Source organism: Lotus japonicus, chromosome 1 (assembly GCF_012489685.1).
Source record: "Lotus japonicus ecotype B-129 chromosome 1, LjGifu_v1.2".
Taxonomy (NCBI): domain Eukaryota; kingdom Viridiplantae; phylum Streptophyta; class Magnoliopsida; order Fabales; family Fabaceae; genus Lotus; species Lotus japonicus.
In genome coordinates, this window is record NC_080041.1 from 98,398,600 (window position 1) to 98,459,653 (window position 61,054).

General features: G+C 37.8%; 4 protein-coding genes and 3 pseudogenes across 4 annotated transcripts; 4 read left to right on the plus strand and 3 right to left on the minus strand.

Moving 5' to 3' along the window:
• Positions 1 to 2,916: 2,916 nt before the first annotated feature.
• Positions 2,917 to 5,868, plus strand: LOC130714418 (uncharacterized; the record flags this gene model as incomplete). The annotated part of the gene is made up of 5 exons (XM_057564318.1): positions 2,917 to 3,467; positions 4,335 to 4,530; positions 4,620 to 4,684; positions 4,908 to 5,118; positions 5,578 to 5,868. Coding segments are annotated over 5 exons (1,314 nt in total), but the record flags the coding sequence as incomplete, so codon positions are not given.
• Positions 5,869 to 8,082: 2,214 nt separating this feature from the next.
• LOC130728242 (multiple C2 domain and transmembrane region protein 5-like) lies at positions 8,083 to 13,192 on the plus strand. Its single transcript, XM_057579630.1, has 2 exons — positions 8,083 to 8,311; positions 9,710 to 13,192. Exon 2 carries the CDS (start codon positions 9,750 to 9,752, stop codon positions 12,807 to 12,809), a length of 3,060 nt encoding a protein of 1,019 aa, XP_057435613.1. The 5' UTR covers positions 8,083 to 8,311; positions 9,710 to 9,749; the 3' UTR covers positions 12,810 to 13,192.
• Positions 13,193 to 24,140: 10,948 nt separating this feature from the next.
• On the minus strand, positions 24,141 to 25,801 carry LOC130732309 (benzyl alcohol O-benzoyltransferase-like; annotated as a pseudogene).
• Positions 25,802 to 43,143: 17,342 nt separating this feature from the next.
• LOC130728243 (exosome complex exonuclease RRP46 homolog) lies at positions 43,144 to 46,693 on the plus strand. Its single transcript, XM_057579631.1, has 7 exons — positions 43,144 to 43,296; positions 43,382 to 43,713; positions 43,801 to 43,821; positions 44,659 to 44,731; positions 44,822 to 44,889; positions 46,080 to 46,212; positions 46,383 to 46,693. Exons 2-7 carry the CDS (start codon positions 43,393 to 43,395, stop codon positions 46,496 to 46,498), a joined length of 732 nt encoding a protein of 243 aa, XP_057435614.1. The 5' UTR covers positions 43,144 to 43,296; positions 43,382 to 43,392; the 3' UTR covers positions 46,499 to 46,693.
• Positions 46,694 to 48,447: 1,754 nt separating this feature from the next.
• On the plus strand, positions 48,448 to 50,125 carry LOC130728244 (60S ribosomal protein L8-3-like). The gene is made up of 2 exons (XM_057579632.1): positions 48,448 to 48,952; positions 49,645 to 50,125. Exons 1-2 carry the CDS (start codon positions 48,513 to 48,515, stop codon positions 49,985 to 49,987), a joined length of 783 nt encoding a protein of 260 aa, XP_057435615.1. The 5' UTR covers positions 48,448 to 48,512; the 3' UTR covers positions 49,988 to 50,125.
• A 701-nt stretch (positions 50,126 to 50,826) lies between these two features.
• LOC130732310 (uncharacterized) lies at positions 50,827 to 55,288 on the minus strand (annotated as a pseudogene).
• Positions 55,289 to 57,647: 2,359 nt separating this feature from the next.
• LOC130732311 (putative ripening-related protein 1) overlaps positions 57,648 to 61,054 on the minus strand; it is a 3,713-nt pseudogene continuing 306 nt past the window's right edge.

A 61,054-nucleotide genomic window follows, 5' to 3' on the forward strand; every position in this document is an offset into this window, starting at 1 on the left:
TAAAAATCAGAAAATTTAAGAAAAATTAATTAATTAATATACTCTAAAAGTAAATCTAAAATAAAATAAAGTATTTCCTGGATTTAAAATAAAATAAATAATAAGATAAATTAAAATAAAATTAAGAAATAAACAACCTAAATCCCAATCAAATCTAATATTAAAAAAGGTATTAAATAAAGATAGATAAAAACTAACAAAATCTAGCAAATCACAATAAAAACTCATAAAATCCTGAATTAATAAAAAATTCGAAAATTCAATAAAAATTAATCAATATATTCTAAAAATAAATTTAAAATAAATTAAAAGACCAAATCTTATCTTTTAAAATAATATCAATCAATTATTTTAGAATATATAAAATTAAAACATATATCAATTGAAAATTATATCTTCTAAAATAATATCAATTAATTAGGTTAGAATATATAAAATTAAAACATATATCAATTGAAAATTATATCCTCTAACAAATTGACACGTGGAATAATTTTTATGAGAATTAATCTGATGCTGACACGTCACTAAGAATTAATCTGATGTTGACACGTCACTAAGAATTAATCTGGTGCTAACACGTCACTATGGAAGTTCTTCTTTTCTAATATATATTGATTGATATTAAGCCATCCAATATCTTTCTATGTGTATTGCACGTGAATTGCACGAGTTAAGATATTAGTTAAGTTGAAATTTTAATTCTAAACATTTTAGAAAGAATTTATATAAGTAATTTAAAAAGAGTTGAAGTTAAAGTTACACTTCAAATTTGCCAAATTATTTCTAGTATCATTCTGAATTGAAATTTAAATTCTTTCTTAATTTGAAACTCATTTATACGTTGATTTGAAATTACATAAATACATTTTCATGGGTTATTATAATATTATAATATTGAGTTTATTTCTTTTTTAAGATTAATAACTATCATATTTAAAAAGTATTTAGATGAATATATAATTTTGTCATTCATTGCTTGTGAATTACATTGAGTAAAATATTAATTAAGTTGAATTTGAGAAATAATTAAATTTAAATAATTTGAAAATACTTATAGTTTTTTTTTTGACAATAACTTATTGTTAAAAGTAAACATGAAATTTGATAAATTATTTTAATATTAAATTTATATTTAAATAAGTCTGATAATTTATATTTTCAATTTATTATACTAAAAGTACACTATAACTCGAAAGAGAAATAATTTACATTTAAATAATTTTGAATTAAACATTATAAATATTTCAAATAATAGCTTTGAATTTGAATAGAACTCATTAAAATTTTATAGATTAATATTATTATGTAATAAAATAATATTGTATCAATTCTATTCAAAGTCAATTTAATATTTTATTAATTCGATTTAGTATCAAGTATTGACTTTTAAGTTTTACCTATTCATGAAATAAATTTAAAAACTATAAATGTTGGATTTGGATCATCTCCATCCAGTTTCTCTCGATCCTCTCTCCATTCAAATCTGAGTCATTGATTTTAAAATTTAAAGGTGAGGACACACCACCCAAATGATCAAGGGGTGACACAAGTGGTAAATGTGCATTTCCTTAAGGGATTTCGCCTAGACTCCTGACCCGGGTTCGATCCACTCTGAGGTTAAAATAATACCTTTGTAGACATTATTATTGTATCCCGAGGCAGATTAATCACATGGACCTCCTTTTCCCATGGAGACTGATGGCCAAAGGAACGAAAAAAAAAAACCATATCAGTTCTCGATGTCAACGGTTAGTTTTTGTTTTCAAAAAATTGACCGGGGTTAGTTGGTTTTACTCTTTGAAACAAGTTAAAAAAAATCACATTTAAAATAATAAATTAATTAAATGTGTTTTTTTTTGAAAACTGCTTTCCAATAAAAGAGACATATTAAATGTTGTTAAATTAAGGAATATTGAGCACATGAATATTCAACAAATCTAGAAATTAATTAATTAACAATACGAAAATCAATCATTCAGGACAAAATTAAGTGGAAATAAATATATTCTAATATTATATGCATTATATTCGCATATATTATAATATTATACTGAGTACATGAATATATATTAAATGCTTATATAAATGAATATATTCTAATATTATATGCATTAAATATGCATATATTATAATATTATATTGAGCGCATGAATATTATATGCATATACAAAAATCATTCTCATGAGACAAAATGGTAGAACTCCATTGCTGACTCCTTTGTATTTGGGCGTTGAAGGTTCGTGAACCATTGTGAGCATGTTGAATTTGAATAAATGGGTTTTATCAGCCACAGCTTTCTTCATCTATTTTGTGTTCATAATTGGATGGAGCACCTTCATCAATAGGAGTCATCTTGTAAGCCCTTTTTTAAATTCCTTCATCATCTCTGCACTTGGGTTCATTATTTTTCCCACACAAATTCTCTTAATATTTCATCCTTATTTTGTACTCCCTGTCTTTATTTCATTGATGTCATTGTTCATTCTTTGAGTTTAGTCTTAGGATTAGGGACTTTTTAAGGATTTTATCATTGTCACTGGGCTGAAATGAAACATAAAAATTACAATTTTTAGGAGGCCGGAATAAAAATAAAAATAAAATCTATATCATATACAACTCTTTTATTTTAAAAACAAGGGCAGGCCATGAGCCCATGAGCATATTAATTAAAGGTGATATATTAGCTCCATACCGAATCCTTCTCCATACCATAAGGTGCCCAACTAGATTCTTAAGGATTCAAATTGTGTACCAATTGCGCTATACCATGTTAGTAGAATTGTATGCATATTGACATCATTATAAATACACAACTTTGCAAGTACATATATCAACACTCTTCACTTGATCATAACATTTCTTATGTGGATGAGCTGATATTATTTCAGAAAACTAATCACTTAATCGCTTTGCTTTGTGTTTCAGTTCAAAGAACAAAACAAAACAGTTACATCCTTCAGTAGGAAACAAACTCAATACACATTGAACTGCTTCAATGGAAACAACACAATAACCTGCCCAAAGAATTACCATCAACAAACATTTTATGATCAGCAAGATCAAGATTATTCATCATCATCTGCATCATCAACTTGTCCAGAGCACTTCAAATGGATCCATGAAGATCTAAAACCATGGAAAATAACAGGAATCACAAGGGAAATGATGGAGAGTGGGAAAAATGTTTCACATTTTAGGCTTGTGATTGTGCAAGGAAAAGTTTACCTAGAAATGTATTACCGTTCATATCAAACAAGGGATTTGTTCACAATATGGGGAATTCTACAGCTTCTGAGGTTATACCCAGGGAAGATGCCAGATTTGGAGCTGTTGTTTGAGACTGAGGATAACCCTGTGGTGCATAAACATCATTTCCAAGCCAGGCCACCACCTCCAATTTTCAGTTACTGTGGCAATAGAACTGCTTTGGACATTGTCTTTCCTGATTGGTCCTTCTGGGGTTGGTAAATTTCTTCTTTCTACACTGAATCTAACTTGGAATTATGTTTTGATCAGCTTATTTTTCCTTAGAATCAATTCCGACACTAAGAAGCTACTTATAGAAGCTTCTACCCTTAATAGGTTTTGGTTTAAAAATTAATTGTAAAAATATTTCCAAATATGCACTCAAATTGTTTGAGATCTGGTCCTTCTGGGGTTGGTAAGGTTTCTACACTGAATCACTTATTTTTCATTACAATCAATTTCGACACATAAAAGCTACTCACAGAAGCTGCTTGAACCTATAATTAATTTTGACTTTACAATCACTTGTAAAATATTTTCCAAACATGCACTTAAATTGTTTAAGTTTTGGTCTAAGTGAATTTGGAGAAATCTTTCAAGTATTTGTATTATCTTATTCTTGTTTCAAAAACATGACTGACGGAAAATAGTTACAGAGCATTACCAATTCTGCATAAATGAACATTTGTTTTTCTTAGGTTAGGATCCTCTCATGGAAATGTCAAGTCAAAAGTTGTGTCTATCTCTCTTTTTATAAATATTTAGAGATCACAATTATTTGTTACATAAGAAGAAAAAGGTAAACACTAAAATTCAACATGTGAAGCTTCCACCTAAGATGATTTTGATCCTGCTTCTCTCTTATACTTGTTTATTTGTCTTTGGCACAAATGCCTTTAACTATTCGTGAAACTGATGTTGTGTCTCCCAATAAATTACTTTCTTGGCTTTGAACTTGTGTTTTCATCTCGTGGAGGTTTAATTTGCTTACTTTTAGACCAACACTTTGTTAGTTGCTTCTATCTTATATAAATTGCGATCTAATTTTCTTTTTAATATATGATTTCTATTCCTTTAATTTCAAGGGCTGAGGTTGGAATAAGACCGTGGGAAACAACTCTACAGAACATACAAGATAGCAGCAAGAAGATCAAATGGAAAGATAGGGAGCCTTATGCTTATTGGAAAGGAAACACTGATGTCTCATGGAAGAGGTACCACATCCTCAGGATGTGCAACGTCTCAAACCAACATGATTGGAACGCTCGTATATATAGAGTGGTAATTAAATATATATGATGTCAAATGAAAATAATATCAGAGCTTGTGAAATTTACCTTCATGTAATGATGAATTGTTTGCTTTTTTAGCACTGGGATAATGAAACTGCACAAGGGTTCAAGACCTCAAAACTTGAAGATCAATGTACCCACAGGTAATTAAGTATCTAATAAGATTTTCACGCCTTTGGAAATCTTTCAACAATTGATTCTAAAGCTATAATGAATTATGGGGAAAAAACTTTTATGAGTAACTTCAGGGTGCCACAATTGATTTTGAGGAAATAGAAGTTGATCTAAACATACAACAGTTATCATTAGATACACTGCTATGCAATTACTAGATTTTCTTTTCTTGTGTTACTTTTTCATGTGAAGGTACAAGATTTATGTGGATGGGAAAACATGGTCTGTGAGTGAAAAATATATCATGGCATGTGACTCCATGACTCTGTTTGTAGAGTCTGACTATTATGATTTCTATACAAGAGGCCTGGTACCTTTCAAGCACTTCTGGCCCATTAGCAACCAAACCATGTGCCAAGATATTAAGAATGCTGTTGAATGGGGTAATGCTCACCCAGACAAGGTAAATCTATTATTTCTTCCATCATAAGTGCTTATTCATTAAGCTAAGTTGAGCAACTCATTAAAATAAGCTGAATATACACTATAAGTAAGTATAAGCATTTGTTCATAAGCTAATTTGAACAACTTATAAAATTAAGCTCCAAACAACTTTTAGGTAGGTCATAGCTAATAGACTCTTTTCAAAAAAACTTACATAAAAATTTATGTTATAAGATTAGCTTAAATAAGCTCTTCCAGACAAGAAATTTGACCCCTTGAATATCAGTTAAGGCTTTTTTTCTTTCTAAATTGTATGTCTAGCTCTTTATTTATAATTATACACATAAGACAAACCTTGTCCATGAAGCTGTGGAGAAGTCAATCCCACATTAGTTTAATTACTTCACTAGTTTTCATTTAAAATTGTAGCTTAATTAGTACTTTTTAATTTTTAATTTTTTATGCATATTTTCACCAGGCAGAAGCTATTGGCAGAGCAGGGACAGGGTTCATAAAAGAGAACCTAAAGATGAAGTTTGTGTATGATTACATGTTTCATCTGTTAACAGAATATGCAAGATTCTTGAGATTTGAACCAACCATACCTGAAGAAGCTATTGAGATTTGTTCTGAAAACTTGGCATGTACAAGGGATGCTCTGTGGAGGGAGTTTATGGATGAGTCCATGGTCAAGTCACCAAGTGACACACCTCCATGTACAATGTCTTCTCCTTATGATGAAGACGAAGGCTCTGAGTATGATAAATAAGATAAAAAACTCACAATGATTGACTGAAAATCAACATTTACATGTAATCAATCGTTAAATCAACATGCAACCTTTATATTTTCAAAAAAAAAACATGCAACCTTTATTTGTATAAAAGATATTTTAAAATACCAATTTCAAAAATTATTTTTAAAAACTAATTTGAAATAGAGAAAACTAAAATAGAAATCAAGCGGATCTTTACTTTCTATCACTCTCTTTCTGAAGGAAATGTAGCGGCGGATGTTTTAAGTAAGCTTGGTTGGAATTTATCTTTATCTTTGACAGCTTGGGACGTCGTCCTATGGGGGGCTCCCTACGCTTATAGTGGCTGATTTTTTCAGCACAATTTTCCTTAAGCTGTAATTTTTGTTTTTATTTCATGTAAATAGAAAAGCCCTTTTGTTATCAGTTTTAAACGTGGTTTAGATTTTTACAAGTTTCAACTGGTTTTTCCACCGGTTTTGATATTAATATTTTTTTAATATACGTACCTAAACTGGTTTACTATATATATAATATTATTTTTGACTTGACCACTTCAATCTAGTTTTAAAATAGATTATCATGACCTAATAATTTAAGTACCATGTGAAAAAAAAAACATCATAAATTGTATATAACACTGATCTTTCCACATTCACGACCACAAAAGAGTACGTACTGTGGGAGAAATGTTTCTATATTTTTCTTTATCAAGAAAAATAAAATTTTCTGCATTATATATGTGTATTAAACTCCACGGGATACATTCTAATATTTAAATTAAAACTGTATGATTGAGCAATGTTGACGTCACCCAAGGAATCATATAATAAACATTCAAAACATATAAGTGAAGAAAATGCATATATGCTATAAGCTGAATTATATAAGGTGAGTTGATTATTAAATTTTCTGATGTTTTTCTACCAATACATGGTTTGTTCTATAATATGAAATAATAAAGCTGGCTCAATCTCTTAACATAGGGGCAAAGACGACTAGCATATATTTTTAATCAAGTCTTTGTTCAATTGCTCCAAGTTCGTCAATAAAAATTTACTTCAAGACAAAACAGATCTAAAATTAATCTTGATATTTTCATCTCATCATCAATGAAATTTCCATGAGTTTTCAAAGGCTTTTTTATGGTTAGAATGTCTTGGTCTTTCATCCACAAAGACAATTTTTACTTGTGATAGCAAGTTGTGGCGACTAAAATTGAAAAAAAATGTAATGTTACAAAAATACCGTCCTCTCTCCACTCTCTCCCCTTACCCTCTGTCCCTTTCTCCCCCAACCTCCCTATTCCCCTACCTCCAGCCATCCCCCCACCGGTACTATCTTCGTGCCGAACCCTTCCTCCTTTGTGTTGTAACCCTTCTTTGATTTGAAATCAGAAAAATATTGTTAAACTAATTTAAAATACCATCTTTCACATGTGAAAGACCTACCACTTAAAAATACAAAAAATAACTGTTTTTTTTCTTCGTCCCGATTGACGGTCCACTTAATAGTAGCAACCACTCTCAAACACTCCAATTTTGTGATAGATTTTACAAAACGTGAAAAGTAGGAGAAATAATTAAAAAATTTACTTTTCACTTTGCTGCGATCAAATATCGACTGCGGCAAAATTGAGTGTTTGGACTAGTATATCCCATCTTGTGTTTCATTTCATCTATCTTTTTGGTGTTTTTCTTAAGTAGGATTCTAAGGGATTTTACACATGAGGGGGAAGGGGGAACACGTGTTGGATGAGGGGGTTTTAACGCGGTGGAAGAGCAAGACAAAAACTGAAGCAAAAACCGAGGAGGTTGTCTTAAAAAACAGAACAAACAAACCAACTAAACGTATACTCCCTCCGTCCCTAATTATAAGCTAACATTGAGACTTTTTTTTGTCACTAAATATAAGCTAACCTTGCAAAAGTTAATATTTCTTTCCATATTCACCCTTGCATTTATTGGTAGTGGAGCACCACCATTAGTAGTACAATGATGAAAACGTGTTATCATAAATAGGGGTAAACATAGAAAGTTGTACATTTTTTTTGAAAACCAATGCATTAATTAAGGCTTTCTTAATAAGTGTGATTTTTACAACTTTAACTTATAATTAGGGACGAAGGGAGTACATTCTTTCAAACAAGTTAGAAGTAGTAGCACTCCACAATATCTATCTTTCTTTCTGTGCCAACAAGAATTTTACATATTAAATTGCTTCGTCAACGTACGCCATTTTCACTCGTTTCAACGACTTTCTCTCTCTTTACATGCATGCCACCAACCATCTCAGAACCAAGACAATCCATTCTTCTTCCTTTTCCTTGTTTCTTAAGTCTCTGCCTTGCCCTGTTTCTCTCTGTTTCCCCAAGCTTGCTCTGTTTCTGTTGCTGAATTGTTTGCTTAGTTTTATTTGATTCTCCTTCTTCTTCAGTTATCAGAAGTTAAAACACCAGGTGCGTTTTCTCTTCTTCTTCTTCTTCTTTGGAGGGTGTTTTGACTTTTTCTATTTCGGTTACATGGAGTATGTTTCTCATTTTTAGGTGGATTTTTATCTTATTAGAAGAAATACATGACTTTTGAATTAATGGTACTGGTAGTCGTGTAGTTTTCAAAGCTTGAATTTTTGGATGAAATATGCTTCTGGGTTGGTTGAGACTTGAGATGATTGGTCATGGAGAGACTAGTTGACTCTGGCCTTCTGGGTTTTCACAAATATTTGCATGTCTATTTAAAAACCTTTTGTTTTCCAAAAAGTTCAATGGAAATTTTGCTTAAGGTTGTTCAAAAAGTACCTTCTCTGTTTCACAAGTTTTAAGATTTTAGAGCATTATATAAGGAACTAGTAGAGACTATAGCTTTAGCTTTAAATAACTTCATTAATTAATCCTTTATTTTCATTGGATTTATTATTATTATGTTATCGGAAGATTCTTGTGCAAGTCCAAAATACAAGGAACCCATGCCCTTCTTGTCTGTACTTTCTTATTTTTTTGTCTTGCTTTTTGGTCCCCTAGAAGAGAGATGAAGGACTGGTTGGATTTGGTTGATACTTGATACTTTTGGAATCTTCCTCTTTCTTGCTTGTGCTTGATGTATTACTTGCTTTCCACGACAATTTCCTTTTCCTTTTATCATTTCATTTTTGCATCTTTATCTATGATCGGATAGCTGAATAATAATAATATTTAACTTCTGTGGTTTTTTTTATATACATATAACACTCATATGCCACTTTTCATGTTGACTCACATGGTAAGAAGAAGAATAGACAACTTATGTGTTCGATTTTCATTGCCAATGTGAGAACTGTATTAGTGAGCGATTTATAAGTACTATAAGCGACCTATGATCCTGAGGCATATACCCTACCCTGTGGTAAACGGAGCTGAACTCACCCAAACTTTTTATCATCTAAAAAATATATAACACTCATTTTGGATAGGAATAAACTGGTCTTATTTATGCATTACAAAGTATTTTAGATTTTTTACCAAAACAAAATTCAGATTTTTACTATTAGAATAAGGGCTAATAAAGTTTGAAATGTTATGCTTTCATGTGTATCCACTGTGCATTTGGGGCACATAACCTGTTAGAAGAAGAACTAATGAAGTTTGAAGCTGACATTTTAGTCATAGCTTAAAAGAATAAATATCATCAGTATTTCGTTGCATAGAATTAAGCATATACTGCTGGTGGCACATGATGAGGAAGTCAGACACTCTGAGATTCAATATATTATAACAACTGAACTGTTTATTTTCCCCTCTAACATATATCGTAGAAACTGAGTTTAAATATTCGGAATAATATTACTAATAGATCTAATCTATTTCTTTTAATTTTTACAGGTACAAGTTCTGCTTTTTACTGGCAGATACCTATATTGCAATGAACAGTCTCAAGCTATGTGTAGAAGTTGTGGGAGCTCATGACCTTGTACCAAAAGATGGACAAGGCTCATCTAGCACATTTGTGGAACTCCACTTTGATGGTCAAAAATTCAGGACAACAACAAAAGAAAAAGATCTAAGTCCTGTTTGGAATGAGAGCTTCTACTTCAACATCACTGATCCAACCAAGTTACCAACCCTCCCTCTTGATGCCTGCATCTACCACTACAACAAAAGCACTAGCTCTAAACTCGTCCTCGGCAAGGTTCGCCTCACTGGAACCTCATTCGTCCCGTATTCCGATGCTGTTGTTCTGCACTACCCTCTGGAGAGGAAAGGCCTATTTTCGCGCACGAAAGGAGAGCTTGGTTTGAAGGTGTTTGTCATTGATGACCCTTCTATAAGAGCCTCAAACCCTCTTCCTGCAATGGAATCATTTATGAGCACACATCAAAATCTAACACACGATTACGAAACGCCAACACCAGCATCATTTACAAATTCAATCCCCAAAAGCAAGTCTAGAAAGATCAATGAGTCGAGGCACCTATTTCATGATATTCCTAAATCAAAAAATGGACAAAAAGAAGAGCAATTTTCACCTTCAGCCAAGCCAAGTGTAACATTTGGGATTCATGAGATGAAATCTGAAAAGCCTAAAGCATTTACAGGTGTAGCATCTGCAATGGATTATGCAGTTAAAGAGACAAGCCCTTTTCTTGGAGGAGGGAGAGTTGTTGGTGGAAGGGTTATTCGTGGTGGGAACATACCAGCCAGCACCTATGATCTTGTAGAACCAATGCAGTACCTTTTTGTGAGAGTTGTGAAAGCTCGCGATCTTCCATCAAAGGATTTAACTGGTAGCCTTGACCCTTATGTGGAAATCAAGGTAGGAAACTTCAAAGGAATCACCAACCACTTTGAGAAAAACCAGAACCCTGAATGGAACAAGGTGTTTGCCTTTGCCAGGGAGAATATCCAATCAACCATTCTTCAAGTTGTGGTAAAAGACAAGGACACAATACAAGATGATCTTGTTGGATATGTGAAATTTGATCTCCATGAAGTACAGAGGCGCGTTCCGCCGGATAGTCCTTTGGCTCCTGAGTGGTACAGGATTGAGGATAAACATGGGGAGAAGATAAAAAATGGGGAATTAATGCTTGCTGTCTGGTATGGCACACAAGCTGATGAGGCTTTCCCAGATGCTTGGCATTCTGATGCTATTATCTTGCCGAATGGAACAACAAGCTCTGCAGCTCACAATTATTCTCAGATTCGGTCTAAAGTTTACCATTCGCCGAGGTTATGGTATCTTCGAGTGAAAGTGATTGAAGCACAAGACTTGATTCCATCTGAGAAATCTAGAGTCCTTGATGCATATGTTAAGGTGCAGCTCGGTAACCAGATTTTGAAGACAAAACCGGTTCAATCACGGGCCATGAACCCACAGTGGGATCAGGAGCTGTTGTTTGTGGCTGCTGAGCCCTTTGAAGAGCCTCTGATCATTTCAGTTGAAGACCGTGTCGGGAACAACAAGGATGAAACCGTTGGCAACCTTGTGATTCCTCTCAGCACGGTTGAGAAGCGCGCTGATGATAGATCTGTGCATAGCAGGTGGTATCACCTTGACAAGTCCATGTCATCTGCTATGGAAGGGGAACAAGGAAAAAGGAAAGAGAAGGACAAGGATAAATTCTTCAGCAGGATCCATGTCAATGTGTTCCTTGATGGAGGGTACCATGTACTAGATGAGTCTACTTATTACAGCAGTGATCTCAGGCCTACTTCTAAGCAGCTCTGGAAGAAATCAATTGGTGTGTTAGAGCTTGGAATTTTGAATGCTGATGTGTTACCAACAAAAACAAGAGATGGAAGAGGCATATCAGATACATTCTGTGTTGCAAAATATGGCCAGAAATGGGTGAGAACTAGAACCATTGTTGGCAATTTGAACCCGAAATTCAATGAGCAGTACACTTGGGAGGTTCATGATCCAGCCACAGTTCTCACATTGGGGGTGTTTGATGATGCACACCTCAATGTCAATGGCTCAAATGGTAGCAGTAGCAAAGATTCAAAGATTGGCAAGGTTAGGATAAGGATCTCAACATTGGAAACTGGCAGGGTTTACACAAACACTTATCCATTATTGTCACTGCAAACTTCAGCTGGTGTGAAGAAGATGGGTGAGGTTCACTTAGCCATACGTTTCTCGTGCACCTCGCGGGTCAACATGATGCGATTGTATTTCAAGCCCCATTTGCCAAAGATGCACTATTCAAAGCCGCTTAACATTATTGAACAAGAAAAGGTGAGGGTTCAGGCTATGAACATTGTGGTGGCCAGATTAAGCAGGACAGAACCTCCTCTGAGAAGGGAAGTGGTGGAGTTCATGTCTGACACAGACTCTCATTTATGGAGCATGAGGCGAAGCAAGGCGAACATAAACCGTTTGAAGACGGTGTTTTCAGGGGTGATTTCAGTGGGGATGTGGCTAGGTGAAATCTCCACATGGAAGAATCCAGTGACAACAGTGCTGGTTCACATTCTCTTTGCAATGCTTGTGTGCTTCCCACAACTCATTCTACCGACCGTGTTTCTCTACATGTTTATAATAGGGATGTGGAAATGGAGGTTCAGATCAAGATCCCCTCCCCACATGGACATTAAACTCTCTGGTGCAGATGCAACAAATGGTGATGAGCTTGATGAGGAATTTGACACGTTTCCAACCACAAAGAGTTCTGATGTGGTTCGTTGGAGGTATGATCGGTTGAGGAGTTTGGCCGGGAGGGTTCAGAGTGTTGTTGGGGACATAGCTACCCAAGGAGAAAGGATCCATGCACTTGTGAACTGGAGGGATCCTCGTGCCACCACCATATTCATGGCATTTTGTTTAGTTGCTGCTATGGTGTTGTATGTGGTGCCTTCTCAGGTGGTGTTTCTTGCAGGTGGATTTTACCTGATGAGGCACCCGAAGCTTCGGGGAAAGACACCATCAGCACCACTCTGCTTCTACCGCAGGCTGCCTGCTCTAACAGATAGCATGTTGTAGAGTTGAATAAACTCTTTTGTTTTGAAAACTTCTCTGCTGGCTGCCCTATGCGGCTGCAATTGCGGTCACAATGTCCTTGCAGGGAGTTCAAATCTCTTTCATATCTGCCGCACTGTTTGATTTTGAAGAGCTTGTACAAATCAACCGGGGCAGGGCTATCTCTTGTTGTCTTGTCTGTCACTTGAGTTATGACTGTGAATACAAAATATATTGTACACATGATGTTGAAAAATGGAAATTGGGTGGAACCTCCATTTCCATGTCCTAATATAAACCATGTACAAAAAATGCTTGGTAGGATAAAATTGTGTGAAACACACAAGCATTGCATAAAGAATGTGCATCTGTTGTCACAATATTATTCCATGTAAAAATTTCCTCAAGCCACATTTCCACTGGAATCAACTTGAAAAAACTGCTGTCAGTGTTGGCCTTGCTACGCCTCATACTCAATAGGTTAGACCCCGTGTCATGTCATGTCCATTTATGCCAGACCCAATAATTGATCTAGAATAGGCTCTGATACTATCTTAGAGCTTCGCTATGCTGCACCTCACCGGTATCATTTACATGAATAACCTCTAATCCCTATTACCTTTGTCTCATTTTCCTCCCTCACACTGTCAAGCCCTCACAGCAGAAAATAGCGGATAGCGGTGAACCCTCAAAGCACTACGCTAAAGCGCGCCGCATTGCACATCCTGTTGATTGAAGGTCAGTGTAGGAACAACAACTACTTTTACATTGCTAACCTCATGTTCTATATATACATCACCCTCAGCTCTATTATTCAGTGCATAATTCACTGCTTTAATTGCATGGCTATCCAGTGCAATTGCCCTAAACCTGACTCATGAGTATTCCACAACATCTTCTCAATATCATAACACTTCATAATGAAATTGTTACAGAGCATTAGTCAACGACTAAGCATTCGAATGGTTCCCAAAATTAAAATTACAGGTGTTGCAAAAGGCAAAACAGAACATATACGGGTTTTGTAATTAGAGTTTCAAAACTAAAATAGAAACAGGCACATAACAACATCGGAAAACAAATTACAAAAGCAATCACTTACCCATTCCAGTGAAAAGATCACCAAAATTAAAACCTGATGCTTCGAAAGTACCAGGTTGTGTCAGCATAGTCAAACCCCGTGTTGAGGATGCAACATCATTCTCACTTGCAGTTGCAGGGAAGAAACGAGTAAACAGCCATTCTGGTCCTTGGTTGTGTTCACTTATGACGAAGTGGTCCTTAGCTGTTGAAAATGGTCTTTTTTCATCCCTTAATGTGTTGCCGTCGGTCAAGTTAATCCTTAGTTCAATTTTCCGTTGGTCCCTTAGACGGAAATGTCCAAATGGCAAGAATTTTTTTCCACGCAAGTGTCCTACTTGGCACCTTCTCTTTTTCCCTCCTAGACAATAATGTCAAACTAATCCCTAGTTTATGCTTCTTCTTCCTCCTGCTCTTCTTCTTCATTATGTTCATCTACATCATCCTTCATCTTCTTTATCCTCCTCATCTTTCATCATCTTCACCGCACCAACCACTCGCATCTTCCACCTAAATACATGAACATGTGCCATCAAAATAAGCCCCTTTGTTCACAAACACCAACCCCCAAATAAAGAAAGTAATCAAAATTCACAAACCAAAAACTTCTCTATAGAACTCAATTTCAGTGATGAATCTGAGCTCAAACTCACAAAAATTTCACCATACAACACCAGATTTAATATAATGAATACCCACCCACAAGGCTACCACTTTAGTGATTATGCAGCAGCCTTGCCCATATAGAATGAAATAGTAAATCCCACCCCCACATACTGTATAACCCAGCTAATTATTTCCCCTTCTCGATCAAAAATCCAACATCACAGATCCATCGACTAGGTACATAACAAATGACAGCCAGCATTATGTTGAATTTGTAAACGCAAAGGTTGACGGTTTCTCCCTATCCGTTCACAGAATTTTCCTTCTTCGTTACCTCCGATGTCGCCATTTATCACAGTCACAGGTCTTCAAAAATTCCCTGCCTCTCTATCTTCACATCCCATCAAACCTTCGCTTCCTTCCCTCTCTTCTTCTCAGCAATCCTTGTGTTCACCAGAATCAGCACAAGCAGAGCAACGCAATCTCCGATCTGAAAACCAAATTGATAAATTCTCAATCCTCGTAAAGAACAATGGTTCGCGGGATGGAGTGAAGCAGTGGCTTCAACGGTGGGTTACTACAGTGAAGAAAAGCGACGACGCATGGCGCGGTGGTCAGATCTGGTGCGTCGACGAAGGCTCCTCTCTCTGGGTTCACGGCGGAGCTTGAAGTGGTAAGGTGCGGCGAGGCGTGGAGAACTCACGGTAGTGGCCGGGTCGAATGGCAGCATCGACGGAGGCTTCCGGGTTCGATTTATTCAAGTGTTGGTGTTGGGGTTTATCCTGGTTCGATTATTCATCATCTTGTGGCTGGGTGAAGGGCTTGGTTGAGGCTTTGTGGTTAATGTGGCAGGGACCAATTTCTTGTGAGGAAGAAGCGATGGTGGTGGTCGATGGCTCAAGGACGGTGAGGTTGGTTGTTGCTTGGTGGTTTAGTGGCAGGGGAAGTGGGAATGACACTGTCATTAATTATTGGAGGGAGAAGTGGATTGGAGGTGAGGAGTGTTGGATGGAGATGGTGTTGAATTGAAGGATTGAAAGTGGGTAAATTTAGGATTTTTACTTTAGTATGTTCTTCTTCATTAATGACCAATCTATTTGGGTTTTTTCTGGATTTTGTTGAAGAAGATGATGAAGATGGTTGAAGATGAAGAACTCCATAATGATGAATATATTTAAAGATGAGGAATAAGGACGAACTTGACATTATTTTCTGGGATGGGATGATGGAGAAGAAGAAGGAAGAGGGAGAGAGAGAGTGCGGAAGCTTGAGGGACTATTTTGGTATCAATGAGGGACGAATTTGACATTATTTTTTGGGAGGGAAAATGAAAACGTGCCACGTAGGACGCTTACGTGTAAAAAACGTGACATTTGGCATTTTCCGTCTCAGGGACTAACGGAAAACTCAACCAAGGACGAACTTGACCGACGGCAACACATTCAGGGATGAAAAACAACCATTTTGAAAATATGAGGACCAGTCCGTCATAAGTGAACACAATCAAGGACCAAAATGGCTGTTTACTCGGGAAGAAACACTTCACGGGGTTTTTAGTCTGACTGTGTGAATGGTTGGTTGTTGAGTAATTGAGTAATAATTCACTAAAACTCTACCTTTTCTGTCTTTTTTTCCACACATTTTTTTTTCTATCTCTCTATATTTTCTGTCACATCACATTTCATACGACTCTTTTTTCATTTTTCTCTTCTTATTCTTTGGAGGTGCAAAAGAATAGTAAACAAACCATTATTCGTTGGTTGTTTGTAAGTGTGTGCGTGTGTTTTTTTTTTTACTTTTTAAAATTTTGAATATAGGAATGAACTTCCAAGTGTTGATTAACAGACATATTTTTCATGGTCAAAAACTTATATTATCGCGTTTTTAATTGCTACGAAGTGAAAAGTTTAAGAAAACATATTTTGTGGCGGTTTGAAATCGTCATAAGCGCAAGGTGTTTTTATGTAGCGGTATTGTAGCGTGGTTCATCAAACATTGGTGGAGGAAGTTTATTCTGCTCACCTCATTCGATCATCGCTTTCTACTCTCCTAACAACAGTTTCTGTTTAGGGTAGTCCACGACTCTACAATAAATCTAAGGTATTTTTTCCCGGTGTCTTTTACAAGATCTAGACTAATAGTAACAAAATAGTAAAATAGATATTGACCATACCATACCTTGTCATTTCAATTGTTTTTACTAACATCAACAACATCATAGTAAAATAAAACTCATACAATCTCTTAAGAAAAATAAAGGTTATAAATAAAATTAGCATACCAACTAAGTCGGTAGGTGGCACTGGGACGATAGTACGATAGCACGACAATGGGAGGCGCCAAAAAATCTACGGTATTTTTTCTTAGTGTCTTTTACAGAATCTAATTAAGCTATACTAGTAACAAAATAGTAAAATAGAAATTGATCATACCATACCATACCCTATTCTTTCATTTTTTTTATTGACAACCACAACATCATAAACTAGAACCCATACATGGGAGAAGGATAAGGCGAGGGCGATGTCACTAGAGGTAAGAAGAAGAAGTCGAGAGAGGGTGAGGGTGGGGGACTAAGGGCAGCATCACCGCAGGAGGAGGAAGAGGCGAGCGGAAAGGGTGAGGGTGAGGGTAAGGGTGAGGGTGGTGGAGGAGGAGGGGGACCGTTGGAGAGAGTGAGGGTGGGGGCGGAGGAGGAGTGTTGGGATTGGCTCATATCTTATCAGTTAGTTGAATTTGATTTAAGGGGATTGTGATATTGGGTTAGAGGGATTCTATCTTATGGGTTTAGATAAGACTTCTCTTATAGGTTTAGATAAGACTTATCTTATAGGTTTAAATAAGACTCTATCTTATTTAATAGGTTTAGATAAGATGTTTAGATTATCTTATCTTGTAATACTAGTGTTAATAGTGTCCTATAAATAGATAAAGTCCCTAACCCCAATGTAAGTACTTCATAACACATTGAATGAAAGGAGCTATAGCTACTCTATAACTGCAGAGGTAGGCTCAATTGGCCGAACTGCGTTAACAAACGTTCTTGTCTCTTAATCGTTCTTGTTGTCTATTACTTCGTTGTGATCTATTGTAACTCTGAGCAATTCCACGGGGGTGCCTACGCTAACAATTGGTATCAGAATACTACGATGGCGTCGACAGGAACCAAATTCGAGGTTGACAAATTCAACGGGAAGGACAACTACGGATTGTGGAAACTTCGCGTCGAGGATTTGTTGGCGGCACAGGGATTGCAGAAGGCGTTCCGCGATGAGATACCGAGGGGAATGGAAGAGATCGATTGGAAGGAGATGAAGGCAAAGGCTGCGGGAGTGATTCGTTTGTGTGTTACAGACGAGATCGTGGTCCACATCCAGGATCAAAAAACTCCACAGGAGGTTTGGACTAAATTGGAGGCTAAATATCAGTCCAAGACCATGATGAGCAAATTGTTTGCTCAGCAAAAGCTGTACAGTCTGAAGATGCAGGAGGGAGCCAATTTGGAGAACCATCTCAACCAATTCAGTGGCATAATTGCTGATTGTGCCAGGCTGGGGGTGGAGATCACCGATGAGGCGCAAGCAGTTATCTTATTGTGTTCGTTACCGCATTCCTATGATCACTTGGTGACTACTCTTACTTACGGGAAAGACTCTATCAGCCTTGAATCCATCGTTACTACATTGCAGTCTCACTCGGAGAGATCCAACAATGTAGGGGAAGGAAGTTCAGGTGATGGATTGTTTGCTAAGGGAGGTCAAGATCGCGGAAGGAAGAAAGGTAAGTCTGCTGAGAAGAACGCCGAAAGGAAGAAGCGTAGCAAATCAAAGCAGAGGAAGAGCACAAAGTGTTTTAACTGCAAGCAGGTGGGCCATTGGAAGAACGAGTGCCCTAATTCTGCAAACGTCGTTCAGACTGATGATTCCGGCAGTGAAGCAGATTTGCTTTCAGTATCGACTGCAAAGGGCACAGAGACTTGGATTCTTGATTCTGGGTGTTCTTATCACATGACTCCGCACCGGGAGTGGTTCAGTTCGTTTCAGACGTGCAATTTTGGACTTGTGTATTTGGGTGATGACAAACCTTGTGACATCAAAGGCATCAGACAAGTCAAAGTTGCAATGGATCATGGTGGCTCGCGGGTGCTGAATAACGTGAGATATGTTCCAGAACTGAGTAAGAATCTGATTTCCTTGGGTACTCTTCATGCGAATGGGTATTCATTCCAGGGTGAAGGCGGGAAGGACATCTTAAAAGTCACTAAAGGTGCAATGACAGTGATGATTGGAAAGCGAACTGCAGGGAATATTTACCGCTTGTTGGGGAGCACCGTTGTAGGTGATGTTACATCAGTTGAGACTGACAATGATGCAACAAGGCTTTGGCATATGCGTCTGGGTCATCCTAGTGAGAAAGGGATGATGGCACTTCATGAGAGGAATCTTTTGAAGGGTGTTCGTAGTTGCAAATTAGATTTCTGCGAGTTTTGCGTGTTGGGCAAACAGTGTCGTGTTCGTTTCAAGACCGGGAAGCATGTTACGAAGGGGATCCTTGATTATGTTCATTCAGATGTGTGGGGGCCTAGTAAAGAGGTCTCTATTGGTGGATCCCGGTATTTTGTAACTTTTATTGATGATTTTTCTAGGAAAGTCTGGGTGTATTTCATGAAGCATAAATCTGAAGTCTTTGAGAAGTTCAGGTTGTGGAAGGCTGAGGTGGAAAATCAGACAGGGAGGAAAATCAAGTATCTGCGGTCAAACAACGGAACAGAATACACAAATGCAAAGTTCAAGAGGTTTTGTGAGGAACATGGTATCCAGAGGCATTATTCAGTCAAGAAAACACCACAGCAGAATGGTGTTGCTAAGAGGATGAATCGATCTCTCACGGAGAAGGCAAGGTGTCTTCGATTGCACACAGGACTTTCTAAAGGTTTTTGGGCTAAGGCAATGAGCATGGCTTGCTACTTATTCAATAGGTCTCCAAGAGCTTCATTAGATAAAAAGGTTGCTGATGAGGTGTGGACGGGTGAACCCATTAATTTAGAAAATTTGAGAATTTTTGTGTGTTCAGCTTATATGCATGTTTCCAGTGATGAGCGATCCAAATTGGATCCCAAATCCAAGAAGTGTACTTTTCTTGGCTACACCAAGGGGGTGAAGGGGTTCAGATTGTGGGATCCAACCTTGAAGAAGGCAGTTCATAGCAGAGATGTTGTATTTGATGAGCAGTCTATGTTGAAGAAGGTGGATTCAGAAAAAGGAGTCTACTTCAGAGGCTGAAACTTCCACTGCTGGGAAGATTCAGGTTGCAGTTAAGCCATTAACAGAGAGTCCAGTGCAGGTAGTACACGAGGAGCAATCCAGTTCAGGTTCTGATACTGAAACTGAAGGAGAACCAGTTGATTCAGGTGGAGCACATGAGTACAGTCTTGTGCGTGATAGAGAACCCCGTCAGATAAAACCTCCAGCCAGATATGGGTTTGAAGAGATGGCGGCTTATGCACTTCTTACTAGTTTTGGAGATCCGTCTACTTTCCGTGAGGCTATGTCTAGCCCAGCGAAGGAGAAGTGGATGGGTGCTATGGTGGAGGAGATGGATTCGTTGAAGAAGAATCAGATTTGGGACCTAGTTCAGCTTCCTAAAGGGAAGAGAGCCATTGGATGCAAGTGGGTGTACAAGAGGAAACCACCAGTACAAGAAAATGAAGGGGAAAAGTTCAAGGCTCGTTTGGTTGCAAAAGGGTATTCACAGCGGAAGGGGATTGATTATGATGAGATTTTCAGTCTAATTGTCAGACACACTTCAATCAGGGCAGTTTTGGCCTTTGTAGCATTCCGAGACATGCATTTAGAACAGATGGATGTGAAAACGGCGTTTTTCCATGGTAATCTAGACGAACAACTCTATATGCAGCAACCTGAAGACTTTGCTATTTCCGGTCAGGAGGGCTTGGTGTGTAGATTGAAGAGGTCTTTGTATGGTTTGAAACAGTCACCAAGGCAGTGGTACAAGCGTTTTGATTCATATATGCTGAGGATTGGCTACATGAGGTGTGAGTATGATTCTTGTGTCTATGTGAAGAGCCTTGATGATGGTTCTATTATTTTCTTGTTACTGTATGTGGATGATATGCTAATTGCTGCTAGTCATTTACGTGATGTGAATGATTTGAAGACCAATTTGGGTAGGGAGTTCGACATGAAAGACTTAAGAGCTGCTAAGAAGATTCTTGGGATGGAAATTCACAGAGATAGAGGAGCTAGAAAATTGTGGCTTTCTCAGAAAAGCTATGTTGAAGGGGTGTTAGCCAGATTCGGCATGAGCAAGGCAAGGGTTGTGAGTACTCCATTGACGAATCACTTTAGGCTCTCGGAGGAACAGTGTCCAAAGACAGCTGAGGAAGTCGAAGCGATGTTGAATATTCCCTATGCCAGTGCAGTTGGTTGCCTGATGTATGTTATGGTGTGCACTAGACCAGATTTGGCACAAGCTGTGAGCCAAGTTTGCAAGTTTATGTCTAAACCGGGGAAGCGTCATTGGGAAGCAGTCAAGTGGATACTCAGGTACTTGAAGGATACACCGGATCGTGGTTTGATGTTCAATGCTGAACAAGTTGATCCAAGAGTTGTAGGATATGTTGATTCCGACTATGCAGGTGATGTTGACAATAGAAGGTCTACAACTGGGTATATCTATACTCTAGCGGGTGGACCAATTTGCTGGAAGTCATCAGTTCAATCCATAGTGGCCATGTCTACAACTAAAGCTGAGTATATGGCTGTAGCGGAGGCAGCAAAGGAGGCATTGTGGCTTACAGGGCTAGTGAAGGAGCTGGGTGTTGTGCAAGGTGGAGTTAGGTTGCATTGTGATAGTCAGAGTGCCATTTTCTTGGCAAACAATCAGGTGTATCATGCCAGAACGAAGCATATTGATGTGAGGTTTCACAAGATCAGGGAGTTGCTTGCATCTGGGCAAATACGACTTGAGAAGGTTCATACTTCTAAGAATGCAGCTGACATGTTGACCAAGTCTGTCACTAGTGACAAATTCAAGCACTGCTTGGATTTGTTGCATGTTTCACAGTGTTAAGAAGGTGGGGAACACAATCCCGGAAATCATGATTCAGGAGCTGAGCAGTTGATCTTCACGAGGGTTCGAGAATTCGCCAAGGTGGAGATTGTTGGGATTGACTCATATCTTATCAGTTAGTTGAATTTGATTTAAGGGGATTGTGATATTGGGTTAGAGGGATTCTATCTTATGGGTTTAGATAAGACTTATCTTATAGGTTTAGATAAGTCTCTATCTTATTTAATAGGTTTAGATAAGATGTTTAGATTATCTTATCTTGTAATACTAGTGTTAGTAGTGTCCTATAAATAGATAAAGTCCCTAACCCCAATGTAAGTACTTCATAACACATTGAATGAAAGGAGCTATAGCTACTCTATAGCTGCAGAGGTAGGCTCAATTGGCCGAATTGCATTAACAAACGTTCTTCTCTCTTAATCGTTCTTGTTGTCTATTACTTCGTTGTGATCTATTGTAACTCTGAGCAATTCCACGGGGGTGCCTACGCTAACAAGGAGGAATAGTTTGACGATGAGGGAAGTGGAGGGAGAGAGTGAGTGAAAAGGTTTGACAAAGGAGCGAGAGAATATGGCTTATAAGGAAGATGTTGCACATAATAAATGAAAATTAGCTCCTCGGCACTGCAAAATGGGTCATACCATGTCAGATTAGTGTTAGTCACGACCATGGGCGGATTCACCGCCCGGCGAGCTCGGGCCTATGCCCGAGCTCCGGGGAAAAAAAAAAATTTTCTTTGGACCAAGTTATGTTTTGGACTAAAAAAACAAAGAAAAAAGGGCAAAATTTAAAGGTAAAGGCAAGGGGAAACGAGATGCAGCAGTGAGTGCCATGGTGGTAGTAGGAAGCTCGCAAACGAAATCTGTGCGTCCTTGCAGGCTTGCAGCAACACTGGTTAAGAAGAAGAAGAAGTAATATAAATATTGTGTCTTGGGAGCCGTTCTTTGACCTGAAGCATAAATTGTGTTTGTTATTTTTCTCTTATCATAAAAAAAGTCATATAGGAGTTATATTTGTCATGGAAAATGTTTTCTTCACACCTCATTTTGAGGTGGAAGGAGGTGGAGGAGGAGAGAGATAGGAAGAAAAGAAAAAGTAAGAGAGAGAAAGTATGAGATGTGATAGATGATAAGAGGAGAGAGGTAGAAACAAAAATAGGTGGAAATGAAGTGTTTAAAAGATGAGGTGTGTATATATCATTACTCTGTATATAGCTGTAACATGTTTTACTTTTGTGTCTACAGCTGTAAACCATTAAGGTAAGTAATGCTATTTTTTTAAAAAAAATTATCTTATTACTTTTAAATGAAAATAAAACGTGATGTATCCACTATCCTCTATTACTTCCCATTTCACTTGCTGGATAACTTATAATAAAAAAGCCAGTTTTAATCATAAAAAACGTGATGTATTGGTCATTTTTTTAGTATTTATATGTATATATGTATATAGTGTTAAACTATTAATTATATAAAATTACATGTTAAAAATTAAAATAGCGGTAATCCCGCTATAAGCTATTCCACTATCTCAATTTTGAGGTCGGCTACGACGTGTTGCAATCCGAGATTGACTATTATGTGAAGAAGGCGTTGAACCTGCTATGTATAGTGCGGCATTGTTTAGTGAATAGATCGATCTTAAGGTTTCAACTAAGTAAAACAACTTTTTAAAATGGACCTGCCAGTGACGGAGCCACGTATAGTGAACCGCAACCGCAATTTAAAATCATGGGTCAGACGTCAGGTGTGGACAGTTAGGCTTAGATTAGACTTAATTTTGCCCAGGCTCCACGATAATCCTGGTTCCGCCACTGGTCACGACCGACCCTAAGTTGAATGGTGAATGTAGGGTTGGCCACAAACCGTTGTTAATTATCAACGGGTTGACGCTACATTGACCGGTGATTTTAGCATCCTTCTAAATCAACAATAAATGTTAATTAGTCGACGCTAATCGACATTGGTCACTGCAAAACTAACATTAAGTGAGTTTATTTTTTTATGCTTTGTGTCAGTTGAGTTGATGATAACAAGCCAAAATTGACATGGAATCGTGGCCAACGCTGATTTTGAATGCTAAAACAGGCTTATTTTGTAGTGTCATTGTTCATCTAAGACTTGAGTTTTTCATTCATACTAACTTAAGCATCGGGGTTCCTTTGTAGGTACCTACCCGGCGATTGAGAGCATCCTATCGCTCAAATTCAGGAAAAATTACTAGTTTTAAGTAATTAATTTCTTGTATTGCAAGGTTATGTGAAACATGGTTTAGTTTTGAACAATTAAAAGATCACTGTTCCCTTATGTCATTTTCTTAAGCATTTACTTATTTCCACTTCCAGTAACTAAAAAACACAACTAGCTAGCCACATTATTCACGTATAGTGGCTTTGTCAATATATCTTTCAAAATCATTATCAATAAATCAAGTCACTAAATGTAAACAATGACATTCAAACGTTAGTTCATGTTCTGTGCTTAATTTAACTTCGTCATTTGTGCTTCTTTCTTTTTTTTCAAAGCAGAAAACAAGAATGACATTGAATATAAAAATATTTATGATAGAGAACAACCCTTTAAAATGGGTCAATACATAAGTCTAACATAGAAACCATAAATCAAAACTATTACAACCTTGTTTGGCCAACATATTATTGATTGTGTTCCCTAAACACATGAACAACATAAAACAACAAGCTATACTCATAAAAGAATATTAGATTTAAAAGCAACAAATTTTCATGAAACTATAATGAAGAAACGATAAAACCAGACTTTAAACCGCCCCTAGTAGGTTGGATATGGTTCTTGAGCACATTATCCAACTCTTTTATGAACCTCGCCATGGCTTTAGATGGTAAACACATTGGTGTAAGTAAACCTTCCTCACCTTTATCATTTTTAAAGGGAACGTTAAAGCTTGCTAAACTAGGTATTGGCCCAATTCCTCCCTTGGCAAGACCTCCATAAATAGCATTTCCCCACCCAAAGTTCACCTGTCTGAACCCAGCAAGCTTCAAATCTGACACAAGAAACGATTTTTCCATAGAGAAGTGTGGTCGTCCCTTAATGGCCATTAAATCTGCCAATGAATGCATATACTCCCTAGTGATATTTGCTTTTGCTTTCCTCACTAAATCTACTGCATATCCCAGTGGATTTTCACATAGCTTCCCAGCAGTGGTAATTGCGGGAGAAAATGCAAAAGCGTTGCCATAGTAACCAGTTGGTAATGGAGAGTCAAGCTTGGCACGTGCATTGACTATGCAGAGTATGTGAACCTCCTCATCACTGCTTGGTTGCAATGCTACTGTGCGGCAACGCCAAACAAATGCAGTGAGAACTTCAAAATTTGTGCAGCGAAGTTGGTGGGAAGGAAGGAAACTACGAATTGTAGCTAGCTCATTGGGACCAAAGAAGAAAGACTCGTGGACCATGTCATCTAGAGGGATGGAAATTTCCTTGTTGTAAGGTACCTGTTCGTCGTATTCAGGATGAGTGCATGTCACCCTTGGTGGGTTTCTTGCACTTAGAATCTCTCTACACCACACGGGGAGGATTGAAGGTTGGGGCATCCCACGAGCAATTAATTTCTCCTACGGCACTCAAAAATTGAACCAAACCAATGGCATCGCACATGGTGTGATTTAATCGGATAGCGAAAATGAAGCCACCGCACTTGAGGCGCGTTACTTGTATAAGCAGCAAGGGTGTGTTAAGCATTTCGTCAGATCCAGGAACTTCATACAGGAGCTCTTCCATGCATGGGAAGGGTGTCTGAAGATTATCACCAAATTCGTCAAGAGTGACATCTGCATCGGCCTCAATGAATAAAACACCCTCAGCGGTGCAATCCACCATGAGTTTCCTATCAGGCCCTTCCCTAAGCCTACCTGCAAAGGGATAGTAAAACACAAGTGTTTTGGCCAGTGCTTTTCTAATGGAATCAACAGGGTCCTTCCCTGCCATAGATGGATGGTAGCGATAGAACTGTGCCACTGGAATTTGAAAACGTAGACCATCTTGATCATCAATGTCTGAAAGAAGCTTCACCTCATGAGGTGTCGCTTCAGCTGGACCAACAAGCTCCGGCTCATGCCTCCGCACCGTAAACACCATATTAGATTTAGATGATGATGATGATGAGGCCGCAATTTATAACAATGGATTTATCGAACAAACAAGGATTCTAAAGGGAAATGAATTTCTTTCTGATCGACAATGGTTAGTTCTACTTGGTAGTGACTGTGGTGGGTGTTGCTACTACTACATTCGAACATATATATATTATGTGCTGTGCTGTGCTGCTGCTTAATCTAAGTATTTAACTTTGAAAACATAGTCAATATCAACCTGCTAGGAGGAGCCACGTGAACACTATGTGTTTTTTATTTTTGCTTTAGTCGCATGTGTTTTTGTTATAGACCATGGTTAATTAGTTTGTATATATTTTTTAGGGATAATCATTTAATTGGTCCCTGTGGTTGTGTGGCCGTCTGAAATTAGCCCCTCCCGTAAAATCTAAGTCCTCGCGTTTGAAAAGTGTGTGGAAATTAGTCCCTCCGGCGAGGACCTGCTACACACACTTTTTCAAACGCGAGGACTTAGATTTTACGGGAGGGACTAATTTCAGACGGCCACATAACCACAGGGACCAATTAGAGGATTAACCCTATTTTTTATTTGATTCATAGCACATTTTGTCAAATTATGTGTACATTTTTAACCTCATCTCTATCTGTCAGTTAGTGTTAGTACTTAGTATATATAATACTAATTAATAAGTGGAGTTATTTAATTAAAATAATGCAATATAAAAAAATATGATAGACGGCTGAAGGCTTCAATTTTAATTAAGGGACAGCTTTGGAGACATTTGAGGGGTATAATTCTGGATAGGGGGATTGGTGAAGTAGAGTTGATCTTGGTCCTTATTAGTTTGGGTTAGGTCTTTAGCTCTTTGAAAGGCTCTCTTTGATTTAAGAAATTAGTACTCTTTTTCCTTACTAGGTTTTTCCAAGGGGTTTTCCCTAGTAAGGTTTTAATGAGGCTTCTTTCTTAAGTTCTCCTTCCATTGAGTGGGTGGGGTTTTTCAGTTGTTCATGGACCTTGTGCTACTTTTCCATGGTTTTCTTTTGTTGTAAGTTCTTTGCTTTTTCCTATTCTTTCTCTTTTGTATTGGGTTGAAGTACTCCTTGTACTTTTCTTAATATAATTTCTTTGCTTATCAAAAAAAACTTATGGGTTGGTTTTAATACTGATCCCTATCAATCCGTATTATTATATTATCAGTGAGTGGAGTTTTTATTTTGACCAAAGTGAGTGGAGTTATTATAGGTACAATACAATATTATGATTTATTTTTATTTTAGCTTAATAGCTCTTTTGGTCCCTAACTTATCACAATTTTGCACTTTTGGTCCATTTAGGAAAAAATTAGTAAAATTAGTCCCTCATATTTACATATTTTTGCAGTTTTAGTCTAAATAGAGATCATTTTTGCAAACAAATAAGCAATGTGGAGGACCAAAAGTGCTAATTTTTTTATTGGGGACCAAAAATGAAAAGCTGTGATAAGTGAGGGACAAAAAAGCTATTAAACCTTTTATTTTTGTCACAAACGTTTGTTAGACCACGTAAGTTGGTCCCTCTTGCACATGTTTACTTATCTCGTACAAAAACTAACTAGTCAAACATTATGAGCTAGAGCAAAATTTTAATCAACTTATGTGTATAATTTTTTAAGAGAGAATAGTTGATGTATTATTAGTGTACTTTTTTTTACAGATAATATATACGATTAAGATTTGAGAGAGGTATGGAACAATAAAAATCACACCATATTAATTGCTGTAAGATCAAGTTTTGCTCTAGTAGTACAACTCTATGTTTTGATGATTACAAGTTAACCTTTTGATATGAACAATTGTGGTACTCTAACGTGTTTTTCTGAGTGCGCTATTTACAGGCTCTGACCTCAATTAAATCCCACACAAATCAGAAGCACTATGCTTAAAGAGTGACCCAAGCAACGCTTTCGCAGTGACCATGTTCAGTATGAACAGTGGAAAAGCTTCAGAAGTTCTGAAGTTACACAAACTCTGATGTGGACTCAGTCACTAGAAGTTCTGAAGATCCATAAAGTCTGATAACCAAGAAACACTGAAGGTTCAGATGTTCTGATGGTGTAGAAGACTCTGAAGATCCAGAAGCTGAATAGTGGAAATTCTGATGTCCAGAAGCAAGATACTCTGAAGACCATGTACTTCCCTCTGAGTTCAGAATCAGAAGATACAATGGTCAGAGGATCTAGGCTTTCCCTCTGACTCTGATCAACCGGCTTCACAAGTTCCAACATGAAGCTTTCTCCTGATCAGAAGTCTCCTAGGTTTAAAGGTCAAGTCACTTTCAAAGTACAAAAGCAACTGTACCATCCTGACGACCTACCTAACGCTCTCAGCCACAGCAGAAGCTGGAATTTCCAGAACTGCCCTCCAACGGTAGCATTTTCCATGCAACGTTCAACCCTAATCCTTGGAGTATAAAAAAAAGGGCTGAAGACTGAAAGAAGCGGCTAGAAGCATTCACATACGCGCAAGAAAAATTCAAATTCTTCTAAGCTTTCTTTCATCTGAAATTCATTGAGTTTACTATTAGCTTTTTAGAAGCAAATCTCTTGTAAACAATTCTTTGATAAACAGTTTGTTTAGTTCCTTTAGGAGATCAAGGTTGATCGGATCCTAGAGAAGACTAAGAGAGTGAATCTTAGTGTGAGCTAAGTCAGTGTAATTGTTAGTCACTTGTAGGTTTCAAGTGCAGTTGTAACTCTTACCTGATTAGTGGATTGCCTTCATTCTAAGAAGGAAGAAATCACCTTAACGGGTGGACTGGAGGAGCTTGAGTGATTTATCAAGTGAACCAGGATAAAATCCTCGTGTGCTTTTCTATCTCTTATCTTTAGCACTTAAGTTCTCGAAAGATTTGTCAAATTCTTTAAGGTGGAAGCTTTATCTTGAAAACGCTATTCAAACCCCCCCTTTCTACCGTTTTTCATACCTTCAATTGGTATCAGAGCGCAAGTTCTGATTACCACACCTAACAGTGTTCAGTGATCCGGGCCGGTGTGAAAAACAATGGCTGCCACCACCAGTGAAACTCAAAGAGATGGTTACAATGCAAAGCCTCCTATGTTCGACGGTCAAAGGTTCGAATATTGGAAAGATAGACTGGAAAGTTTCTTTCTGGGTTTCGATGCAGATCTCTGGGATATTATTGTGGATGGCTACGAGCGTCCAGTTGATGCAGATGGCAAGAAGATCCCAAGGTCAGAGATGACTGCAGATCAAAAGAAGCTGTACTCACAACATCACAAAGCAAGAGCAATTCTTCTAAGTGCTATTTCTTATGAAGAGTACCAGAAGATTACAGATCGTGAGTTTGCAAAAGACATTTTTGAATCTCTGAAGATGTCTCATGAAGGAAACAAGAAAGTCAAAGAATCAAAGGCATTGTCTTTGATCCAAAAATATGAATCCTTCATCATGGAGCCAAATGAGTCCATTGAAGAAATGTTCTCCAGATTTCAGTTGCTTGTGGCTGGCATAAGACCTCTCAACAAGAGCTATACAACAAAAGATCATGTCATAAGGGTTCTCAGGAGTCTTCCTGAAAGCTGGATGCCTTTAGTGACTTCAATAGAGCTCACGAGAGATGTTGAGAATATGAGTTTAGAAGAACGATGTTGAGAATATGAGTTTAGAAGAACTCATCAGCATTTTGAAATGCCATGAGCTGAAGCGCTCTGAGATGCAAGATCTGAGGAAAAAGTCTATAGCCTTGAAATCCAAATCTGAAAAGGCTAAGGCTGAGAAGTCAAAAGCTCTTCAAGCTGAAGAAGAAGAATCTGAAGAAGCATCAGAAGATTCTGATGAAGATGAGCTGACTCTGATCTCCAAGAGACTCAACCGAATCTGGAAGCACAGGCAGAGCAAATACAAAGGTTCTGGAAAGGCAAAAGGAAAGTCTGAATCCTCAGGCCAGAAGAAGTCATCAATTAAGGAAGTCACATGCTTTGAGTGCAAAGAATCAGGGCACTACAAAAGTGACTGTCCAAAGTTGAAGAAGGACAAGAAGCCAAAGAAGCACTTCAAGACAAAGAAGAGTCTGATGGTGACATTTGATGAATCAGATTCAGAGGATGTTAACTCTGATGGTGAAGTCCAAGGACTCATGGCTATTGTCAAAGACAAAGGAGCAGAGTCAAAGGAAGCTGTTAACTCTGACTCAGAATCAGAAGGAGATCCTAACTCAGACGATGAAAATGAGGTATTCGCTTCTTTCTCTACCTCTGAACTGAAACATGCCTTGTCTGTATCATGGATAAGTATAACTCTTTATTGTCTAAACATAAGAAGCTGAAAAAGGACTTATCTGCTGTTTCCAAGACTCCTTCTGAACATGAGAAAATTATCTCTGATTTGAAAAATGATAATCATGCTTTGATCAATTCTAACTCTGTGCTTAAGAACCAGATTGTTAAGTTAGAAGAAATAGTTGGGTGTGATGCCTCTGATTGTAGAAATGAATCTAAGTATGAAAAGTCTTTTCAAAGATTCCTGGCTAAAAGCGTAGATAGAAGCTTGATGGCTTCAATGATCTATGGCGTAAGCAGAAATGGAATGCATGACATTGGCTATTCTAAACCAATTAGAAATGAGCCCTCTGTGTCTAATGCTAAATCCTTGTATGAATGCTTTGTTCCCTCTGGTACCATATTGCCTCATCCTCTACTTGCTAAAGTTGCTAAAAACCCTCTTAAAAAGGGATCCTTCTCTATGTCTAAATATCATGCAAATATTCCTTTAAAATATCATGTTGAGACACCCAAGGTGATCAGAACCTCTGGGGTAACTAACAAGAAAGGACACAGAAAGTGGGTACCTAAGGACAAGATTATCTATGTTGCAGATATCCTTGATAGCTCCACTGAAACACCAATCATGGTATCTGGACAGTGGATGCTCGCGTCACATGACGGGAGAAAGGCGTATGTTCAAAGAGCTAAAACTTAAGCCTGGAGGCGAAGTTGGCTTTGGAGGAAATGAAAAGGGTAAAATTGTTGGTACTGGTACTATTTGTGTAGATAGTAGTCCATGCATTGATAATGTGTTATTGGTAGACGGCTTAACACATAACTTATTGTCTATAAGTCAACTAGCTGACAAGGGTTATGATGTTATATTCAATCAAAAGTCCTGCCGGGCTGTAAGTCAGATCGATGGCTCTGTTCTTATTAACAGCAAGAGGAAGAACAACATTTATAAGATCAGATTATCTGAGTTGGAGGCTCAGAATGTGAAGTGCCTTCTGTCTGTTAATGAAGAGCAGTGGGTATGGCATAGACGGTTAGGGCATGCCAGTATGAGAAAGATTTCTCAGCTGAGCAAGCTAAACCTTGTCAGGGGCTTACCCAATCTGAAGTTCGCTTCAGACGCTCTTTGTGAAGCATGTTAGAAAGGCAAATTCACAAAAGTCCCTTTCAAGGCAAAGAATGTTGTCTCAACCTCAAGGCCGTTGGAACTTCTGCATATCGACCTTTTTGGACCAGTGAAAACTGAGTCTATAGGTGGCAAGAGATATGGGATGGTTATCGTTGATGACTATAGCCGCTGGACATGGGTAAAGTTTCTAACCCACAAGGATGAGTCTCATGCTGTGTTCTCTACCTTCATAGCCCAAGTGCAAAACGAGAAGGCTTGTAGGATTGTGCGTGTCAGAAGTGACCATGGTGGAGAGTTTGAGAATGACAAGTTTGAGAGTCTGTTTGATTCCTATGGAATTGCACATGATTTCTCTTGTCCCAGAACTCCTCAACAAAATGGTGTTGTTGAGAGGAAGAACAGAACTCTTCAGGAGATGGCTAGAACCATGCTCCAAGAAACTGGCATGGCTAAGCACTTTTGGGCAGAGGCAGTAAATACAGCATGTTACATTCAGAACAGAATCTCTGTGAGACCAATTCTGAATAAGACTCCCTATGAATTGTGGAAGAACATAAAACCCAACATTTCTTATTTTCATCCTTTTGGTTGTGTGTGCTATGTTCTTAATACTAAGGATAGATTGCATAAATTTGATGCTAAGTCTTCTAAATGTCTTTTACTTGGTTACTCTGAAAGATCTAAAGGTTTTAGATTTTATAATACTGATGCTAAGACTATTGAAGAATCTATTCATGTTAGATTTGACGATAAGCTTGACTCTGACCAGTCAAAGCTAGTTGAGAAGTTTGCAGATTTAAGCATTAATGTTTCTGACAAAGGCAAAGCTCCAGAGGAAGCTGAGCCAGAGGAAGATGAACCAGAAGAAGAAGCTGGTTCCTCTGATTCACAAACTCTGAAGAAGAGCAGAATCACTGCAGCTCATCCTAAGGAATTGATTCTGGGCAACAAGGACGAACCAGTCAGAACCAGATCAGCCTTCAGACCCTCTGAAGAGACCTTGCTTAGTCTGAAAGGATTGGTGTCCTTAATTGAACCCAAGTCCATAGATGAAGCTCTTCAGGACAAGGATTGGATTCTGGCTATGGAAGAAGAATTGAATCAATTCTCCAAGAACGATGTTTGGAGCTTAGTGAAGAAGCCTGAGAGTGTCCATATAATTGGAACAAAATGGGTGTTCAGAAACAAGTTGAATGAGAAAGGAGATGTAGTCAGAAACAAGGCAAGGCTAGTTGCTCAAGGCTACAGTCAGCAGGAAGGAATAGACTACACAGAAACATTTGCTCCAGTAGCAAGACTAGAAGCAATCAGACTGTTGATCTCTTTCTCAGTGAATCACAACATAGTTCTTCATCAGATGGATGTAAAAAGTGCCTTCCTAAATGGTTATATTTCAGAGGAAGTTTATGTTCATCAACCCCCAGGTTTTGAAGATGAAAAGAAACCAGACCATGTGTTCAAGTTGTAGAAATCACTCTATGGTCTGAAGCAAGCTCCCAGAGCATGGTATGAGAGACTCAGCTCATTCCTTCTGGAGAATGAGTTTGTAAGGGGTAAAGTAGATACAACTCTCTTTTGCAAAACTTATAAAGATGATATCTTAATTGTGCAAATCTATGTTGATGATATTATATTTGGTTCTGCTAATCAATCTCTATGCAAAGAATTTTCTAAGATGATGCAGGCTGAATTTGAGATGAGTATGATGGGAGAACTAAAGTACTTTCTGGGGATACAAGTTGATCAAACACCAGAAGGAACATATATCCATCAGAGCAAGTACACTAAAGAACTTCTGAAGAAGTTCAATATGCTGGAATCTACAGTGGCCAAGACTCCAATGCATCCTACATGCATCTTGGAGAAAGAAGATACTAGTGGTAAAGTATGTCAGAAGCTCTATCGTGGTATGATAGGATCTCTTCTATACTTAACTGCAACTAGGCCTGATATATTATTTAGTGTTCATCTATGTGCTCGTTTCCAATCAGATCCAAGAGAAACCCACTTAACTGCTGTTAAAAGGATCCTAAGGTATCTGAAAGGCACCACTAACCTTGGCTTGATGTATAAGAAAACATCAGAGTATAAGCTTTCAGGTTATTGTGATGCTGATTATGCTGGAGATAGAACAGAGAGAAAAAGTACTTCTGGAAACTGTCAATTTCTAGGAAGCAATCTAGTCTCATGGGCAAGCAAGAGGCAATCAACCATTGCACTATCCACTGCAGAGGCAGAATATATCTCAGCAGCAATTTGCAGCACTCAGATGCTCTGGATGAAACATCAGCTGGAAGATTATCAGATCTTTGAGAGCAATATCCCAATCTACTGTGATAACACTGCTGCAATCTCATTGAGTAAGAATCCTATCTTGCATTCAAGGGCAAAGCACATTGAGGTAAAGTATGACTTTATTAGAGATTATGTACAGAAGGGCGTACTTCTTCTGAAGTTTGTTGATACTGACCATCAATGGGCAGATATCTTTACAAAGCCCTTAGCAGAGGATAGATTTAATTTTATTCTGAAAAATCTGAACATGGACTTTTGTCCAGAGTGAAGATGGATCAGAACCTCTGACTATGATACTTCTTGATCAGAAGATGTCTAGTCCAGAAGGTAACTCAATCAGAGTGTGTGTACCCATTGGTACTGACTCTGAAGCAGAGACAGAAACATGTGTGTCAGTATCTCTGATGCATAGTTCCTTGTGTCCGTGTGACAGTCTGTCATGATGCGTGTAGATGTGCTTATCTCCTGTGTGTGATATGTGTATTTACTGTTACTATCTATCTTTAATTTTCAACCGTTGATTTTAAATTGCTTTTTGAATCAACAACGGTTATTTGTCAAAACCCACTATACACACACGATCTCCTTCACTTTCGGTTTTTACTCTCTCTCTCTCTCTCTCTCTTTTTTTTTAAAAACCGCTTACCCTCGATTTCTCTCTCGCTCTCTCTTCATCTTCAACCTTCATCTTCTACCTAAAACCTTCAACCACTCCAAAATGGTGAGACAAACCAGAAGAGATACTGCAGATGCAACCCAGTTCCCTCATATGGTAGTGGGTCTAGCAACAGGTCAAAGGGGTCCTGAGAATCCGAATCAAGATCAAGGGCAAGCTCAAGAACAGGTCATTCCGATTGCAGAACGGGGCTGTGCCGTTCACTGCGTATATGCTCCTGAGGAACTTCAAGTACTGGCAGAATGGAGATTCGACCTCGACAATCTTGCCACAAATGGGTATGATCTTCGTCCTGAAGTCCGTGTTCAAGACTGGGAAAACTACTTCAACAGGCTTCGAGGACCGGTGTATGACAAATTGGTCAAGGAATTCTGGAAGCACGCCGACTGCGATGATACTCAAGTGGTATCCTACATTCTTGGAAGAAGGATAACAATCACGGAGAAGTCATTTGTGCAGTTGCTAGGTGCAGAAACTGCAAATGGGTATCGATTTCAACTGACAGAATCGAAGCTGAAACCCAACACCAAGAATACAATCAACAAAGCCCTGTACACCACTTACAAACAGGGCAAGTCTGATTACAAGGTACTGGACCTTCATCCCAAGCTCAGAATCTGGCACAAGATTCTGCTCAACTGCATTAACCAGAGACCAAAGGGCAGTTCCCCAGACTACATCAACTTCAACCAAAAGGCGATGTTGTTTTTCATCCAAGACAAGAAGAAGATCTGCCTTCCCTACTTCCTGTTCTCCTACTTGAAGGAGTGTATCAAGAAGTCCAGAACCACTGCCTCCATCAAGTCAGCAATCAAGTATATCCCTTTTGGGAGATTGCTGTCTGATCTCTTCATTGAGAGCGGCCTCATTCAAGATCTGGTCAATGCTGGATGCACAGAGGATCTGACCACCATTGTCAGTGATGTCTTCACTGCAAATTCTCTGAAGAAAATGGGTCTAGTCAAGAAGAAGATTGCTCCTGCCCATGAAGACACATCTTCTGAAATCAGAAGGAGAAGGGTGCCTCTGAATGACTACCCTCTGTGGACACAGGCAGACAATCCTGAAGCTATTAGGTGCTATGTTGAAGACCTAAGGGCTCAAGGCTATGAAATTGATCTCGATGAATTTTTCAAAAGACTGCCGCCAGCTCCAGAGTTTCCTTCTCCTACCAAGAAGAAAGTTCAGAGGAAGATGATCTTAGAAGAATCTTCTGAGGAATCAGATGTCCCTCTGACCAAAGGGAAGAAGGCTGGTCAATCCAAGAGAAAACATGATGAAACCAGCAAGCCAGATGATGGTGATGATGGTGATAATGAGGATGGTCCTCCATCTCCCAAGAAGAAGAAGAAGCAGGTCAGAATTGTGGTGCAGCCTACTCGGGTGGAACCAGCTGCTGAAGTGATCAGAAGGATTGAAACTCCTGTCAGAGTGACAAGATCATCATCACAATCATGTAAGTCTGCAGTTGCTTCTGATGATGATTTGAATTTATTTGATGCACTCCCCTTCTCAGCCATGCTCAAACAATCTTCAAATCCACTCACTCCCATTCCTGAGTCCCAACCAGCTGCACAAACCACCTCTCCACCACATTCCCCAAGGTCTTCATTTTTCCAACCTTCTCCAACTGAAGCACCTCTCTGGAATTTGCTCCAGAACCAACCATCTAGGCCAGATGAACCAACCTCTCCCATTACCATCCAGTATAACCCATTAACTTCTGAACCCATAATCCCTGAGCAACCAGAGCCCAACCAAACAGAACCTGGACCCAGAACCTCTGATCACTCTGTCCCAAGAGCATCAGAACGTCTGGCTCCCAGAACCACTGATACAGACTCTTCCACAGCCTATACACCTGTATCCTTCCCAACTAACGTTGCTGACTCTTCTCCCTCCAATAACTCTGAATCCACTAGAAAATTCATGGAGGTCAGAAAAGAAAAAGTGTCTACCTTAGAAGAGTATTATCTCACTTGTCCAAGCCCTAGGAGATATCCTGGCCCTAGACCTGAACGTCTAGTAGACCCAGATGAACCTATCTTGACCAATCCTTTACATGAGGCAGACCCTGACCAACAAGAGCCAGTTCAACCAGAACCCGAACCAGAACAATCTGTGTCTAACCACTCCTCAGTTAGATCACCCCATCCTCTGGTTGAAACTTCAGAACCTCACCTTGGAACCTCTGAACCAAATGCTCAAATTTTTAACATTGGCTCTCCACAAGGTACCTCTGAAGCTCACAGCAGCAATCACCCAGCCTCTCCTGAACCAAACCTCTCTATAATTCCTTACACTCACCTCCGACCCACATCTCTCTCTGAGTGCATCAATATTTTCCATCATGAAGCTTCATTGATGCTACGCAATGTGCAAGGTCAGACTGACCTAAGCGAGAATGCTGAATATGTGGCTGAAGAGTGGAACAGTCTGAGCACTTGGCTAGTGGCTCAAGTTCCAGTTATGGTGCAGCTTCTGAATGCAGAGGGAAGTCAGAGGATCGAGGCTGCAAAGCAAAGGTTTGCTAGAAGGATGGCTCTTCATGAACAAGAACAAAGACAGAAGCTACTTGAAGCTCTTGAAGAAGCCAAGAGAAAGAAAGAACAAGCAGAAGAAGCTGCACGTCAAGCGGCAGCTCAAGCTGAACAAGCCAGATTAGAGGCAGAACGACTTGAAGCTGAGGCTGACGCTCTTAGATGCCAAGCACTTGCACCAGTAGTGTTTACTTCTGCTGCTTCTGCTTCCATTCCAGCTCCTCAAGCTGCTCAGCATGTTCCTTCCAGCTCTACCCAGTCAAGCTCGTCCAGACTCGACATCATGGAACAAAGACTTGATACTCATGAGTCTATGCTATTAGACATGAAGGAAATGATGATGGAACTTCTGCGTCGATCTGCTAAACCCTAGTCTTAGGATCTCTTCGTTCTTCTTCTTACCCTAGTTTTATTTTCTTAAAGTATTTTTTTATGTTATTATTCTGTTATGTATTTTCGTTATTTATTTTTGCACATCATACATATATATCTATCTGACATTATGTTTGCAAAATTTTCTTTATTCATCACAAACTGCTTTTACATCATACATATTTTTCTTTTCCCTAACAATCCTAGAATGGAGGATCCCTCCTCATTCTTCTGCACTCCTGGCGCTGCTCTGACCTCTCCTTCTCCAGACGATCCAGTGAATACTGGATGTTGTTGAGACTGGCTGTAAACTCAATCTTCTCCAGAACCTTTTCTGAAGTCTTGAGCTTTCCTTCTATGATCTCTTTCTCTTCCAGCAGCTTTAGTTCAAGCTGGCTGAGTTCTTGCACTTCCTCCACGAAGGCAAGAAATTCCTGCAAGTCTTTCTTCACCTCTGGACGCAGGTCCTCCTCCAGCAGTGTCCGTGTTAGCTCTGAGATGGTTGTTGTACCCTCTGGATGCCTAATACTGAGGAACAAGTCCTCCTCAAAGGCCTTCTTTCTCAGCTCTTCTAGTGCGCTCATGTATGATGCCATTTTTTCTCTGTGTTATGATCTTGCTCGCTTTGTGAAGCTTACCCCATTCTCCATCGCCTTATATAGGCTTCACTTTCTCTCTGAAAGTTAATGCTCCTACAGTTTCTCGAGGTAAAGTTCTTGGTAACTGACCCTTATCTTTACTCCTTTGGCCGGTGGTAAACGTTCTTCTTTTGCATTAACTCTTCTCTTTAATTCGCCTAACTCTGATTCTTGCATCGTTTTTCATTTTCTTAAGACTTAGACCTTCTCTAAGGGGGAGTACATTGTACTTCAAGCTAAGTTTTTCACACCCCACGCTTTTTGCTTATGACAAAAAGGGGGAGTAAACCCAGTTGTTTTTGATGTGTAAGATGTGTTAGTGTGACTTATTTTTTTCTTTTGGAGAATTTAAGAGTTCCACCTTTATGACCATAGATGTGTCACTGGGCAAATACAAGGAATACATTTCACTTCTTCTGAAGTGATTTTAGTTTGACTCTGATACCCAAGACTCTGATACCTTGTCCGTTGACTCTGATTACTTATGCGCTCTGATTACTCTCATTTATCTATGTCATAAGTTTTTCACTCTGAACTCTTATTTTATTTAGCTCAGAATCTAGACTTTTCTAACGTTTTCATCAAGTATTAGATTCAGGGGGAGCTAAGCTCAGAATCAAGCAGTGACTTGAATTCATAATGAGCAAGATAAACTATTCACATCAGGATAAGTCTTATTCTTCATCTCTAAACTCTGAGTGAATTAAGTTTAATGTTTAAGAATTGTTCATAAAAAATCTTAGTTTTGTCATCATCAAAAAGGGGGAGATTGTAAGATCAAGTTCTGCTCTAGTAGTACAACTCTATGTTTTGATGATTACAAGTTAACCTTTTGATATGAACAATTGTGGTACTCTAACGTGTTTTTCTGAGTGCGCTATTTACAGGCTCTGACCTCAATTAAATCCCACACAAATCAGAAGCACTATGCTTAAAGAGTGACCCAAGCAACGCTTTCGCAGTGACCATGTTCAGTATGAACAGTGGAAAAGCTTCAGAAGTTCTGAAGTTACACAAACTCTGATGTGGACTCAGTCACTAGAAGTTCTGAAGATCCAGAAAGTCTGATAACCAAGAAACACTGAAGGTTCAGATGTTCTGATGGTGTAGAAGACTTTGAAGATCCAGAAGCTGAATAGTGGAAATTCTGATGTCCAGAAGCAAGATACTCTGAAGACCATGTACTTCCCTCTGAGTTCAGAATTAGAAGATACAATGGTCAGAGGATCTGGGCTTTCCTTCTGACTCTGATCAACCGGCTTCACAAGTTCCAACATGAAGCTTTCTCCTGATCAGAAGTCTCCTAGGTTTAAAGGTCAAGTCACTTTCAAAGTACAAAAGCAACTGTACCATCCTGACGACCTACCTAACGCTCTCAGCCACAGCAGAAGCTGGAGTTTCCAGAACTGCCCTCCAACGGTAGCATTTTCCATGCAACGTTCAACCCTAATCCTTGGAGTATAAAAAAAAAGGCTGAAGACTGAAAGAAGCGGCTAGAAGCATTCACATACGCGCAAGAAAAATTCAAATTCTTCTAAGCTTTCTTTCATCTGAAATTCATTGAGTTTACTATTAGCTTTTTAGAAGCAAATCTCTTGTAAACAATTCTTTGATAAACAGTTTGTTTAGTTCCTTTAGGAGATCAAGGTTGATCGGATCCTAGAGAAGACTAAGAGAGTGAATCTTAGTGTGAGCTAAGTCAGTGTAATTGTTAGTCACTTGTAGGTTTCAAGTGCAGTTGTAACTCTTACCTGATTAGTGGATTGCCTTCATTCTAAGAAGGAAGAAATCACCTTAACGGGTGGACTGGAGGAACTTGAGTGATTTATCAAGTGAACCAGGATAAAATCTTTGTGTGCTTTTCTATCTCTTATCTTTAGCACTTAAGTTCTCGAAAGATTTGTCAAAATCTTTAAGGTGGAAGCTTTATCTTGAAAACGCTATTCAAACCCCCCATTTCTACCGTTTTTCATACCTTCAATTGCAACATGAGCAATGCAAACATGAGATCTAGGAAGTACAACCTTAATAGTTATTTGTAGTAATGTTTTGTATTAGTAAATTTAGATTTTCCAAAACACTAATAAATAAAATATCTGTTATTTTTACATTTTCAAAATTAAGAAATTGAAATTTGTTTACTCATAACCATTAGCTTTTTCATGACTTGTTTTCCGATAAATAAAATATCTGTTATTTTTACATTTTTAAAATTAAGAAATTGAAATTTGTTTACTCATAACCATTAGCTTTTTCATGACTTGTTTTCCGATGTAAAAAAAAAAAAGCTTTTTCATGGCTTATATCTATAGTTTTTTCAAAATTAAAATATAGATAGTGTTTTATGATACTGAAAGGAGTTTTTCAAAATTAAAATTATTTAAATCATATCTAAGGTCAACAATATTACAAGATAGATAGATTGAATGAGTTATTTATTTTATCTATTAATACGAAATGTTAGAATTGTTTGTGTATAAAACTCTGATAAATGATTTCATAGCTTAAAGAACTAGAAAATTAGTATAAAAAATTTGATAATTCATATGAGATATTAAGTCTTTTTAAGATTTATGTCAAAAAAGGTCACTTTTGCAATTCAACCTTAGGCCTAAAAAATCTGTACACGGCTCTGTATGCATCCAATTGATTTCTGCAACGCAAGAAATTTATCACATTTTGATTAAAATTAAAAAAAAAATGTAATCAGTTAATCTTTTGTTACATAATTAATGTGATTGAATATTAGAGTAAATCTTCGTTAATGCAACTTTCATATCCATTAATTACACGTTTTTAGTTCAACTCTATCTGTTCGTTCGTGTTATTATAATACCAATGAGTTTAGTTATAAACTTATGATCAAATAGACGATTGACAAAAAAAAAAATTGATGATTGAGCACATAGCACATAGGAATTACATTAAATATTTTTTGAATTTTTTTGAGTTTCATATACCAAGTTAAATTAACATATTTTTTTCTAATAGTGTTAAGTATATTTTTGTCCCTAAAATATATCTTATTTCTGATTTTAGTCCTTGTATTTTTTGTTTTTCATTCCTCATATATCAGTCATTTTATTTTTCGTCCTTGGCGTTAACTTTTGTTGGAATATTATTATTGATTATTTATTTTAAAGTAAATAAAATAATTAAATTAAGTTGACAGGATATTAATTATTTCATCATCTGTTAAAGGGATCATTTGAAGAGTTCTTGCACAACTATTGATCGTCGTCTCTCTCATGGAGCTCTGCTTGGGTTCCAAACTTGATAGTTGTCCTAGGCGGTAGTGACAGTTCCTAGTGGCGGCAGCAACTATGCTTCTCAACTAGTACCGGTCCTTCCTTGTGCTTCCCCTGCCCTCTTTGTCTAAGGATCGTGTTTTTGTGAGGACATGTCTCGTTTCCTCCCTCTTTCTTTTACAAGATATGACCTTGGCTCTCGACAGAGCTCGATCTCTGACAGCAGCGGCGTGGCCTCAGAAGCGTCGGACGATGATGACCTTTTGGATCGGGCCCTAGGAGGAGGAGTTCCATCTTTTACCCTCTTCATTGACGGGATCTCGAAACCAACATACTATTACAAGATATGGGGCCTTTTAGGCCAAATTAGAAGCTTGCTTAAGGTGTTTGTGCGGAGGAAGAGGAAGATTGGGAGGGCTTTTTCGATTTGGGGTTGTTAGGTACTTGATAATGGAAGTGACATCAATGGCCATCAACCTCTTCAACGGTGTGCTGATGGTGGGCTCGATTCTGTCGGTGACGCCTGCGAAATTCCCAAGAGAGGGGTGCCTTGAACGGAGGCCAAATGTGGCAACTCCTTCAGCTGCGCCGATCTTATGTGGCTCGAAGCGATCATACAAGAGAAGATTTTAGATGGAGCCACAAGATGGGGTATTTTCTAATGAAGATGTGTTAATGATCTCAGGCGTCTCCTGTTCTTCTCCTTCCATACTTGCCCAACATTTGTGTTGTTTTCCGGAAAGCACTTATCCTTGCCGAGGTGTTGGGTGGGCTATATATTGTGGGGTGAGGAGATTTCCCAGTGGGCCTATGTTCCCTAAATTGGGGGCAGGCATGCCTGGTTCCCTCTTCCTTTTCCAGAATGCGACGGGTTGGATGGGGGGCTCGATGGTTTCTGAGGTCGCGGTGAGGTGGCAGAACAATGGTGAAGAGGACGACCCAAGAAGGTTCCAGGTCAAGGGAGGCAGCTGCAAACAGGAGTCGTGATCGAAGAGGTCGTCGAGGGTTCGAGGACTGAGACCACGCTGGCCTAGAGCTCTTCTCTGATTATCCCTAAAGCCCGAGGCTACGATGGTGCTTTGATGAGAGCTCATAAGGACTTCTTTCTTGTCAAACAACTCGACGTTGTCCTTGTGGGATCTGATGAGAATGTTTTATTACCTAGGTAACTCAAAGAATGAGAATGTAAATTCAGATCTCAGATTTGAAAATACATATTGAACTGTTGGTAAAGATGAATAAGCAAATAAGAAAAACCTAGGAAATTGAGATAGAAATGAAGGTACACTAAAGGGAAAAAACCAATAGATCTTAAAACCAAAGAGAACCGGTCGAATCAAGGTAAAATTATTGAAAAATGGTGCTCTCTCCGATCATAATTTTGAAAATTCTGAAAGAACTCTGAAAAATTCATAATTTTTTTTTATATTTTATTCAAAGAAATGTCCAGTATAGAGTAAAAATACTACCACATACATGCACTTTTTTGTTTTATAAAATATATAATATGATATTTTATTAAGATTTAAAATTTAATTTCGCTTAACTACTTAACATTTTTGGTTAATAAATAATTTAATATATTACACAATATTTAAAAAATATATTTAGTTATTATTGGTTCAAATTTCAAAAAAGTTATTATTGGTTCACGCCATCTTCCATCACAACATCATCTTGTTCTAGCAACATTCTTTGGTCTTTTTTGAGCATCACTCGAGTTAAGCTCAACAATGATGGTAGCTTCATTTGTTGCTAGCAGCAGGTTGACTATGATGACCTAATTCGTAATAGTTCTGCAAACTGGTTGGGTGGTTTCTCTGCGGGGTCGTGTGTTCTTTCTGCCGAGCTTTTGGTCATCAAGCATGACATTCTTTTAGCTTGAGATTTGGGTTACCGACATGTCTTTTGTGAGAGTGACTCGCTAGATGCTATTAGAACGTCAGACTCTCCTTTTTTTACGTCTCACCTGCGACCTTAGTTGATGTAGATCGTTGACATTTCTACTCTTCTATGACATTTTTCTTTCCAGCATGTTCGACAAGAGGTCAATACCTATGCTGACAAGCTTGCTTCATTGGGTATGCACTTGTAGTTTGCTCCTTACCAAATTTGGTCCTTGCCCCCTACATAGCAAAGTCCTCTTCTTACGTCCGACCCGACATAGTATAGTTTGTTTTTCGCTTCCAATGTTTCACCAAAATAGCTATTACTAGTTCAATCACAGTTGACCTTTGAACTATAAACCACGACATTCACCGATTTAATGACCGGTCCTGTTTTTCGAACACATTGTTTTTTCTTTTTCTCCTCAACGGCATAGATGCAATTATGAGAAATTCGGAAAATAAAGGTTTTAGGGAGCCTGTTCGCGCTCCTCCTCTTCCTCCAGACCTGCAACTCCGCTTTCTCTCCCAGCCTTCACAACACCGCCGCCGCCGCCGCCGCTGCCGCTTCCCAAGGTATGTTCTCTACTTTCGCTACTTTTCTGTAGTGCCGTAAATTTGATTTTGTTGAACATTGATTGGGGGATTTCCATTGAATTAGATTCAAATTCAATGGAGAGTGACAGACCCGATGGGAGGAGTCCCAATCAACTAAGGCCCTTGGCATGCTCTCGTTCGGTCCTTCACAGAGCCCATGGTTCAGCCACCTGGTCTCAAGGAGAAACCAAAGTCTTTGCTGCAGTTTACGGACCCAAAGCCGGAACCAAGAAGAATGAAAACCCTGAAAAAGCTTCCATTGAAGTTATTTGGAAGCCTAACACAGGACAGATTGGTCAAGTGGAGAAGGAGTATGAGATGATATTGAAGAGAACCTTGGAAAGCATATGCATTCGAAGCATATATCCCAACACCACCACTTCCGTTATAGTCCAGGCAAGTTTGACATTTCCTTGGTTACACATTGTTTACGCGAGCTGTTTGTTACATTTTGGGATTTAACATTCTTCATTTCTAATGCAGGTTGTCCATGATGATGGTGCTGTATCCTACTTTAAAATTCAGTTCTAATGTGATTTATGTAGTAACAGTTTCCTTTAAGATTGTTATTATCTACTTGTAGTTGTACTGTTACCTTCTATTTGAATTGGGCAGTTCATCAATTCTACTAGTTATGATTTGGATTGTGGTAGCATGTGTTCCTTAGGTTTTAGTTTGATACTGAAATTGTGATATTGCTTGGCTTTTAACTTTACGTCAGGTGCGGTATTGTTTTTTATGGTCCATTCTCGACTCTTGTTATATACACTGTTGAATTGAAGGAAAGACTACATTTCAATGAGTCATGTGGTTCTTTAATAGTTCTTTATTTCTCTATGATGGATTTCTAGTGTTTTACTAGTTCCATTTTAGGGCAATTTTATTTCATCTTTTTGATAAGAGCAAGTTGTGAGAGCTTCCTTTTGATTGCTTGTAACATATTGTATTATGATAGTGCTGATGATCCATATTCATCCATCAGATACTTGCATGAGTGCCATTTCATCTCTCTTTTTTTAAATTCTTTTATCGAAGATATTAGAGCCATTTTCTGTACTTATTTATGTTATTCCACAATTTCTGCTATGCTACTTTCCCACTTAAGGCTCAATGTTTAATTAATAAAATGAATGGTGGGCATTGGGGAGTTGCGTTTAGTCGTTCAGTTCTGAGGCAAGAGCTACTTTTTAGGTCTGTTAAGGAACAAGGTAGGTTAACACATTTTCATCAATTCCATCAAATATATATACTCCAATTTGCCAATGGAGACCAAAAAGAGACCCATATGTAATATATATGATTCTGGATTTTTTTGCCTATTTTTCTTGACTTAATATGTAGCTTCTTCCGTGCGCGATAAATGCAGCATGCGCTGCACTTGTTGATGCTGGAATCCCCCTAAAACATCTTGCTGGTAATAAAGACTTGTTGGCTATTGTCTTTTGGTTATTTCTATGATTTAAATTTGTTGAAAGATAATTATTTCTTATCTTTGTCTCTACAGTTGCAATATGTTGTTCGGTAGCCGATAATAGTTGTATTATACTCGACCCAACTAAACAAGAAGAGGAAGTTAGTGGAATATCTTTTGTTTAATTTAAAGTACTAATTTGTTTCCACCTTATATCTAGGGAATTTAGTTGGCCAAATAAATGTGCTCTGCATTTACTACTTTTGTATGCCTGTTGACATATGAAGTATTCTAAATAACTTGTGGATAATAGTTGAAATGTTGAAATCCTTTTCTCTCTTTTCAGTTATTGTTGTCATAATAACCTTTTCATGTACCTGTGATACTATATCTGTTGCATGATCCTCATTGATGTTGTGTTAAACTGGAATCTGGAGAAAATGAAACTTGTATTAAGTTGCCCAAGGCAGAGCCTGTACCAATGTAATCACAGTCCTAGGTATCGGAAAGAACAAGATTACCATGCAGTATGCACATCTGTTTAATTTGAGAAGGCCAGATTTTCACCAATTCACCCTCTCTCTTTGAATTACAATTATTGGATATCTCTCTAATGGTTATTTCCCTTTTTATACAAACTGACCCAATAACCATCTTAGTCCATTATCTGCTGTCATAAGTTCATTGCTACCTAATTGGTAATGCGGTTCAGGGGTTATATTTCCCTGTTGCCTCTCTACTTCTCCTAATATACACCCTCTTAATAGTGGGTCAGGATTTATCACATTGCAAGGCCAACTTCCTTTGAGCCTTTGAGGTTTGATTAACTTACTGCTTTTACAGGAAAACATGAACAATCTCCTTATTGTCCTTTTTATAAATTTACAACATTTAACATTTACTTGCTTGATAAGCTACTGGTGAGTTATAACACTCCTTTACTACATAAAGAGTTTTATTTTCTTTTTTTGTGATGAAATTCTGATATTGACATGTAACTTGATGACTCTGTATGCGTTATAATTCAAAATTTCTGAGTTGGATATTTATTTACTTTGAAGTCTTCGGTCTGTTACTATCGTGCAGTACCGTAATAGACAGTTAGACTAATATTCTACGCACGCTTGATCTCAGAAAAAGTTCATCCGCATGTCTATTGCTTCTAAATGTTTATTCACACGCTTTACGGTTTAGTGGAACCCAACAAATGATATTCTTATGCCATAAACCCATAACCGTGATTTAGTTGTTTCTATATTCATGTCAGTGGCATAAACAAATTTTAAAATTGGAGTCCTTGGTCACATGCTTCTTTTACAAAACTCTAATTCAGTATGTTTATCTTTGGCAGACAGCGACAGCATTCGCCTATTTAGTTTTTCCAAACACAAATGTTTCAGTCCTACCAGAGGGATCATCACAGGGGGGCAGCGAGCCCATGGCACATGGAATCATCACATCTGTTACACAGGGTGCTATGTCAGGTATTCTCCCACACTTCTCCTGATGTTTTTTTTACCTAGTTCTTTCAATAGGAATATGTTGGTGCTAAGTGTTCTGCGCGATTCTATTTCCCCCAGCATTGGATGATTATCTTCATAGGATGTATTTCCAATGTGTGATCTAATTAGTTTTCTGTTTAATTTTCTTCTAGTGGATGACTATCTTCGTTGCCTAGAACGAGGGCGTGCTACTAGTGAAAGGTTGTCTGAATTTTTGAGGAAGAACATTGAGCCAAAATCTACAAGTGAGGCATCTAAAGCTGGGTGATTTCCAATAATTTTAGATGTAGTTTTACTTGTATCTAATTTTTCCCTGGTAAAGGGATTGCAGCATGGGATTTCTAACTAGGACAGTTGTGTTAACGTCTTCCTTGAAATTACTATTGTAATGATTAGGATAAGATTTAATGTATCTGATATTCTGGTTGAAAAATTGCCAATGCCAAAGTGGTATTTCATGGTATCTTGGTCAGTTCTATATTAGGTTGAATCATTTTTAGAACCATTCTCTTCTACCACTGATGCCATGATTATGCTTTTTTGTTGACTATTTTGTAAGTTGATGTCAGGGTTATATGCGGTGGTTGGAGCAATTCAAGTCTCAATATTTATCTAATTTTCTTTGAAAAACAATTAGAATAGGTTATACATGTCGGGTTTGTTATTTTAATGGCTGGAGTACAATTCTTTGGGCACTGAAAGTGTTCTTCGTGGCAGCGGGACTTAATTTGCCATCAGTCTTTTATGATTCATATAGCAGTATAGTAGTTTTCCATCCCTTGTACTAAAATTTGAGCATTTTTGTAATTAAAAAGTTTCAACACTAGTGTTCACCTAAGGTGTTCATATTTTTACTTTTTTTAACCAAATATTTTGCAGTTTATGATCAATTAGGGGCATTAAGCCATTTTTAAAGTTTGAAGTAAAATTTTTGGTGTAAATTGATAAAATTTGAAGGCCCTTAAATTGGAAGGGAAATTGGAGATTTTCTGACTTTAAGCGAACTTAGTATTTTGATTTGTTAATTTTGAGTAGATGAGGGTTGAAGACATGATTTAACGGATTCCATTTGTCATGACTTTACTTTTTTTTTTTTGGGTCAAATCTACTGAAAAAATGATAACTTGAGAGTTGTAATGAAAACAAAAGCAACTGAGTGAAATCAATATAAGAATAAAAAATTAAGAGAATAAATTTGTTCAAAAGTTTACTATGGAATAAATCATAAATTTTGAAAGAGTTAAATATCCTCCAATCAACCATCTACGGGGACTTTTTTTTTTTTTTTTTCAGTGTGAACCTGTTTGAGATTTTTTTTTATTTTATTTTTCATTTTCTGAAATTAGTTTTCATTCTTAAAACTTTTAAATTTAAAAAATATATTTGTTTTAACTTTTTATTTTTCATTTCCATAGTCATCATCACTACCACCACCATCGCCGCTACCACATCCATCTCCACTACCTCTACCACGGTTACCGCCGCTGCCGCCCTACCTTCACTGCCTCTATCCCCACCATCATCATTGTTGTCACCACCACCTCCATCGCCACCACTACCACCTCCACCTCCATCGTTATTCAACCACCACCTCCACCGCTGCCACCACTATCACCCCCAACCTCCACCATCAACGTTTTTCATCTCACTGATTGGTGGCGGCAACTACGGTTGAGGGCAGTGGCTGCGATGCGGTGGAGGTGGTGATAACAGCTGTGGCGGGAGCAACGTTAGCGAAGGTGACGAGGGTGGTGGCTACCACGACGGCGATGGTAGTGGGGTGGTAACAACGACAATGATGGTGGTAGCTCAACTCATTTTCGTCTACATTGAAAAGGAAAATAACTTTTTTTTATTCGGTCTTGATCATGTTAGAAAATATTTTCTAAGAAATCATTTCTAAATATCAGCAAAACATGATTTTAGCCTTATTTTGTTTTCTTTGCAAATGAAAACACGAAATGAACAAACTAAATATGCCCTAAAGCAGTCTCTCCTAACATACAACCGTTTCATAATTCGAACTCGTATCTTCATCCTCGGAAATATAACTTACCTAGCCTAGACAAAAGAAAATTATCCTCTACTATTATTTTTTTCCTTCTCATTTTAGAGAGATTGAGAGGTGTAAACAAACAACAAAAATACATGTAAAAGCCATTTCTTTGGGCCCAGCCCATACAGATTCAACCACAATAACATTAACATCCCACCCTGCTCAAACCCTAAAACCCCTTCCTACATTCACTCTCACCACAGTCCGACACAGAAAGCGTTGCAAAATGGGACGTGTGATCCGCGCACAGCGTAAGGGAGCAGGCTCCGTCTTCAAATCCCACACCCACCACCGCAAGGGACCAGCGCGCTTCCGCAGTCTCGACTTCGGCGAGCGCAACGGCTACCTTCGCGGCGTCGTCACCGACGTCATCCACGACCCCGGTCGCGGTGCTCCGCTCGCCAAGGTCTCCTTCCGCCACCCGTTCCGCTACAAGAAGCAGAACGAGCTCTTCGTCGCAGCTGAGGGTATGTACACCGGGCAATTCGTCTTCTGCGGGAAGAAGGCTAACCTCGTCGTTGGTAATGTTCTGCCTGTTCGATCCATTCCTGAGGGTGCTGTGATCTGTAATGTTGAACACCATGTCGGTGATCGCGGCGTGTTTGCTAGGTGCTCTGGTGATTACGCTATTGTTATCAGTCATAACCCTGATAACGATACCTCAAGGTATAAACCCTTGCTCTTTGTCTTTGTAGTGAAATTCATAATAGATTAGGGACTTTAGTGTAATTTTAATTATTCCGGTTGTGTTTTTTATGGTATATGATCATATTTAGGCCCCTAGATGATGACAATTGTGAAGTTCATGAATAGCATTTTAGTTTGAATTTGGTCTTGAATTGTGTCCAACTTAATTTAAGGAAAATTCAGTTTTATATTAATTCAAAGTTTTATGTTTTGTTTGTCAAATTAGTCTGCAGATGAATTTTATTAATCAAATTAGTCCATGTACAATAGGGACTAATTTGATGAAAAGGGGATTTTGAGTGAAAATTTTATTTATACATAACAATTTCGAGTATAGTTTCGATTGCCTATAGATTATTTACCCCTGAAATCGAGCTAGAATAGAGATGGATATGTTATTTATGTGAAAGGTTAAATCACATTTTATTTAGGTCTTGAATTTGTATTCTATGTAGTCAAATTAGTCATTGAAATATTGATCAATTTGGCCATGGGTGTAGTTTGATCTAAAGAACACATGTTCGTAAGACCTTTGACTGTAATTTAAATTATTTTTATGCATTAATTTGAGTGTAATTTTAATTGTTCACGGATTAATATGACCAGTGTATGATTTAATATTTTTCAAAGACTATTTAGATTTGTTAATGGGTCTCTGCATTTTGTTGCAGGATCAAGCTTCCTTCTGGTGCGAAGAAAATTGTTCCTAGTGATTGTAGGGCGATGATTGGGCAAGTTGCGGGTGGTGGAAGAACTGAGAAGCCGCTTCTTAAAGCAGGTAATGCTTACCACAAGTTTAGGGTGAAGAGAAACTGCTGGCCTAAGGTGCGTGGTGTTGCTATGAACCCTGTTGAGCATCCTCATGGAGGAGGTAACCACCAGCATATTGGGCACGCAAGTACTGTCAGGCGTGACGCTCCTCCTGGCCAGAAGGTTGGTCTCATTGCTGCCAAGAGGACTGGTCGTCTCAGAGGGCAAGCTGCTGCTACTGCTGCTAAAGCAGATAAGGCATAATGATATTGTTAACATTATATTTAGTTGCTTGTTTTTCCAAATTTTTTTTTGATAGTTGTCTGTTAAACTGTTTGTGTAAGAACAATTCCCCCCGATAAAATATGGAGCTTTCAATAGATATATTTTATATTTGTTTAATTATTGTTTTAAATGGATAAATGGGTTCTTTTGTCAACCTGAACTATGATGTGCTATTTAGCTCCTCTACCGATGGAAAAAAATTCAAGGGATCACATTTTGACAAAATAGGTTATTGTGCATGTTCATGTGATATTAACCATTGCTTTTTTTTCATTAGTAGTTGAGACTTTGAGATTTGAGATGTCTTACTTTTTCCTCTAAAGTGAGAGGCTTTCACTTCAGATGAGCTGAAATCTGATCTATTAAATTCAGCTAGTATGCTTCTTTGATTTTGATATTTATGATTGCATTTCTTTGATTGGTTGCTATTCTCTTTTCCTTATTTTCATGAGCTGGTAATTTCAAGAATCTTCACTATGCATATCTTGTATCCTAATGCTTTGTGCTGGTTAAGCAATGGTTGTGGACTATTGTTTATGGGCGAAAAACTAGCAATACACTCTTTTAAACACGCTTTTGAAGGTGTTTTGTGTTGGTGTTTTTTGGACTTACAATAAGTGTTTTAGGATGCCATGGATTTTGACTTAGAGTGATAACATATAGGATCTTAGCTCTGAAAGTATTTTGTATGACTATATGAAAATACATGAGTTTCAATAGAACGATTACATATATACTAAACATAAATGATGAGAAACATAAGTCCATAACATCTCTTAATTACAACATAGAAACACCACACATGCGTTTCAACAATTTCAAGCATCAGACCATGTAATGTCCAGGCCACCCCATTGATCTTGAGGCACACCCAAGGCTTTCCACACAGCCTTGGAGGCATCAACAATGTTGTTGGGACATGGAGGTTGGTAATCATGGTCCTCATCACATCCCTCTATGGAGTCACACTCATCAACCACCATGGCCACTAATTGACCAAAAAAAAAACCACCATGGCCACTAGGGGTGTTCGCGGATTGGATTGGATCGGTTTTGAGGAGAAAAATCATCCGATCCGATCTCATCGGTTTTATGATTTTGTCATCCAATGGATTTTTTACTAAATTCAAATCCGAACCAATCCGATCCAATCTATAGCGGTTTGGATTGGATTGGATTGTTCGGTTTTTGTTTCACTTTTTTATACTTTGAAATTGTGTTTTATAAATTTTAAAAATATATAATATATGATAAATACAATGATACATAATTTATAACATTAATATAACATTCATAAATTATAACGTAGTCAACATATTTTAAAATTATGATTACAATTGTTTACTTTGATGCATGTATATAGTAAACTTTGATGCATGTGTGATATAATCAATATATATACAATAAATATGTACTATGTAAGTGTAAATGGAATGATATATGTATAACTAAAAATATACATATTTGTGAATGTTCGGTTTGGATTGGATTGGTTCGGTTTTGGAAATCAAATCCGAAATCCGATCCGATCCAATAAATAATTTCGGTTTTTTCAATTTTCAGTCCGTTCGGTTTTCGGTTTGATTGGATTTTAGTTTTTTTGGATCGGTTTGTCGGTTTTGTTTGGATTGGTTCGGTTATGAACACCCCTAATGGCCACCACACTTCTTCCATTAGCACTAATGGTAATGTTGTTGAGGCACCTACTTCTGTCATTGAACCATCCTGTGGAAAGTGCAACCACTGGTGTGTCATCAGAATGGTACTGGTTATCACATTCTGAAGGACCACCTCCATCTCCTCCCTCTTCGAAACTATTAAGTGTTAGATATGCCTTGGTGTTAGTAGACACCAGTGGAGAGCACTTGTAAGTTGGGTACATTTTTCCTTGCACACAACAATCAGAATCATTCTCTTGGTTGCATTGTCCAGGAGGGGCTTTCCTTCCTCTAATTCTACCACTTGGGCAACACTTTGGTGCTTCAGAGAATATACAGTTTGTGATAACCAACAAAATTAGACAAAGAAAGGATGCCTTTGAGCAAAAACTCTTCATCTTGTCTCTTTTTCTTTTTTGTTGTGCTTCTCTTGAATGCCTTTAGGGTTTATGGTTGATTTTAGGTTTTTCGGCCGACTTTAGGGTTTTCAGCCGATTTTAAGGTTCATGTTGTGTTTAGTATCGATTTTAGGGTTTATGGTTGATTTTAGGTTTTTCGGCCGACTTTTGGGTTTTCAGCCGATTTTAAGGTTCAAGTTGTGTTTAGTATTGATTTTAGGGTTTATGGTTGATTTTAGGGCTTTCGGCCGATTTTAAGGTTCTAGTTGAGTATAGTGTTAATTTTAGGGTTTATGGTTGATTTTAGGTTTTTCCGCAGATTTTAGGTTATTTAGTCGATTTTAGGTTTTTCGGCCAATTTTAGGATTTTAGACCGATTTTAAGGTTTTGGGGTTAATTTAGGTTTTTTGGTCTATTTTTGTAATCCAATAGGATTTTATGTCAATCCATTAAAATATGTGAAATCCATTAGTGATCCATCAAATTCTAATTCTAATGTATGGATTAAATGGATTTGAATTTTAAATGAGTGGATTATGGATATCCAATGGATTTAAGTGGATGGATTGTGTGGATGGATACAATCCATCCATTTAAATCATTTTTTTTTGTGGATGGATATGGATGGATTTTGTAATGGATGGATTGGATGGATATGGACTAATGGATTATTTTGCCACCCCTAACCAAAAGTACGTGCATGCCGTCAAAGAGAGAAACCGATTGGCTCAAAGGCCGGAGTTGTACCCTGTATTGACAAACTCAAACTTTTGAGAGCGTAAATACAATCTAAGAAATATCTGAATAACGTATAATTCAAAGAAAATGTTTGAGTTTAGAGAGTGTCGGAAACGACAAAGAGAGGAAAGAGAGACACATGCTAAAATAACTTAGGCTTAAATGCACTTTTGGTCCCCTACAAATAGCGAATGTGTAAGATTGGTCCCCAAACTTTAAAAATGGCACCATGAATCCCCCACATTACCCTCCGTCAACAAAAAAAGGTAAGGGATTTTGGGATCAATAAGGATTGGGGTTGGGGTAAAATTAGGTTAGTAAAATTTGGGGATTTGGATTAGGGTTAGTTTAGATAATATAGGGATTAGATGATTTAATTGGTGATGTATAACTTAGTAATGTTTACATGGAAGCCACATCAATTTATCATAACACGTGGACAAGGCCGCGCAAGCGCTCACTAGACATGTAAACACTTTCCCTAAGCTCAACCTCATGTGAAAACCAATATTTTCTCTAATTATAGGGACGCAAATGAAACTAATTTACGATGAGCGATTAAAATTAAAACTCTGCCTATTTAAAGGTACCAAAAACTTATATGGCCATAAAAGTAGTTAGCATATGAAAGTATAATTTATAACAGAACAACCATATGTATATTATACATGTATGATGAGAAAAAAAAGTTCATAGCTTCACTTAATTACAAGATAGAAACACAACACAGGTGTTTGAACTTCAAGCATCAGACCAAGTAATATCAAGGCCACCCCATTGATCTCTAGGCACATCCAAGGCTTCCCACACAGTCTTGGAGGCATCAACAATGTTGTTAGGACAAGGAGGCTGGTAATCATGGTCCTCATCACATCCCTCTGTGGAGTCACACTCATCAACCACCATGGCCACCACACTTCTTCTATTGGCACTGATTCTAATATTGTTGAGGCACCTGCTCCTGTGGTTGAACCATCCTGTAGAAAGTGCAACTATTGAGAGCTTAAATACAATCGAAGAAATATCTGAATAACATATAACTCAAAGAAAATGTTTGAGTTTAGAGAGTGTCGAAAACGACAAAGAGAGGAGAGGGAGACACATGCTAAAATAACTTATTTATAAATCTCTAAAATCATATTTGATATGCTAGAATTTATATTGAAGAAGAAAGTTATGCAAAACAATGATCGACGTTGGCCTTGCTTTCGTTTCGGCGCTAACGTTTAATAACTTTGTGAAATATGTTCTACAAAGCGTCCAATACCTCCTTTTCTTGATTTTGCCACTGGCTTGGATTGTCCATACCAGTTTGAACATTTCGACACCAACACTTAGCATGATTTTGATTATTCCAATTTTGCTGGCATTGAGTCCATTCCCCTGGTTGTGATATGTCCAACTATGCCCTTTCAACTTCTTAGGTTTTTCTTTAGGCTGCAAGCGAGATTTTTTCTTCACACTCAATTAACATGGCGTATTTTTCACCAAATTCGTGTCTCATTGTCGGTTTTGCTTCTGACAGTATGGATTCGACAAAAGTGAGTTTTTCTGCCTAATATGGTCACATTTCTTTGATTCGTTGCTACTCTCTGTTCCTATTTTTTCATGTAACCTATTACTTCGTGCTGGTTAAGCAATGGTTATGGACTGGTATTATTTAGGGGTGAAAGACTGACAACACACTCTTCAAACACATTTTTTCTCTGTGTTTGTGTTGGCTTTCAATAAATGTTTTCAGGATTCAATGGTTTTTGACTAATAACGATAACATATAGGATTTGAGCTCAATGTAAAATATGTATTTAGAATATGAAAGTATGAGTTACAATAGAACGATAACATATATACTAAACATGTATAATGAGCACTTAATTACAAGATAGAAACACAACACAAGTGTTTCAACTTCTACAATATCAAGCATCAGACCATGTAATATCCAAACCACCCCATTGACTAATGGGTACACCCAAGGCTTTCCACACAGCCTTGGAGGCATCAACAATGTTGTTGGGACATGGAGGTTGGTAATTATGATCTTCATCACATCCCTCTGTGGAGTCACACTCATCAACCACCATGGCCACCACACTTCTTCCATTGGCACTGATGGTAATGTTGTTGAGGCACCTGCTTCGGTCGTTGAACCATCCTGTAGAAAGTGCAACAACTGGCGTGTCATCAGAATGGTACTTGTTATCACATTCTGAAGGACCACCTCCATCTCCTCCCCCTTGGAAACTATTAAGTGTGAGATATGCCTTGGTGTTAGTAGACACTGGTGGAGAGCACTTGTAAGTTGTGTACATTTTTCCTTGCACACAACAATCAGAATCATTCTCTTGGTTGCATTGTCCAGAAGGGGCTTTCTTTCCTCTGATTCTACCACTTGGCCGGCACTTTTGTGCTTCGGAGAACATGCAATTTGTGATAACCAGCAAAATCAGAAAAAGAAAGGATACCTTTGAGCAAGAACTCTTCATCTTGTCACTGTTTTCTTTTTGGTTGTGCTTCTCCTGAATGCTTGATGGATTGGATTGGGATTCTAATGCCTATATATAGAGATTAATTTCTAGGCCAATTATATTATATCACTTGGTTATGACATTAGGGTGTCAACAACACTATATGATTGTTTTTGTGGTCAAAGAACAAGTTTTACACTACCTTGTTTAGCCAATGACTAGAACAGCCTCTAGTTTGTTTCTTTATGGCTTTTTAAGCCGTTAAGGAAAGTGGAAGATTTTTTAAATACATGCTGAGGTTTTTCATTAGAAATTGATTATACAACATTCTGATTGTTTAATTTTTTATTCAATTGTTTGAGAGTCTTCTTATTAAAAATTGTCATTTCTTAATAACATCAGAGGCAATGTCCTGAAACATAGGGGAGTGAGATTGTTATTTCTAAAAACCAATAACTCATGCTGAATTTTGAACACTAGTACTAGTACATTCTGATTAAAAGACATAATAAGAGCAAAGTTGCAATTGTCATCAACCAGGAAACAAAAACAAAGGATGAGTTCACAATCAACCTGAATATGTCGGTTCCTCTTATACATGTACAAATTCTACCGGCCGTATCTTCTACTTAAAAATTTTCTTTTTGCTGAATGGTGCGCATTTTCTCTTCTGTGTTTTCTGTCGCTTTGTGATTTTAGATTGCCAAATATTACTTTGGCTTAATTTGCCTTTTTAGTCTCTCTTCTATTGTGTTTGTAGATTTGACTTCACAATGATTAAAATAAGCGAGTTTTGTCTCAGAATTTTTAATTTGTGAAAATTGAATTCTCCCCTTAAAAGAACGTCCAATTATTAATGGAAATCACTTTGCTCATTAGTAACGTGGATCTTACAATATGTGTCACTTATGATATACATAAATCAAGAAAAAGCCCTTTAATATATATCATAATAATATGTTTACAAATAAAAATTTAATTAAAAAGTTAAAACTAACTAAAACCCCCTATAGATTGAAGGCTTTGCTTAAGGCTTGTTCTTCTTCATCTTCTTCGGCCTGCAACCTCTTTGTGATGGTTCTCTCAAGACCGAAGACTCAATAGCACATGAAAAGGGTCGGGCGAAACGCTATGATTCCTCCTCTCCCTCCTCCTTCATTCCCCTTTCAAACTCAACAAATCGATCCTCAAATAATTCATTACTCAAGTATCATTCCTCCTTCCTCTTTCCCTCTTTATCCCCCAAAATCTAAACTTTGCCGCCTTCACCACCTCCAAGCATGTGCATGGTCTGCTATTGAAGGGAGTGTCTAAGAAACGGGTTTCAATGGTGGTGGCTTGGTGGGTGTGGTCGAGATCTAATTGAAGGTGACTCGAATATTAGATTGAAGGTTGAGGCGTTGCTAGGTTCAAACCAGAGTGATGGAGGAGATCGATTTATTGGGCAATGGAGGAGAAGAGTAGATTGGGGATGGAGCATTTTTCTAGAAAAATCATGACAAAACATCCAAGTGACATACATAGTCAGATTAACGTTATTAATGAGAGACAGACCTTCTTCTAACAGACAGAAGGACACATTTTTCACAAACTAAAAAATTTGGGATCTAATTCACTCGTAAACACTGAGAAGTCAAATTGCGCAATCGTAATAAATGAGAAAAAAGTGCAGTTAAGCCGATTATTTTCATGAACCATTATGAATTCCGCCTCAAAATCCTATTTTGCTACAATAGTTTCTAAGCCATGATCATCTATATAAGGGAAAATTCAGCGTGTTTGAAGGTATTAAATTAGGATTGAGCTATATAAACAAAAAGGTGCTTGTTGTGGTACCTTACTTCAGGTCAAGGTATGGTACCCTAAATAACTTAACATAGTAATAAAGACTCATGTATCACATGAGTTAGCGATTGTATTTTCTCAATATTGTGCCTTAAGATTAATGGTGTCGATTAGATAGGTGTTAAGCATCTCCCTTGATCGAAATCATGTCGCTCAGGCTCAATGTTAAGGTCGAGATTCACTGCAACCTCTACAAAGTCGTGGTGGACGTCAACAAAGGTCGTCGGGTGACAGTTAAGTTGCCCAATGAATGAGAGTACTATTAGGACTAGAATTATAACATTGAGAATTATAAATTCAATTACAACATGTCATTAGTCTACTAAATCACCTAATGTGGGTATCACATCAAAAAAAATTGCAGGTACCACAGAATTCACCAAACAAAAAACATTAGAACATAAATGTTCATATGTATTTTACAATAGAATAAACAGTGTAGATACACGAAGCACAAAGTGAAAATTCACCTAATACTGAACATAGATACATAATCCCAAACAATATTCATATCTACAATACTTCAACAATTTCAAGCATCAGACCATGTAATGTCTAGGCCACCCCATTGATCTTGGGGCACACCCAAGGCTTCCCACACAGCCTTGGAGGCATCAACAATGTTGTTGGGACAAGGAGGCTGGTAATCATGATCTTCATCACATCCCTCTGTGGAGTCACACTCATCAACCACCATTGCCACCACACTTCTTCCATTGGCGCTGATGGTAATGTTGTTGAGGCACCTACTTCTGTCATTGAACCATCCTGTGGAAAGTGCAACCACTGGTGTGTCATCAGAATGGTACTGGTTATCACATTCTGAAGGACCACCTCCATCTCCTCCCTCTTCGAAACTATTAAGTGTTAGATATGCCTTGGTGTTAGTAGACACCAGTGGAGAGCACTTGTAAGTTGGGTACATTTTTCCTTGCACACAACAATCAGAATCATTCTCTTTGTTGCATTGTCCAGGAGGGGCTTTCCTTCCTCTAATTCTACCACTTGGGCGACACTTTTGTGCTTCAGAGAACACACAGTTTGTGATAACCAACAAAATTAGACAAAGAAAGGATGCCTTTGAGCAAAAACTCTTCATCTTGTCTCTTTTTCTTTTTTGTTGTGCTTCTCTTGAATGCTTGATGGATGGATTGTGATTCTAAATATGGCTATATATAGAAGTTAATTTGTACGTCAATTACATCACCAGGTCATGAAATAAGCATGCCCACCACAACACTATATGATATTGTTTTTGTGGTCAAAGATCAAGGTTTACACTACCTTGTTTAGTAACTAGTACAGCCTCTAGTTTGTTCCTTTATGTCCTTTTAAACTGTTGATGAGAGAGTGGATGATTTTTTAAATGCATGGTGTGGGGTTTCACTTTCAATTGAAATTGATAATACTGCATACCAATTGTTTAATTCTATATTAAATTGTACTTAACAGCGGCTATGTCCTGCAACGTAGGGGAGTTAAATTCCAATTATGCAATATTTATAGGATTTTGAACGCTAACTAAGGTACATAAATTAGCTTGGTCTCTTTACAAGACATAATAGGAGAAAAGTTTCAGGAGTTCAATGTTAGAAACAAAAACAAAAAACAATTCTTTGTAAAGATTCTTCCTACAAATTTAGTGTATGATTTCCTTGCGGTGGATATGTTTACTATTAACTTCGAAGAGAATTAAATTAATTGGTACAGTCGCATTCATTTAACCAATTGAGTTAAATTATTATAGTTTTAGGGGAACAATGATATCCAGAATCTTGGACTTAGCTTCATTTACCTTCAACCCTGAGGCTCCACAAAACTTCTGTAACAGCTCCTTCAGCACTCTTACCTGACTATCCTTATCCTTAATGAAAAACAGCGTATCATCAGCAAAGAAAATATGTGACAAGTGGAGCCCATTTCTGACTATACAAATTGGCTTCCACCTACCATCCATCACTGCTGAAGAGATAGCTGAACTAAAATGCTCCATGCAAAGAACCAATAAATAAGGAAAGAAAAGGTTCCCTTGCCTTAGCCCACGCTTCGCAGCGAAAGAATGCAACCTTTCCCCATTCCACAAAAGAGACAAATGGGAGGAGGTCACGCAAAACATGATCAGGCGAATGCAAGATGGAGTAACTGAAAGCCAGTATGGTCACTTGCAAGAACCTCCAATCAACCCGATCATAAGCCTTCTCAAGATCTAATTTGAACAGTAAATTACCTCCCTTCCTCTTTGCTTTCCTCTAGTGGTAAACAATCTCCTGAAGGGCTATCGCATTATCACTTGTGCTCCTCCCTGGGATAAAGCTACTCTGCATTTGGGCTGATAATGCCATTCAATAAAGGTCTAATCCTATTCACCAAGATCTTGGTGATGACTTTGTAGATAACATTACACAAACTGATAGGCCTGGAATCCTTATAAGTCAGAGGGACATCCACTTTAGGAATCAGGACAATAAGGGTCTCGCAAATAGCCGGATCAAATTGTTGGGTCTCAAAGGCAGTTTTAACGCAGTGAAACACCCGGTCACCTACCACATCCCAATAAGTTTTGTAGAAGAAAACATGAAACCCAACTGGCCCTCGAGCTTTAAAGGATCCCATATTGCACTAGTTACATGGTACTACATTTTATTTATAAACAATAAAAACATAAAAAAAAAGTAAATAAAAAACATTATTCAAACAAGTAAAAATTAATTGAAAAATTATAACTATAATAAACAATAATACAAATTGATAAATTTTTTAGTTAAGAATGACTTCAAAAACTATTAAATTGTTATATAGGAAAAATAATAATGTAGCATTTAGAAAAATATGGGTAAAAACCACAGATAAATAAAATGATTGCGCTTTTACAAAATATAAATAAACACATTCATCAATTTGTTTTTATCATTTCTTATGTATAAATAAATTTTCCTTCAAATCCTTAAATTATCTTTTAATAAACATAATGAAACAACACATATTTTAAAACAATTCACCCGATAAACTAAAATGAAAATCTCTTAGTATCACATGGGTCAAAGTACTCATTACAATATATAGAAGAAACACATCATACAAGAAACACATAGTGTGAAAATTCACACATGATAAACTAAAATGAAAATCTCCGATGCATCACATGGGTCAAAGTACCCGTTACAATATATAGATTGATAAACACAACATACACGAAACACAAATTAAACGGTGAAAATTCACCTAATTACTTGACATAAATTCATAGGCACAAACGTCCACATCTACAGCATTTCAACAATATATCATGCATCGTGCCATGTTATGTCTAGGTCATCACCCCACCGATCTTGTCTCACACCCAAGGCTTTCCACACAGCCCAGGAGGCATCTACAATGTTGTTGCGGCAAGGAGGCTGGTAATCATGTTGTTCATCACATCCCGTGTGGAGTCACACTCATCAACCACCCTGGCCATCACACGTCCTCCATTGCCATGGATGATAATGTTGTTGTTGTTGTTGCACCTGCCTCGGTTCCTGTGGTTGAACCATCCTGTGGAAAGTGCAACCACTGGTGTGCCATCAGAATGGTAATGGCCGTCACATGCTGATTTACCACCACCATCTCCACCCTTTTGGAAACTATTAAGTGTGAGAATTGCCTTGGTGCTAGTAGACGATCGTGGAGAGCACTCATAAGTTGTGTACCAGTGACGGATCCAAAAATTTTATGTGTAGTGAGGGCAATATATACATATAAATTTGTAATAAAAAAAATTAACATATTCTATTAGAAGTGACTGCATTTTTTTACCAAAGAAGACACAAGTGAAGACATTTTTTACTAAATGAGTTATAAAAAACTACGTACTTTTACTACTCAAGTGAGGACATTTAGTAATGTGGAACACAAGTGAGGGCATTTAGCAATGTGAAATATAAATGAAGACAATTTTTA

Coding starts and splice junctions, on each gene's coding strand:
- LOC130728244 (XM_057579632.1), top strand. CDS start 48,513: ATGGGACGTGTGATCCGCGCACAGCGTAAGGGAGCAGGCTCCGTCTTC. Junction 48,953..49,644: donor CCTGATAACGATACCTCAAG/GTATAAACCCTT, acceptor ATTTTGTTGCAG/GATCAAGCTTCCTTCTGGTG.
- LOC130728242 (XM_057579630.1), top strand. CDS start 9,750: ATGAACAGTCTCAAGCTATGTGTAGAAGTTGTGGGAGCTCATGACCTT.
- LOC130728243 (XM_057579631.1), top strand. CDS start 43,393: ATGGAGAGTGACAGACCCGATGGGAGGAGTCCCAATCAACTAAGGCCC. Junction 43,714..43,800: donor CCACTTCCGTTATAGTCCAG/GCAAGTTTGACA, acceptor TTTCTAATGCAG/GTTGTCCATGATGATGGTGC. Junction 46,213..46,382: donor TACACAGGGTGCTATGTCAG/GTATTCTCCCAC, acceptor ATTTTCTTCTAG/TGGATGACTATCTTCGTTGC.